Consider the following 67,233-nt stretch of genomic DNA (forward strand, 5'->3'; position numbering starts at 1 on the left):
ATGTTTAGATGGCACTAACTTCTACACAGACAATGGATCACTCCACTCGTCCTACAGGTCTTCTATGCTTTAGAGAAAAAAAAGGATTGTAATAGCATCAGTCTTGTCTCTATGTTTTCAGTCTTGAATTTTGTATACGACAAATCATCATCCTTTCGCAGCATCAAACACCTTCTCCGCGATCTGTCCTAACAGTCTTACCTTTAGCAGCTCTCTGTTTTGAGGGTTTTTTTCTGCATCATTGACCGTATTTTAATATAGTGTCAGATAATAAAAATCATATATACTAGATCATATAGTATTTTACTTTTGAAACATGCTGAATTCCTCGCTTTCCAAATAGGCCATAGCATGCCACTAATTTAAAGAACTAGCTTTTTGGCCCCTCTTTAAACATACTAATCTAGTTCCTACACAACTTAAAGATCGAATCTAGACTATCAAGCATAACGAAAACAACTTTGATTACATTCACCAAGCCTTGTGTGAAAGAGAATAAAAGATAAATTAGTGGTGACACCTCATCAATCTGTTTCCTCTCCTTGTTCCTAAATCTGTTTTCCTTCTTTCAAGGTGTCTGTTGATTATTTATCACTACCGTAGAAATCCTTAACACTGTTGGCTTTAAAATTCATTTCACTGCTGATTTTGGAGCCGGTAATACGCAACGGATAGTGATAATTCCCAACTATTACTATCGGTTTGGGGACTAGTAGTGAAGAGATTATCATTGCCAGCTGAAGGCTTCATCCTACAGTGATTGTTGGACCCTGATTTAACGTGTTTGTAGCCGAAAAAAGCAAAAAATATATATTTTTCGATCAGAGACACCCGACCTACTACTGCTCACCCGTTCTTGACCAGAAGTTCGAGTATCGATCATTGCGCACTCGCTTTTTTCTCACACAAGTTTCAGGACTTGAACTCATGACCTCGATCAAAAGCTTCGCGCGCTTGACCTCTCTAATCATCTCACCTCTCATTCGTTCTTGAGTATAATAGCAAAATCAATCTTTTGATATCTTTTGATCGAATGTTTGAACAACTATTTGCACATCTAAATGAAAAGGTTATCAACTACAAAGTTATACATCTTGTCAAGTTCTATAATGTTAATATAAAATTTGTCACCATCCGACTCCGTATGAAACAGCTTGTATCCAATATGTGCAGTGTTCAGTAAAGTAATCATAACTTTTACATACAAAGTCCAATTTTGACGTTCGATCTCTACTTTCAAAGCTAACAATGAGGCACATCCGAAAATAATATAGGTCTTTTGATTTGTACCTTTCTTGACAAAAAAGGCTCAAAAGACCCTTAATAGGAACTCTGAAGTTTTTAGTCAAAAATTGATCTTCTCCGATTTGCCTGATTTTTTTTTTTTTTTGGAGAAGTTAGGGCTACTCATAAGTTTCATCAAGCAGAGTTATCAAACTCACAATGAAAACCTTTAAATTTGCAGCTTTCATCAAAAGTTTGTGGTCAGATATGTGGCTCCCTCTATACTAGTTTTAGATATTTATTTATGCATCTATATAGCTTGAAATAAAAAATAATAATCAACTACAAAGTTATAGATATTATCGAGAGTTATAATTTTCATATAAGGTCATCCGACTTTGTATGAAAATATTATGAATATTTTAAGATGAGCTGTTATCGACCACAGTTGAAACTTTATTAAGATTATTTGGGCGTTTAAATAACCTCAAATTAAAATATTTTCAACTACAAAGTTGTAGATCTCGTCGAGTGCTACAATTTTTATAGAAAAACATACAAAGTTTTTACCATCTAACTTTATATGAAAAAGTTATAAATTTTTTAAGATAAGCTATCATCTATTATCACTATCGGCTCGTCACATGAACCGACAATAATACATAAACTATCACTGCCAGTTCATAACACGAACCGACAGTAATATTTGACGACTTATCATTATCGGATCGTGGCTAGAACTAGAAGTGATAGTTCAGGTATCGCTGCCGACTGATTCCCTCACCCAACAGTGAAGCATCACTGTCGATTCAAGCCATCAACCGGCAATGATGCCCTTCATTCTGTTGATTCATAAGCTACATTCGTTGATTCTTCCCACGCGACTTTTGAACCGGCAGTGATGTCTTATCATTGTCGACCTATTAGCAACAGTAGTGATGAGCTAATATATAAGCTTGATTTGGTAGTAGTTTATGTGCATTCTACATGTGTGCTAAGTATATGCTTAATTGCCATATATCACATATTCACATCCACACATGTGAAACAGTTGCATAGCTTCTCTTCGAATCTTCACGTATATATACGATGTGTGCTTCTCTGCTCCATATGTTACGTGACGTCCAAAATGATTATGAAAAGTTGATAGTAAGGGTTGCTATTGTCGACTTTATCATTGTGGAGATTGCAAGGTGGGTAGTAGAATGAGCTAGTAATAGAGGTACTATCCGGTTACAAAGAATAAAAAATCTATTAAATCTCTCTCCTTTCTCTGTGGAAAAAGAGCAGTGGTTGGGAAGACTAATTTTTTAAATCAAAACGTGGGCCTTAACTTAATACCACTACATTGTGTGAATTACAGTAACAAATAACCACTTTATACGGGCTCCACCTTACTACTCAACCAGCTAGTATATATTGCTCATGCCGTGAGTATATGATACGATGCATATGTTCATGTGCATGCAAATCTCAACTCATAAAGCTAAATCTTGCTGGATTTAAGCCGAAAAGCTTGACCATATCTGACAATTCATGATCATGGCTCAATTTTTAGGTAACGGTGAAAAACCAAGTTGAAATGTGCTTTGTTTTATTTATAATGAGTTATTGATAATGTTGTTATATTGGTTTGTTGATTTGGGATTGCACAAGCATATATATATATATATATATATATATATATATATATATATATATATATATGTGTGTGTGTGTGTGTGTGTGTTGCAATTATAATCATAGCTAACCAAAGTTGTAGGGAGAAATGGAGTTGGTGTGTTTGTCTTTGAGTCTAAAAAAATTGTACATACCGGATGATCTGGTGCTTGAGATTTTGTATACGTCGAAAGGTCCAGCATTCAGATGAGGTTCACATCGGAGTTTTTTTAACTCAGAAGAAGAAATTAAAATACACGCCAGATGGTCCGGCGATGGGCAGCAATACACATCAGAGCATTTCTTACAGAGAGATTGCAAGTCGGCTCTGGTGGACTTAAACTCGCCGAAGGGTACGGTGATGGAGAGCAATGCACGATGGACTTTTTTTTGCAAAAAGATTGCAGAACAGTGGTCTGATGAAAGTGAACTCGCTGGATGGTCCAGCGATGGGATGATGTGTACGCCGGAGCATTTCTTGCAGAGAGTTTGTAAGATGGTCGATCTACTGGATTGAACATGCCAGATGATACGACACTAAGGAGGTGACAACGTCAGAACATCCGATGTTCACAATTTTTCTAAGCTGTGCTTTAACTGAGGATTTTGATTTATGGACTAATCTATAATAGAGTTAGAGATATGTGTGTGCTTGTCTCATGTTGTGCAGGTGATGAATGTAATTTGGCGGCCGACGACGGGATGATCAGGGCGAAGCGGTGTGCTTGGTGTTGAACGATCGAGGGGGCTAGATAGAGTCAAGGATGATCCTAGCTGTGCACATGAAAGTTAAGCAAAGTATGGAAGGAATGATGAAGATGACATATTGACGAAGTCAAGTGAATGAGATGTCGATGCAAGTGACAAGGTGGCCCGAGATATTGGTTTGCCTCAAAACCGTGGAATGATGGGGTGCATGTGGCATCATCGTGAAGCATGTGTTGATGCGAAGCTAAGTTATGAAGAAGTCCTGGCCGTTCGATGGATGAAGCAAAAAATATACCAAAATACCTTGGTGGTAAGCAAAAGGTTATTGGAAGAGAGGGGTATTTTAGAACAAGAAAGCTTAAGAGTTAAGATACATCTCTAGATCTATAAATAGAGGAGTAGGACTGTGTGGGAGGCTTAAGCCAACCATTTAAGCTTTGAGTGCTAGATTTTAAAGGAGAGGAAAGAAGAGCCAACCCTTATAATAGGTGAGAGTTTTTATGAGAAAAATATTTTGTAATCTGTCAAAAAGATGGCTATACTCAAGAAATGAAGAGATTTTTACCTCTCTTGCTTGTATTCATCTTCTTCTAGTTTTCTTCTATTGGTTCCCTTACTTTGTTGCGATTTTTTCTCTTTTCGATTGTGTTTTTGTTTCGGTGTTGTGCTGAAATTTTCCCACCTTCGAAAGATGTTTTTCTGGTTACTAGAGGTATAAAATTCACATACAAATGTATATAAGTGGGTCTTGAATCCCCTTGCCTCTGAATCATCAACTCGGAGAACATCTTCTTCCGATGATCTTTTCTTTGGAGCAAATGTTTATTCCATCAAATTATTATCTTTATGTGGTGATGACTTGTGGGATGAGTGTCAATAACACCTAAGGTTCATATACACCAACAAGAGTTATGTGTTTCATGGTAGATGTTCATAGTAACTTGATTATCTTCAATTTTGCTTCCGCTTTGTTTTAAGTTGTATTAAGTTACCAGAATAGAATAAGATAATCCAAGAAATTTATGAGGCATCTATTTACCCCTCTAATCGCTATTCTCGGCCCTACAAATGAAAAAAAAAAAACCCTAACCTTATATATCATGTGATGCATACAACTCTCATTTATTATTATATCATTTTAACTTATAGCTGAATATTAAAAGAAAATAAAACATAAAAAACTGTATGAATGTAAATCATCGATATCGATGGCTCAATGTTCTCCGGATGCACGAATAACGGTTCCTTACTATCAACTGTAGAGTGGTTCGTAGAGGGGGGCAAAAAAGTAGAAAGAAATTGCAGACATCTCCTGTGAATATGACATTTTGCATGAAAGAGAAGTGCACATGACTTGATCATTAGGAAAAGGACTGCTCGTGTTGAAATTAAACAATGCGCTTCAACATTCTGCATGCTGACGTCAACCAAAAACAACCAATTTTTATGTTACCTATGGTGGTATCCTTGTAGAAGAGGATGCAATATATTTAATCTCCATGCATCGAACTGCTACGAAAAAGACTTGTCGGATGGTGAAGGCTAGAAGATTGGAGAAGTGTCTAAAGAATTCCATGTCCTTCTCTTTGCACAACACAGAGCTACGTCTCGTTCACAACAAAAGTTTTCTTAATCAGTCAATTAGTCCGTGGAATGTCAGAAAAAAATGTCATTCTCTATTAGCCAAACGGCTTTCATGCGAATTTGTTGTGAATTCAGAATTCCTTCGTTGCAAACAGAACTAAGCCGCCTCTGCTCAGGTATTGCCCTGCACTCTCACATCTGTCTGCAAAAATCGACCAAATTCCTTAGGAGGCACAAGCTCACTGAACTCTCACATTTGTCTGCAAAATTGACCAAATTCTGCCAAATAAATAACAGGGTTGTCCATAGTGAATTTGTAATGCGGACTAGTGTTTTCTTATGGACCACCTTGAACTTTCTCTCTGAACCGCAAAGTTATAGCGGAGTAGTGGATCGGAGCGCATGAATAAAGTACTCGCCCTGCAAGCTAGGCTAGCTGCGCCCCCGGATCACATGCACAATAATGTGCATTATATACTGGCTTGCGGTTATAAATACATGTTATTTTGAGAAAAAAAAAATCAAAATTTTAAAATTTTAACTAATAAGAACTTTTAAAATTTTAGTTTGAAACCCTTAAAATTGTATATGTATATATTTTGAAAAATACTGTTATAGTATTATAAATTTAATAGATTTTATAAACACATTTTAATAGAAAATATTAGTTAAAGCTATACATTGAAGATGTATCTTATCAAAACGATCGGAGGAGTATAAAACAACTGTCAGATTGAAATGAATTGCACGCGTACAAGCAGCTGCCGTCCAAAATGAAATAAATCCTGACATTTTTGCAGACAAGAACGATGTTCTGTATGTTGGTCAGCGCTGATGAGACGACACCAAACCAAGGGAGACACAGATACAGTCATTTCCTCCCATACCCTTATCTCATAGAGTTTTTCTCTCTCTCTTTTACTTCTGTTACTGCATGTGTGTGATTAACTGGGTGGTCTGAATTAACCGGGGCATCAGTACGGAGCTGTACTGGCCCCATTTCACTCTGCTGTCTGCTGCGTTACTGACCTACCTACCCTGCACACACTGATGCATGCATGCATCAACCTACGTACCTGGACACGGACAACGCTCCGATCTGATCAACAAAATAAATCGCGGATCTCGGCCTGTCATTACATCCTTCCGGCCTGATCCGAACCGAAGCATCCAAAGTACTCGTACTCGTACTCCTACGAGGAATTAACGCGACACGAGTAAAACCATAAAGGTAAGCTAGCGTAACAATGGGAGCATCTTCGTCGTCATTTCTACGGTCGCAGCAATTAACGGCCCGTTGCTTAGTGAAATGCAACTTTATGTGCATTTTTGTACGTATAACTTATCTCGTTGGTCTATTCTTCTTATCCGATATTTATATATCTGTTGATTTTCTTATCTATTTTATTTTATTTTATTTTTAATATGAATCTTAATATAAATAAATGATCTGATAAGGCATGGATCCATATGGGCTAGTGGAAGTTGAGGGAAATGATGAGCAGTGAAGAGATCCGTGGAGAAAGAAGATGAGGAAAGCTGAGGGAGAAAGTTAATTTTATTAGAGTGTAAACAGGTACAGAGAAATTGAACTCGAGAATTAGACTAATTAGATTATTTTTCATTGCAATGTGATGTCTAAAATATATACAAATTAAAAGATACCGTTGGAGAGACACATCTCTCCAACATACATGAAGGAATAATTGCCATAGGCAAGACATGAACGAGTAACTACATAGGCAGTTATGGAATTGACTATTTCTCAACAAATTTGCGCTGTGCGCGAGCGGGCGCAGCGGCACACTGCAGGGTCGCCACACCGCTGGGACGTCCGGTCCTTTCGTCGATCGCTCGATCGACCCCATCTACTGCACTGCATGCCCGGTCTGGCACACCACCTGTCGTACGTACGTGGCGGTGGCGGCAGGCCGGCCGTGTCGGCGCGCGAGATGCGCGGCGAGGTTGCCGTCCACCGAAAAGCTGGCCGGCCCCCGCAGCTGAGCCCAGCTATATAGCCTGGGAAAGATCCGCCTCACCGACGAACTGATCGATGATCACCCACGCATGTACTTGTGGCTTCTGTTCGTGTGCGTGTGTGCACTTGTCACTTCGTCAGGTACGGTCATGGCATGAGACGTCGTCGAGTGAGGCCCAGCTGCCGAACTCAGCTACTGGCTGGTCGCGGCTTGGAACTTAATCCGAACTACTCGATCGAGACTTGCGTACATGCCACGTTCACATAGATTGTTAGCATGCAGTTCGTTGGCGCACGACTTGCTGCTCCGTTTGTGTACGTAGATCAACGCTGCTGCTCGTCGATATGATCGACGTAACAGCGGGCTGGCCGGTCGAAGTCCCCAGGAGAGATCACCGAGTTTAATGCCGCCCTGGCCCGGCCGGCCGGACGAGACCCAACAACGTGCACTTCCCGATCGGGAGATTGAGTGAGAGGCCGGCGATCGACGCCCCTGTACGTCCGTCCGTGCAGCTCGACGCGACCGCCCAACCATCGTCGATCGCGACGACGACGACGATGCGCACGTGCTTCGTCCGCTCCTGCTCCTGCTCCTGCTCCGATCCCCTCCCGTCAGCTGGAGAGCTGAGCTCACTGCCTCACTCGGTCGTCACAGCATGCAGTACACCACAGTGCGATCCCACAACCACCACCTCCGGGTGTTGGTCCATTCCGAGAAGGACTTTGTTATGAACCGATTAGAAGCAAATTTAGGTAAATTTTGTCTCCTTCGATGTGCGAGTGGGTGCAGTACTAGCTAGTTTTACTCCAGATGTTCTAGTTGCTTGGGTCAGCTCTAGCTAAGAGTTGAGATTTAGCTGACCTTAGTTGGAGCTGCAAATCAAACGTCGTCTCCTTCTTGGGAATTGAAATTCCTGGGACGACGGTGCCTGCCGTGCCAATCGCATGCATGCACGATCGATGGATCGATTAGGTGCGCTGATCAATCGACCATCCAATTGATGATCAATGATTAACGACGGTGGTTGCAGCTTGGACGAACGAGCCGCTGCGGTTCGGTTCTTAACTGATGATCTGACAATTTTAATTGCTTGGGGCCTCTGGGCTCTACACATTTCATGTCGATCTGCAACTTGATGTACGGCTGGAATCTTGCCGTCAATCGGATTTTACTGCTCCAACTTTTCGCTAACCTGTTCCCGGATCTCGTCATTTTTACATGACCGGCAACCTAACGACAAAAAAGGTTAAGGGAAATAGTTCTTGAAAGCTGCTACTGGCTTACCGCTACCCTTACAAAGAAAACGAAAAGGAAAAGGAAAAGAAAAAGGGAAAGGAAAAGAAAAGGAAGAGGCTTTACTACCAGACATCGCATCTGAAAATTCAGTGATGTTGCCACCTGTAGTAGCAGTGCAAATCAATCAGCCCAATCATCGGCTGTCGTCGCTATAACATCAACAAACAAACACGTAAAAACAGTACGCCACCGGACTGAAAATCCTTTTCTGAAAAAAAAAACAAAAGGAGATAGAAGAACTGACCATATCTGACGGGAGATCCACGTACTAGACAAATGTGCCGTGGCTCGACTGTTGCTCTCAAGATCTTTGTTCCGGTTTCTGCGCACGTGCCATTTCGAGGAGAAAATATCCAATTGTCCGACACAGGTACGAACAGAATTGTGGAGATCGATCCATCTCAAGATATACGTACTGCCTCTGCCTGAGAGATCATGTGAAATACGTACGGACTACCAGGGTAAGTAACTAGGTTCAGTTGCGTTCTGCTGAAACAACGGCTCTCTTAGGTAGGCGTCGACGACACTGTAGCGAGATGACACGCGATCAAGTAGCAGCTGCAAGGATCAGTTATCTCTCACTCGCGGACAATGGATTCAAACCCGAACACAGATTTCACACCTAAAAATTAAAGGTTAATTGGATTTATGTCACCGTAACTTGATCGAATCAGGAGAATGCTGCTTGAATTTTGAAACTTCGACAAACGCCACCACAACTTTGTTATACATTAAAAAAATGTTATTCTAGACGATATTGCCCTTACTATGCACTATGGACCCATTTGTCATCAGCTGTCTTTCTCTTTCTCTTGCCCGTCGCCCGAGCTCTGCCACCAACCGCCTGACCTCCTCCCGCGTCACTCGACCCAAGGCGTCTGCCATCCGACCTCCACCCGAGCTCCACCACCAGCCACCCGACCTCGTATGATCATCTTCCTTGAGTCTGACCATCGAACAAGCTCAGACCCCCCGCCAAATCCTTCCAACACGATGCGATGCCAGTTGATTCCTTTCACCTCTAGCTCTATCTCCTTTTTGCGTCGTTCCTTGACCGTTCCTTTGCCTGGATCTGCAACAAGACAAGCCCCACTCGATGTTTTCCTCGCCGCTACTCCCTACCGATCGCCATGGAGATGCTCATCATCGTCCGACCGCCCTAGATCACCTCAACCCCAGTCGAGACTGTGAAGAGCCCTGTCGCAACCTTAGAAAGCTAGAGCATGGGTCCCCTTAGCTCTGGCATGTCGCCAGCCTGAACCTCCAGGGGAGCGGTGCACCATCGTGTCGCCTTCCTCGTCGTTGTTCGAGCTTCGGTTGGACCTATCGGCTGAGGACCCATCGGTCAAGTTGCCCTTCGCACGCTGGACATACTAGTACCCTCCTCGAGCCTAACCGCACCGTCGTTCGTCGCCAACACATTCTAGCTCAAAGGTCTTACCAAAATTTGGAAGTTGCAGCAATGGCGCGTGCGTAAGCTTGTCCTTCAAAGTGTCAAAGGACTCCTCTTGTGCCTTACCCCAATGGAACACCACACCTTTCTTTGTCAACTCGTGTAAGGGGGCAGCAATGGCGCTGAAATCCTTCACGAAACAACGATAAAAACCTGCAAGTCCAAGAAAACTTCTTACCTGTTTGATGGTTTGGGGCACCGGCCAACTCTTTATGGCTTCAATTTTCATCTCATCCACCTCAATTCCCTGTGGAGTAATAACATAGCCAAGAAAAGAGACTCGATCCGTGCAAAAGATGCACTTCTCAAGGTTACCAAATAAACGTGCATCACGTAAAGCATTAAAAACAGCACATAAGTGATCCATATGTTCATCCAAAGACTTGCTATAAATCAATATATCATCAAAGTAAACCACCACAAATCGTCCAATAAAAGCTCTTAAAACCTCATTCATCAAACGCATGAAAGTGCTAGGTGCATTAGTTAAACCAAAAGGCATTACTAACCACTCATATAATCCGAATTTAGTTTTGAAAGCTGTTTTCCATTCATCTCCAAGTTTCATTCTAATTTGGTGGTAACCACTACGCAAGTCGATCTTTGTAAAAATTACAGAGCCACACAACTCATCAAGCATATCATCAAGTCTAGGAATAGGATGGCGATATCGAATAGTAATGTTATTGATGGCTCTACAATCAATACACATACGCCAAGTACCATCTTTCTTAGGAACCAAAATCACAGGAACAGCACAAGGACTAAGGCTCTCACGTACATACCCGCGGTCCAAAAGCTCTTGGACTTGCCGCTGAATTTCCTTAGTCTCCTCGGGATTGGCTCGATACGCAGCACGATTTGGCAATGTTGCTCCCGGGATCAAATCGATTTGATGCTCTATCCCTCTCATAGGTGGCAGTCCCGGGGGTATCTCAGCTGGGAAAACATCCTCATATTCCTGCAAAAGGTTAGTGACAGCAGGAGGTATCGAACTAATAACATCATCAAGCGAATACAAAACTCGTTTGCAAACCAAGGTGTAGCAAATATCATTATTAGAAATTTCAGCAAAGTCACTTTTTAGTGCAAGCATAACACCACCCTTCAATTTTATGCCCTGTACCTTAGAACTAGGTGCAGACTTATCCTTTTTAGGTGGGTAAAGAGAATTAGCAACTTGCTGATTTTCAGATTTAGTATCACGCAAATTAGCAGCTCGTTCTTTATCAGCTTGTACAATTTCAGCAGGGGTCATAGGAACCAAAGTAATTTTCTTTCCTTTATGCATAAAAGTATATGTATTACTTCTACCATGGTGTATAGCATCATTATCAAATTCCCAAGGTCGACCCAATAAAAGTGAGCAAGCTTCCATAGGTACCACATCACAGTCAACATAATCAGCATAGGAACCAATGGAAAAAGAAACTCTGCAAGTTTGTGTTACCTTAGCTTTTCCAGCATCATTAAACCACTGAAGATTATATGGATGGGGGTGTTGGCGTGTGGTCAAGCCAAGCTTCTTGACCAAATCTGAACTCACCAAATTATTACAACTACCTCCATCGATGATGACACGTGCTCGCCGATTTTGGATGACGAAGAAAATCTGGAACAAGTTATGGCGTTGCAGCTTCTCTGGTTGTTGTACATTTGTGCTGAGCACCCGCTGCACAATGATGCTCCTATAGGTCGCTGTGTCATCACTGCCCAAGATTTCGTTGCTCTCCTCAACAACTGGTTCTTCTTCTTCTTCAATGTCAGAGGCGCTGATGTACCCATCTTCCGTTGCAATGTATGCCCGCTGACTTGGGCAATCCTTCTGCACATGACCGAATCCATGGCAGCGACGGCATTGAATGCCAGAGGTGCGTCCCGTTGATGCAACAGAGGAAGCACTCTTGGAAGGTCCCTGCAAAACAGAATTTTTACCTGAGCCCGAAGGTCGTGTAGTGACAGGATTTGGTGCCGTAGCTGCTTGTTGCTTGCTCGCTGGTGAGGGAGCCCTGTAAGTGGATGGTTTGGACAGCCCAAATGATGGTCCTGTGCGCGGCGTGTATGTGGTGCTGGCCTTGTACTTGCCCTGCTGCTCACGCCCCTGCAACTCCTTCTCTGCAAGCATAGCAAACTGAAACAACTGGTTGACATTGTTAAATTCTTTATAATCAATAATATCCTGGATTTCACGTCTCAAACCCGAATAAAATCGACAAATAGAATCTTCGTTTCCCTCTACTATGCCACAACGCATCAAGCCCTTTTGAAGCTCACCATAATAATCCTGCACAGATTTATCTCCCTGTTCTAAGCGCATCAATTTCTTACGCAAGTCTCTATGATAAGATGGGGGAACAAATCTATCACGCATAGCAACCTTAAGCTCTCCCCATGTACGAGGTGTGGCACCATCTGCAGCTAAACCAGTCCACCAAATAATAGCAAAATCTTTAAACTCACTAGTGGCTTGTCTAACTCTATGTTGTTCAGGTACTTGATGGGCACTAAATTTTTGCTCTACTGTCATCTCCCAATCAAGATATCCCTCAGCATCATAATGTCCCGAAAAAGAATGTATAGTAAATTTAACCTTAGCATAAGGATCTTCAGGAGCTCGATTATACATACCTCGATGGTGGTGGTGATGTGGAACGCCACCCATACCTGTGGTGTTAGTGCGAAGACGACGCCGTAATCTGTTTTGCAATGTCGCCGCTGGATCAACATTAACATCGCCATCATATAACTCATCACCGGTGTTGCTTTCATTCACATCTTCGTTGTGCACAGGACGGTTTTTCAAAGCATTTACCCTGTCGGTGAGCTCGGATAACCGTTTGTCCACCCGCTCAACCGCGTTTGCGAGTTTCATCTCAATTATCGCTTCAGTGACAGCCTTGATGACTGTCTCCCTCATCTCCTTCTGAGCATTGTCTACAACAGCTTGTAGCTGCTCTTGGCTGACACACTCCTTGAAGTCCTTTGACGTTTTATCTCCTTCAACTGACATTGTGGAAACAAACACAACAACAAACAGTGAAGGTTATCCCTAATAATCATACTACAAAGATGGAGTGGTGCCTCTCAATCAAGATCAGCAAAGGTAGACACCTTACCAAGCTCTTACCAGGGTTCTTACCAGCAAAGCAAAGGATACCTGGAAGGCGTGCGAGCGATTGCAGGGATGCAAACCAGTGCTGTTCAGAAGAATCTGTGGGGGTTGGAAGGCACACAAAGAGAACAAATATGTATATGTGGAACACAAATCAGAAACAGATAGTAATGCTGAATTATAGTCCCAAGTACTTGTTCTCGTTGCTGGCCTAAAGTGTTGCAAGTACCAAGTATGTGTGTTAAACAAGGTGGAGAAACAAGTATGATGGATAGCAAGAGCAACAGAAACAAAGAACTAAACAGCACATGCTAACACAGCTCACTTTGCCCTTCTCTATGTGCTCCTCTAGATATTGTTCCTCTTTTGCCCCTCTCTTTTTTCTATTTTTTTTGGCTGTCGTTGTTTTTTTGGGAAAATTCGACTTTTTCTTTTTATTTTTTTGATATTTTTTTTTCACTTAGGAGCACACAAGAGGGAACCACAGAAAATTTGAGCTTAAACAAGTGAAAGACGTGACCTGTAGAATTTTCTGAAGTTCAGCCGTAAAATGAGAAAAATATTTGGAAATTGAAAACTCAAACTTCGGAGGCGAATTTGGGAATTCTGATTTCGCCGAACCCGGCAAAGCCGGGGACGAACGGATCCGAAACGCTGTTTCAATGCGAAAAACTCTATGACTTTTCTGAAAACGGAGTTCGTATGCGAAAGTTATGCCCGATTTGAGAAACGACTCCGAATTAGAGGACAAAACGGGAAGAAAGTGGGGAAAATATGCGACGGAGGCTAGGGTTTGATGGAAACGGTGGGGGAAAACACACGAACTGGACTCTAACACGACCTAACCAGCAACAAGACCTTGACCAGGACACAAACTCAACACGACGAACTCTGAAACTGAAATATGCAAAAGCTAAAGGCGCGGAAGGGTTGTAGGACAGGAAAAAAAAACGATATGGCAGTGGACTATGGAACGAAGGCGAAAACACTCGAAACTAAGGGTAGATATGAACCTGACGGTATACCTGAAGCTCTGAATACCACTTAATATGAACAAGGGTTCCCGATCTTCCGAAAGGTTCTGGTAACTCTCGATTTGGTGGAAACGAGACACAAGTCGATCCGGCTTCCGAACAACACGATCCGAAACCCCGCAATCGCAGCACCACGTCTCCTCTGGTTATCAACCGGCGTTGCACGGTTGACCTCGCCAAGAAGGCTAAAATCCTTGCCTGCGAATCGAAGAACACAAGCAAGAACAAGGAAGAATGCAACCAAATTGTAGATGAATGATTAATCTCACGAGTAGGGGTCTCACAAACCGACGAAACGGCGAAACTGTTCTTGACAGAATAATCTAAGCAAAATCCAACCCTAATTAGGGCGGCGGCTACTGTATATAAAGGATTAGGGTCGGCCAAGGACCCCTGGACGTGTCCCTAATGGACTCCAACACGGTACATGGCCCAACGGACCAAAAACGGTGACGCAGCACCGGGACAGATTCTGGACGCTGACTTGTTTTGACGTTTCCCGTTGACTCAGAAGGAATTTGGACCTCAAACCAACGCCATTGGTTTCCTTATGAAATTATCTTTCCAACCATATGTGAATCGTCGAAAACGGAGTCCGGATGCGTCCTGGACGTCCGTTTTACTGCTCGCTGGTCCTGGAGGTCGAGGCTGATTCGGACTCGAGTTGGACTGGACCTCCTGCTGTTGTTGGACGTCCTAGCTGCTCCTCCACGCCTCCAAGCCTTCCTCTATGTGTCTCCTTGTCCTCTTCATGATTCCTAACCAACACATAATCATTAGGTAGTAATCTATTCTCAAAATTATATAAAGAGTTGCTTAGGAACGAGCTCACCTCTAAATTTAATTGTCGTGCGCGAGCTTTTGTGATTGGACATTGAAAGTTTAATGGAGGATCATTGTATGTATCCGAGGGAATGATGTCCTCATCAGAAGGATCGAGTATCATGGCCATCATTCCTTACCACGCGGGCGGAGGTCAGGCAGCCAATGGCAGAGCTCGGCCAATGCGGGCAAAGGTTGAGTGGTGGACGCCTTGGGTCAGGTGATGCGGGCGGAGGTAAGGCGGCCGGCAGCGAAGCTCGAGCGGTGGAGGTCGGCCAGCGCGGGCGGTGGGCGAGAGGAAGAGAAAGACAGCCAATAACAAGTGAGCCTACAGTGCATAGTGGTGAGAGCAATATCATCCAAAAATGACATTTTTTTTAATGTACAACAAAGTTATATGAGTTTTTTCAAAGTTTCAAAATTCGAGTGGCCTTCCTCTGAATCGAGCAAGTTGCGCCGGTATAAATCCAATTAACCCGAAAATTAGTGGCGTGCCTGAACGGCGAGGCTGCAATGAATGCCGTGAACCAAGCTGGATTCTTTGCCCTTGCGCGGCCGACCTGTCGGCCCCGAGCCGAAATACGCGCACGAACGGGAGAAGAGCGCACCTCGCCGGGAAGGACGAGAACCTAGCTGGTGAGAGTGGTGACCCCAAGGCGCTGTTCCGAGCTACTCCCGGCGAGCATTTAAATCCAACGCCGCTGGTCACGCCCGTACGGCTCCCGCCGCGGGTAGGGCAAGGCAGCAGGGGCTGCAGGGCATGGCGACCACAGCACCTGGCCCGTGCAACGACTCGCAAGGCGACGGAGCAACCGACGAGACGGGCTAGCTAGAACCTAGAAGTAGTGCAGGTTGACTGGCCCCGGTCACAGGGGAAGGAAGGGAGGAGGAAGGAGCATTGCCATCGGGCCCGCCCGCCCCCGTACGTCCCTGCAGCGATTCAACGCGCGCAGCGACGGACGGGCCGTCCCCCCCGCCATGCACCCGCGGCCAGCTACGAGGCAAAGCTAGCTGGCGCCCGGCCCGGCGGCCCCACGCCGGGGCCGGGGAGGACACGCGCGCGTACGGTTCGGTGTGGCGTCGGCGCACGGGCGCATTCGCTCGCGCGGATCTGGCCCCCCCCCGGGCAACCGCACGCGCGAGTCCCCGTGGCGCTGTTGGTTGGTGCGGGTGCCGGCTGGTGCTGTGCTGATCCGTCGGGCGATCGATCTGGCGAGCGGAGCTGCCTCGGGCCGTGTCTCCGGTAACGCGAGTGCGCCGCGCGAGGACACGTACCGAGCGCGTCCGGTAACGAATCTGGGAGGAGCGAGCTAGGGACAGCAGCACCGGATCGGACGACGCGCCTATTGGGATCGATCGATCCGTGTCGTACGAGCTGGGGCGATCTCGTGCAGTAATGGTCGGGGTCCTCAGAATCTCAGCGTACCTGTACGGCGGCAGTACATTTGCATGCTGCACTGCCAGGCAAATCAATGTTGATGGACGTGTTTTTTTATAGAGATCGACGTGTGCTTTGGCTCCGTATGCCGTGAATTAGGCACGTTTGTTGGCATATAAGCATGGGTTTGGTTGGAAGGTACACTGAGATGGAATAAATATATTTTTTAACATATAAAGATGTGTTTGGTTGTGAGGTAAAGTGAGATGAAATAAATAAGTTTTTTATATATAAGGATGTGTTTGATTGGGAGGTAAAGTGAGATGGTATAGATACATTCTTTAACATATAAGTTTGCTATACCTAAGATTAGTCAAGTGTGTTAGTAAATTTCTAATTATAAGTGTGATATAATTAGTAAAAAATTAAATGTATAATATGTGAGTCAGATAGCTAAGAAAGTATAATTTATTATAGTTATGACTATCAATCAAATAATTACTTAAAAATCTATAAGGTGTGATTAACTTTAAACGTGATAAGCTTAGATACGAACCAAACATGCTCTAATATTTACTGGCAAGTGGCAAGATCGAGTACGTACCAGCGCCCAGCGGTAGCTCGAGCAGCGCAGTAACCATGGGAATGCATGCAGGAGCTGGATGGATCGCCTCGCTCCGTCGTGCGTGCCACAAGGAAATGGAGTCGCTCTTCTCCAAAAAGAATGGCGTCACTGCTACTCCATGCAGCAGTCGACGTCAACAACCCGATCGAGCTCGAAAGCATGGTCGGTCGCGGTCCTGCGTTGCGTGCGCGCGAGCTGGCGGATCGGGAAATCTCGGACCGGAAGAAGGACGGTTTAATTTGGTCAGGGGCTTTGCGAGTGTGTGACCGGACGGCCCTCGTTCGGTGCCGGTGATCGACGGACGGCCGATCAAGCTGACACGTACGTCGCCCGACGCCGACGCCGACAACGACGCCGCCTCGCGTTTGTTGAGGAAAGGAAAAGGGCGTTCGCTGCTGCAGGCGGCCGTGTCACGTCTCGGCGGGGCTCCACGCGAGTGAAATAACTGGCCCGTCACGTCGGCCACGGCTGCTACAGCACAGCACAGCGGGAACGCGTCGCGGCGCTGTGTGTTGTCCTGGGCTGGCTCCAGGCGCGCGCGGCACGACGACGTACGCCGGCGGTGCCCAGCCGGGAGGACTCGCCTGAGGCGTCCCTCTCTCTCTCTCTCTCCCGGCCCCTGCGCGCGTGCGCGCGCGCGCTTCTTTCTCTGCTCGATCCAGCGCTTCACGTGAACAGAACAGGCCATCACCGCCCACATGTTCCACACATCGACGACCGTCTAGTTCGGCACTGCTGCTCTCTCTTTTCGTCCCGAAAGATGGCGGTGCTGGCTGTTCATGATTGATCCATGGTTCGTGTCGCAGTCGCAGCTCGGTCTCCAAGGCTTCCTGTGATGTTGTTCGGGTTCGGCCCATGGGTGGGATTGTTGTGGGAAAATGGTGGAGGTGGACCAGGCTCAGGTGCGGCCTGGCCCGGAGGTGACTAGTGGGTCGAAGGCCCGGAAGGCTGGGAGCAGGCGGCCGAGGGCCCGAGGCAGCGACGGGAGCTGCGAGCCCAGGCAGTGCAGCCTTGCGACGGGGGCGAGGCCGGCCGCCTGAGTTGCCTTTGCCGTGCCGACGGCTGAAATCGGCAGTTGGCCATGGATCACGCGGCGGAAGCAGAACCTGCCGGCTGCCGTCGTCGCTCGCATCCGCGCGTACGTGGTAGGATCCAAGAGGATTCCCAACTGTATAAAACACACTGCAGGCGAGGTCGCCAATTATATGCCAATCGATTGTTTATTCTGCGAGCTGGTAGGGCTGTACTGGTCAGGCGGGTTCCACTTCCACATACGATATGATTGAGGCTGGCCAGCGCCAGACCACTGCTCCGGCAACACCTATCGATCACATTCCATTCCATTCCATTTCCGTACGATCGAGTGTCATGCGTGGCGTAGTAGTAAAAGCCAAGAAGGGAGTCCTGATAATTGGTGAAGCATGCTGAGCTGCCCTCTGAAGCTCCTACTACTGGGGAGGTGCAAGGCAAGTAGGAAGTCGGGAGCCGAGCAGAGCAGGGTTCAGAAATGGCGCCGGTTTCAATAGTACGAGCTTCAAAGGGCAGCTCAGCATGCTTTACCAAATATCAGGACTCCCTGCTTGACTTTTACTACTAAAACCTATATTTTTTAATAGTAGGAGCTATAGTTTGGTATAGATTATTGAGATGACAACAGATATGTACATATTTCGAGTAGTATTTCTCTTAATGAAACACGTGCCAATGCATGCTCACGAAAAATATTTCGAATACTGTTATGCATTTTAGATTCTACGGAGGGCACGATAGAGTTTTTTCAACCAAGAGTGCGCCTCCAATCATTTGTCCATATGTAGCAATGGGAAGCGGTTCCTCTAACATGTGATAAGTAGTAACCTGAGGGGCTAAGGTCATCTCCAACGGAGTCTTCAAATTTGAGGATTCTAGTGCTACAGTAATTTGCGGTCTACTGTAGTACTAGAAATTCATCTCCAACAGATCCTCTATCTAGTGATACAGTACTGCTACAGTGTTAATGATAGGGGATGCTGTAATAGTGATAGGGGATGCTGTAATAATATTTTGAGGATGAAAATTTGAAATAGCTGTTGGAGATAGTCTAAGATGCAAGAAAGGTATTAGCAAAAGCGATGGGATCCAGTGCAGTCGTAACTGTGACTGCAAGTTACGACTGCACCGATTCTCGGCCGTCCGTTTTCTTGATAAACAGTGTAGATGGATCGCCACAGTACAAACTGCTACAGTATTTTTCGGCACAATATTTCTGCTACAGTATTCCGCGCGAGCCTCGTCTGCCTATTTCGCATCCGACGGCCGCTAGTGCTACTGCTTAAGTTGCAGTCACACTGGCGACTGCACAGGAACCCGATCCTTAGCAAAAGGTCCGGCGATCGCACGGTGAGATTTCAACCCAAGCAACCTAACCCCGTGCTCTGCCTCCACTCCCCTGAAATTTTCCCTTGTCTAGTTTGTTTCGGTGATGTTCTGCTAATTTCTTGCTTTCCGTGCTGTGACTACGCCTGCTCTGTGTTTCAATCCAAATTGGAGCGTAATTTAGCTGCTCGCACTCAAAAGATGCGAGCTTTGTAGGCGGATTATGGGGATGTTGGGCGAATCTTTGTGCGAGCTCTTTGCGTTTCTCTTCCATTTTTCTTTTTGGCAAACTTGATTAGTACCGAAAGACCGAATCTTTCCTGCTTTTACTTCGTCAGGCAGTTTCCCTCGGATGTGATTAAATGGTCTTATGTTGTCACATGCGTGCATAATTAGCTGAATCCATTATCTGACGAATGGAAGACCAGATTCAGTATTAGAAATGGAAATGGTATGAGCAAACTAGCATTGGAAATGGTATGATCAATCTATAGTTCTGAAGCAGTCAGAAAATAGGTATTAAGATTTAAGAAAGCCAGTAGAGATCAGGATCATGTTTCGGACTTTGGGTTGGGCATCTTAAGAAATCCTGTTCTTTGTCAACGTGTAAATTTAGACTCTATGGAAGTGTGAATGGGCACTTTGGGATGGCTGTGGGGCGGTGCGGCTACGAGGTAGCAGCATTTTGCATCTGGTGGTAGCAGTATTGTGTCGGTTCTGGTTTTTGGCGTTTGCGTTGTTCCTCTTCTTGCCTGGCCTCCTCCACTTTTGCAAGTTAGGTTTGTGGAAAGTTTCGTAACGCTGGGATGGCCGTGGGACGACGTGGTTGCGTAGCGGCGACGTTATTTGCTACTTTGGTCTTAGCCCTTGCATGGGCTGGCCGTGCGCGAGGGGCGAGAGGTGGGAGCCGCTAGCGAAGGCCTTGGCTGGTTTTTTAGCTGACATCGATGACGGTGATGCCCTTAGACGCTGTTGTTTTTCTTGGAGGCGTTGTCAAGCTGTCTTCCTACTCTCCTCCCTTGGAGCTTTCAGGTGAAAATCTTGTTTGGGCAACCGGACGGGCGACAGCGGTGACTCAAAGTCGCGTCCTCCTTAGAGACGTCGCTTCGGAGGTCCAGTTTCTCGCGCCTCTGTGGTCGTCGGCTTTGTGGTGACTTTGTCGGGTTCGGTTTGAACCGTCGACTTCTTTTATAGGTCTACCCATATGTCCTCGTTTTTCAGCGGCTCTCCTTTCTGAATTGGCACTTCACGATAGCGATTTCTTCTAATACGTGCTCCTTTGAAGCGACACGCTGTCGACTTGTGGGGCAGAGAGGTGTAGTGTAGGAGTAGGGCTCTGCTGACCGAGTCGTGTTATGACGGCGTGGGAGCAAGGCTCCGTCGCCCGAGTGGTGGTGACGTGGGAGCAGGGCTACGCCGACTAAGTTGTGGGAGAGACAATTGTTGGGTTAATTAGCACGCGAGTTGAGTTGAGTTGAAGTTGTCTGTTGTCCTATTTACGTCTTTAATATTGATGTCGTTCTATTTTAAAATCGTATTATCATCTTGAAGATTGAAGTCGTCTGTCAATACCATTAAATCATACAGTTACAGATGTTTAGATCCGATTTTTCTTATAACTAGATCGGCAATACTCTTGCTTAAAAAAAACCTCGATTTAAAGCGCACGGTGCAGAGTTTCAGTGTGCGCATAAGCTACTCTCTGCAAAATAAATAAATAAAATAAAAAAATCTTGATTCATTTCTCACCCAGTTGCGTGTGTACAGATGCAGCAGGCAAAGACGAGCAAGAGCAACTAGGAACTCCATCGTCCTCTTCTTCGCCGGCGCCCGCCCCCGCCGCCGCACCGCCGAACCCTCTATCAACTTCCTTCCCTCCTCCTCGTCGTCGTCGCCCTCCTCCTGCCCCGCTCTACTGGTATTGGATTGCCGCGGAGTGGAGAATTCATCCGGACGCGGGATTGAGTGAGTCCTTTTGCTAGTAAGGAGCCCTCACTTGCTTGGATGGATTGATCTAAGAGCCAACAAGATTTGTTCTTGGAGGCGTTTAAGTAACTGTTGTGAGCAATCAAATCCAATTTTTTCCCCTTTCCTTCCATCAGTTAGTAGCGAATTCCTCTCCAGCGCGGCCCACGCTGAGTTAATCCGCCTCTGAGGAAGAGGGTATGGCGGGGTTTGGATGGAGAGTTGGTTCTAAGGTGCAGAGATGGGGTCGGAGCTGTCTCCGGGGCCTCTCTTCTGCTGCAACTGCAATTCCGTCTCAGCTGGAGGTGCCTATCTATCTAAATTGCAATGTTTTGAAGTGGCATGTATCCAATTTTGCTGCCTGTTTCTTTCTTGCGGTATCCAAATGCTTAGTTAGTTGCTTGGTTTTGTATGGCTGCATATTACAATCAACTTGAACTTTTGCCAGAGCTCAATTAGATTTTCATCTTTCTTCAATTCATGCCGACCTGATTTGAGGTCGACGCATTGTTCTGCTTCGTCGGTTTTCATGAGTTTTTGGTGCTTTTCAGAATGTTGGATTCATAGGACTCGGAAATATGGGCTCCCATATGGCAAGAAACCTGGCCATGGCTGGATATAAAGTGACTGTTCATGATATGTAAGTCATTGCCTTCTACCTTATTTTGGTCTAGTTCATCAGATTTTTTCTTGTCCAAAATTGCTTTGCCTACCAAGGACATAGACAGGCACCGCACCTCTAATATTAGTAGTAGATCATCCAATGAACATTGAATATATCAACAGCAATGAGAATGCCATGAAGAAATTCTCGGAAGATGGAATCCCCACAAAACAATCTCCACACGAATTGTCAGAGTCGAGTGATGTCATAATTACCATGCTTCCTTCCTCTTCCCATGTAAGTCGCTTGCGTCCTTAACTCCCTTTCTTGTCAGTTCCATTCTTGATTTCACTGCTTGGATCACGATATCAGAAAAAGACAGTAAGATTATCCTTTCTGGTTGCATGTTTTGTATACAGCCATTTCTACTAATGTAGCTTGTTTCTTTCCTGGAACTGTTCATTTAGGATTCTCTAATAAGATAGTAATACATGAGCATTGTAAGTGAATACACATCAAACTCCTTTATTAAATTGAACGCTTACGAGTTCACAGGCGCTTTTCAGGTTTTAGAGGTGTACAATGGACCGAATGGCTTGCTTGGTAGTGGGGGCCGGCTTGGACCATGGCTGTACATAGATTCATCTACAGTTGATCCACAAACATCAAGGAAGATATCTATGGACATCTCAAGATGCCATTTAAAAGAAAATAAAGGTTAGGTTCCACCATAATACCGTAGGAGCCATACTCTAATATTAGCAGCTGTCAGTCAAAAACTTGGATAGTTTATATAACCAAAATAGAGAACCAGCAGCTATAAATCTCTGTTGCCAGCAACAGTTAATACAAGGAATTTATCTAAGCTTGTAACTTTTGAGTCGTGCACCCGTGCATTTTCGTACTTTCAGGCTATGCTGAAAAGCCTATGATTCTGGATGCTCCTGTGTCTGGAGGTGTTCCTGCTGCAGAAGCTGGGAAGCTAACCTTCATGGTACAATTTCTTGATTCTCACTTTTAGCTGTTACCATAATCTAAATACTGAGAATCTGGCTGGTTAGATCATCAGAATATTACACTTGATAGATGGAATTTATCCTTATCAAGTGACGATGCACAGGTTGGTGGTCCAGAGGAGGCATATATAGCAGCCAAGCCCCTATTTTTCTCAATGGGGAAAAATGCAATTTACTGTGGCGGGGCTGGAAATGGCTCGGCAAGTCTTTATTAACCCCAACTCTTCACTGATAATTCTCAGTGTGCAGATGATTCTAACTCAGTTTTGATATTTAATATTTAAGGCTGCAAAGATCTGTAACAACATGGCAATGGCTATCAGCATGCTTGGGGTCTCTGAGGCCTTTGCTCTTGGTCAGAATCTTGGGATCAAAGCAGGCACTCTTACAGATATATTCAATTGCTCAAGTGCCCGCTGCTGGAGTAGGTATTGTCTCCACTCCGTTCTTCACTGCTTGAAGATGCAAATCTCGCTGTCATTGGAGGTCAAACCACAATATTTTTGACCTCCAGCGATTGTGAGATTTGCATCTTTAATTGGAAGTGTGGATGTTGACCGTGTTTTACTTGGGTCAGTGAGTGTTATGTTCTTCAGCTTACATGTTGCGTCATCTGAATTCTGTATAGCTTTGTTTTCTGTTGACTTAACAGCGACACGTATAACCCAGTACCTGGAGTTATGGCGGGTGTGCCATCATCGAGGAACTATGATGGCGGTTTCACATCCAAACTAATGGTACGACGTGACAAAATTTCCTGCTTGAACGAATTCTACTGTAGGATATCAAGTTCGTTCTTAATTCACCTAAGAATGAGCTGATGTGCCTGAAAAGTGAATTGCTTGCTACCAAAATTTCTATTCATTTCTTGTACTGTCAAATTTGTGTTCTAAAGGTTTAAGCTACTTGGAGGTTATCAGATTAAACTGGGTTCATGGTTTACATCCCTCTGCAGGCTAAAGATTTGGATTTGGCGATGGTCTCTGCATCTGGAGTTGGCTTTAAATGCCTCATGGGCTCTGAAGCACTTGAAATGTAAGATACTATTCTTCCTTCGTTACCAAAACTTACCTATAACCAGATGTTACTCCCTTTCTTTTGCTGCACGACTAACCCCAGAATTCTCTTCAGTTTCCGAAAGTTATGCGAGGATGGCTGCCAATTCAAAGACTTCTCGTGCGCATTCCGCCATTACTATGCTGGCAAGGACGAAAAATGACAGTGTAGCTGTGTCAGCTAACATGCCGCCTGTTAAAAGATAAATAAAGTAATAAAGCTAATGGATTCATTTGAGTGTAAACAGCACCGAGACAAGGCTGGAGTCACCTTTGTGAAGTTAGTTTTGCTTCTCGGCAATAAACTGTGAACTCGAGTTCATTAGCCAAGAGCTACCCATTTTTTCAGCAGTTTATTTTCCTGTTGTATGCTCAGGCCTGTCTCACAAGCAGTTTATTACCCAAGTGCAGTTTATTTTCAGCAGTTTATTACCCAAGTGCATTGTAAGTTGTAACTGCATCAGATGGAACATTCTCTCCACTTTCAAGCTCCTAAGTCCTAACCACGTTTAGTGGTTCACTTAGGGGCTATTTGGTTCTTGACTCCAAGAAGACAAGCCAAAATTTGGCTAATTAAAACTGGTTATGTTAAAATCGAGACAAAAAAAGTTAAATTCCCCTATCGCCTGGGTAGACTGTGGTAAATAACTTTTACATATGACACCCTTGTGCAATCCAACTTATTTCATAAAGCTCCCTAAAATGGACCGTAATTAATAGCCACGATCCAAAATTTTGCAGAAAACCATGTAACATGGATCGCAGTCCAATATTTTGCTGAAAACCCCCTGATTTGGATCACGTTTATTCGTCACGATCCAATATTTTTCATAAAAACCCTTAATGTTTCGAAAATAACTCCCGCTCCTCCTCCACTTCCTCCCTTTCCCATCGCCGCCGGAGCTCCCCAGATGCGCGGACCAGACGAAGACGAAGAAGCAGAGCTGTTTTCGGCCCCGTTCAAGAACCAGCTGCGGCTGGGAGCACGGCAGCATCGCCGGGCGCGGGCGCGCGTAGAACCCTCCCTCTCCCCGAGATCTAAACCCCCCGCAGTCGCGTCGTCGCTGGAGGAGGGAGGAGATGCACGGCCGGCCCCGGCGCCCGGCCAAGCCGGAGGATGCGGAGGCGGCGGCGGCGAAGGCCGCCAAGCTCCGCGACCTCCAGGCCCAGGTCCTGCACAACAACCACTCCCGCACGTAAGCCGCCTGCGCACCCTCCTCTCGTTGCTCGTCTAGCACCGCTTCTGGGGACCTCTCAGGGCTCGTAGGATAGAACTCTGATGAGCTGTGATGATTTGGCAACTGTTCTTGTGGAGTCCGAGTGGAAATCTATCATAGAGAAAGAAGGTAGGAATTCCTCATGTTTTCAGCTGTAAGTTTCACCATTTGTTTCCGCATCAACATAGGAGCAAATGTAGCAAAAGATCCCAAATTCAGGTTTATCGCAGTCATTCTTAATAACATAGTAAACTTATTTGGATGGCTGGGGCCTGTAGGTTCACCAAGGAGGCGCTCGGGCTGAGCTTCAAGCTGCTCGAGATAAATCCAGAGGCCTACACCGCGTGGAACTACCGGAAGCTTGCATTTCAGCGCAACCTAAGCGAGCTTTCTGACCCGGAAGCCATCAAGTCTGCTGTTGATGATGAACTCAGAGTGGTGAGTTCTTAATCTGTCAATGCTCTTGGTAAACTCGGTTTCGGAGAATGAAAATAGCAATTAGAGTTAAAGCTTGCGTAATAATAAAAAAGCTCCTGTGTTTTCATGCTGTAGTCGTATCAATTGCCCATGTAGTCGATTACTTGAATCAGTTTAATGATCCTCAAATGTGGAATTTTGAAGGTTGAAGTTGCGTTAAGGCAGAATCCAAAGTCCTATGGGGCTTGGTACCACCGGAAGTGGTTGCTAAACCAGAAGCTAGCTCCGGTGGATTTCAAGCCAAATACCACTTGGAATCCGACACGGATACGCGAGTGTCCGACTCGGCAAAAATTTTTGGACACGGGTGTCCGGGTAACACAGATTGCAGTATAGTTCTGTCCAACCTGCTAATGCAACAAAGCAAGGGTTTTGAATCATATGTCTTTCTCATTCAACGTATTGCAGTTTGCAGTATACTTCTGTCCAATCTGCTAATGCAACAGAGCAAGGGTTTTGAATCAAAGCAGAAGATTTTTTCAGAGGAGTTTGAACTTGTAACTCAAGCTCTTTTTACCGATCCAAGTGACCAAAGCGGATGGTTCTATCACCTCTGGCTTTTAGCTCAGACATCTACTCCAGAGAACCCACAGTTGATTGCTTCTTGGCCTTGTAATGGTGCAAAGCTCAATTCATCTTTGGTCAGGGAAAAAGTTGAGCAGAATACCCTGTCCTCCATTTGGTGTTACTTGCTGAAGGAAAGGATTGTACCCATTGTTCTCTGTTTTGATGAGCCTGTCAAAGGATTAAATCCATCAAATGTGAAGTTAGAATCTGATTTGGTGTTTGGTAAGGATATTCACTGGAAGCCCCTCTCAGTGACAGATTCTGGGTATTCTGACTGTTGGGCCACACATCTTGAAATTACAAATGAATGTAGTAGTTCACAGCAATTTTCTGTCGAAGTAAGCATACCTTGCTCAGATGACATTGTGTCTAGAAGTGGCTCTCACTGCAATTGTCCTGTGCATTTTACGTTTTCCATTGAATTGGTCAACCTTGGTGATACAGCTGAGGATATTAAGTTGTTTCATGACCCGATCTCGTGGGATTGCTCAGAACCAGTTCAGTCTCATGGAAATCATAATTCTATCCCTTTTGATCAGCTAAAGATCACTAGTGCCTTGGTCCAAGAGGATTCAAAATGGCATTTTGAAAGACTATCTGAGGAAATAGACCTTTTCAGAGAATTACCTGATGAGAATAGGTTGGGCTCTAAATTACTTTTGCATCAGCTGTTTCATGAATATAACCTCCGTTCTCATAATATACTTTCTTTTCCAGCAAGTTTGTAAAGTTGACATTAACCCGGCTATTGCTTGCTTGTGCTGCAATAAAGTCCAACGGAAGATCTCTCGTTGAAAGGAAGGGATACTGTGAAGAGGCACTAGGGCTCTTCAGTGACTTGATTCACCTGGATCCATCTCATAAACATTACTACGAGGATGAACGGAGCTTAGTCCTAATGGATCAGGTAGCATGAAGAATGTTTGAAGAAACTTTACTAGAAAGTTAGATATATTTAGGTATTACTCGACTTATCAGGTTGTTATGGCAAAAATGGGGTCCTTAGTATTTGTGGAACTTCCCACCTAAAGTACTCTTATATAACCATTTCAGCATTATATCTTACCATCATGCCATTTTCCATGCTTGAAATGGCTATTTGCAAGAAATCTCTTGTATCCTACATCTAGATAATGCCTTTCTTTTTTTATAAAATATTTTCAACTTATATCATGAGGAGGTTCTAAGGTGAAATATCAGTAGGTGCTACCTTTTACATGCTCCTTGAAACCATTTATAGCACGCAGGTAAACTAATTCAGGTTTTGGCATCTTGACACACCGATCTTATCTGAATGAATGAGTCACATGTTTTTTTTTTCAACACTTCCTGAAACTACAGCCCCTCAAGATAGATGGGTAATAGTGTTAATGGAAAGGGTGAAGTACGATTAGTTAATATTTTTTGAAGTTCACATAAGATGTTTCCTTTGTGTTATCATGATTTATTGGATTTTGTTTTGAGCATAGACTGTGCTGTTGTCTAACTTGACTTTTGCATGCAGTTGACATGCGACATGGACAGTTTCACGAAGCACTGTTCAGTGCAGGTTCAACCAAATTCAGCTCTGCTGAACCATGTGCAACTAAGTAGATTGTCTTTTACACGCATTGCATTTGCTGAACGCCTTTTGTGGGTTCAAGTGCTGGACCTAAGCCATAACAGTCTTAGATCAGTCAAAGGTTAGCATTTAAATTATTCTAACTCTAATGTCTACCTCAAAAGCGTTCAAATATTTCTACGTTTAACAAGACCTGCAAAATAGCTTCTTAAATGCAGTTGCAGAACTGCTAGTTATATTATACTAATTACAACCTTTTGAGATAAATTTATCAAATCATTGGCTAATGTCTGATGAATAAACTTTGCAGAACAATGGCTAGAAGAAACTGACTTGGTTTTTTCAGGTTTGGAAGCTTTGCAGCAGCTTGTGTGCTTGAACGTCGGCAACAACCAGATCAGTAGTTTCACAGCACTTGAACCTCTTACGAAGATAATTTCTTTGAAAGTACTGGACATATCTTTCAACGAGATTGGAGCACACTCAGTTGACACAACACGGTATATCTGCTCATCTCCATTCTCACACAAAGTTGATGCATGTGAAGCTTTTGAAGAGTGCCAGAAGAAACATATCAATGTGGAGGAATACTGGGAGGCCATACTGTTCTTCAAATCTGTGAATTTGGCACAGCTTGGTATTAAAGGAAATGCGATTGCCAGCAAGGAGGACTTCAGAACTCTTGTTATGACACTCATTCCTTCTCTGAAATGGCTCGATGGCGAATGTGTCCATTAACCTATGGCTTTCATCAGAGAGTTGTGCAAGCTGGGATAGTGTCAAAGCTGACGCTGTACACTAAATTTTGTCAGCAGCCATTGATTTGCTTCATATGTACTACTATATTTTTTAAGCGAATCTGAGATCTGGACATAATATTACAGAGTTCTGACTCTCTTTTTTTTTTGCAATGAATTGTTATAGATCATACAAGAAAAAAATATGTTACTTAAACGCTATTTGAATGATTCAGTTGTAATTGTACTACTTTCAAAATCTTTGTTGAAGAATTGTCTATTTGAAAACCTTTGGAGTTTCTAAGTATCGAGTGATCAGCTGCAGCTGGGAAGTACTTCATACATGAACTTCATACTATGACGGGTAGTCAATTTTGCATCATCTTTTTTAGTTGTTTCCAGGGTTACAGAAATTATCAAAAACAGGAGTTTGCATTTGCCAGTTGTGTACCGTTCCAGACAGGAGTTCGGTAGAGTGCAAATCAACAGAAAATACATATGATGTCTGGGCCTGCAACACTAGAAGCAAATGCCTCTGTCAGGGAATTTAGCTTGATGGCTTCTTGCAAAAAAACACTGGGAAGAAAATCTGTAGTAAATCAATTCCAATCAAGCTCCAAGTTCAATTACAACATCATTGATTGAAGAAATTGGCCTGATACAATGTATCAGTTCAATTCTATTTAAATGAAGACGAACACCAGTTTTCCTAAATAATATCAGCTAATATAACATTATCATGCAAGGCCTCTCCCATGACAAAATTGATTGCAAATCGAGTCACAGCAAGAACTAAGAAGGTTTACATGCGTTCATCAAAGCTATGTAGCTTGGGAAGGCAGAGCAACTTCAGAAGCAGCAATCACTTATCCAAGCACAGGAGAGACATCTTCTCTTCAATAGAGCAATCAGCCTGGCAAGATGAACGGCAAGCGGCTGGAATCAGGATGAGCCCCAGGCACCGCTGCTCCGCCGGAGGCGAAAAGCCGCCGGCGCTTCGGTACTCCACTGCGTCCTGAAGGATTATGTTCCCTTGCTTGTCGATGCAGTGGAACAGCCCGAGGAAGTAGCGGCCGTCGTTCACACCGATCAGCATTCTCCGGAAGAGCAGCTTCCGGAGTTTTGCAACAGCCGGTGAGCTGCTGCCCGTGGAATCCGTAGGTGTAGCAGTGCTGTTGCAGTAAGCATCTTCGGGGTTCGGAATGATTTGAGATGGCCCGGATGGTCCTTCCATTGTGCCAAGAATTCTTCCCCTCTGCTAGAGAAGCATTCCACAATCAATAGCAGGTAACAGAAGGGAAAAAGAACATCTGTTGTAATCTACAGTCTACACCATCAGGGAGAACTCCTGTACATGGTTTGCAAAATTACTGAACCAGAGGCTGCGCTGGATTCACTACAACCATCCTGATGGACGTGGAATGGTGCGAAAGGATGTGAATTTACCTAAATCGCTCCACATGTTGTCACAAGATCAGTTTTTTCCCCCATAAAATCCATACCTTTTCTTTGCTAAATCACAGTATCACACCACGAATTGATCTCGCTGAAGAAGCAGCCAGAATAATGAATAGATAAATTGGATTAGTGATCCACCATGCAGGAGAGAATCGCTACTAACTGGTGGATATATAAAGAAAATTGGATTTGATTGCTCGCTTAAGCTAAACATCTCCCAGACAAAATCCATTGCCTCCTGGAAAAGATCCAACCAAGCAGGTTAGGGTTCCTTACCGACTAAAGAACTGAATCCCAAGTCCTGCTGGATCTCCACTCCACGCAGATCTGATAACAGAAGAGGTGAAGAGGGGGACGACGACGAAGACGACGAGGGGAGGGTTCCTTCCCCAAGGCTGGAGGGGGAGCTCGGCGGCGAATAGGACGACGACAATGGAATGCTTGGATGGGTTTGATAGGGCCAGGAGGGGCCTGATTTTGGCCCAGGTGCGGCCCAAATAGTTATGTCAAAGCCCACAAAAAATTATAGTTTTTCTAAAAAATATATAATATCTTCTCTATGTATAAAATACAATTGGTTTCTGCGTCAGCATTTTCCCTACTTTCCTTCAATCTAATAAACCCTTATAAAATTGAATAATTTACACACTTTTAATATCTATCCTCGTATTTTAACCTCGTCGTCTCATTACTGGTTACAGATACGAGACTCATTTTACTAATGAAAATAAATATAAAATTAGGAGGAAAATTAGTAGATAATCTTCTTCTATTTTTTTATCACATCTAAAATCAAACTATGATATCGCTCCGGATGCATTCGTTTGGTGGCGCTCCTGTGATGCATCAACATCTCCGTACCTTAGTTTGTGCTTGATGTTAGCACGTTTAATATATGTATTTTCATTACAACATATGGGCACTTAGCTATTTCTTATATTTATAAGAAAAATATTATTTGCTGAAATATTTTCTTAATATATATATAGGAATATTGACAAAACTTTTTTCTGGACAGGTCGAAGCTTATGCAATCCCACCTTTAACCAAATAGTTATGCCAAAGACAAAAAATATATAGTTTTTCCAAAACAAAAACTATAATATCTTCTCTATGTATAAATACGAGTTGGTTTTTGCGTTATCTCTTTTCCCTATTTTTCCCATCTAATAAAACCTTATAAAATTTGAATAATTTATCCACTTTTGATATCCATCCTCGTATTCCAACCTTCCCGTCTCGTTACTGTTTACAGATATGAAACCTATTTTACTAATGAAAATAAATAAAAAATTAAGAGAAAAATTAGTGGATAGTCTCCTTCTCTTTTTTCGGATCTCATATAAAATTAAACTATAGCATCGCTACCGATGTATTCTTTTGATAGCGCTCCTATGACGCATCAATATCTTTATATTTTAAATTTATGCTTGATATTATCATATTGTTTTTTTTTATTGTAACGTATGGATACTTAGCTATTTCTTATATTTATAAGAAAAATATTATTTGCTAAAATATTTTCTTAATATATATAGGAATATTGACAAAACTTTTTTCTTGACAAGTCAAAGCTTATGAAATCCCACCTTTAACCAAAGAGTAATCACAACTCGTCGTGTTGAAACGGAGGTATATAACTTATATACTAAAACTCCAGGCCTATGGGTCAAGGCCCTGTAGTTTCATGTAGCACGTCGATGACAGGTGGGTTTCGATCTGGCGCTAGCTCCTGTCTTGCGTTAAGCCCAGAGAGTTCCAGCGGCTCCTTCGTCGAACTCCAATCGTCGGCCTAGATATTCGCACCACCTTCTTCTTTCGCCCGAATTCAATGTCACCGCCGCTCAAATCCATGCAACCGCTCTCGTATCCGACCCACCACTGCCTTGGTCCGCCTCCTCGACGCCTATCCCCGCTCCTCCTCGCTGAAAGTGCATCTAAGTATCTATATGTTGTTTTGATAATTAATGATAATATTTATGGATTAACAATGATGTTGAGTTTATTAGTAGTTTGTTACATAGATGATACATAAAGGAGAGATGTGCATCGAGATGAATGAGCTCTTTAGCAATGCCCGGGTAAGTTAATCACAATACCTATGGAGTAAACAATTGGAAGTTTGGATTGATCATAGTGAAGGTTTTTTCAAATAAAATATCATTTTAATTGGATTTTTATGAAAAAAGTTACTATTTTAATTGGTATTTATAAAGAAGATCATCTACTTCTATTTCAATTGGAATCAAAAGGAATGATTATATCAAAGTAATGCCAAATAAAGATGAACAAGTTACTAAGATGAACAAGTCATCAAGATCAAGTAACTTTCTTTAAATCTATACAATCTACACAAGTTTTAATATTGCATCATAGCATAAAAATAATTTGCAAAAATGTGTTTTTATTGCAAGTGCTTAAAAACCTCACTATTGTAAATATGAGCAATTTGAAGTAGCAAATTTTACAAGAACTTTATAATTATGTTTATGATTCATTCAATCCCAAATATACAAAAGAATCTATATCAAATACTTAAATTGCTCATGTATGCAATATTGATGAAAATCGCAAAATCTTTTGCTTAAGATTTTTAGTCTGGTTTGTTTGGCCTTATTGAACATGTATGCTTATGAGATATTGACACTTTGTGCTAAACGAGATATTCGTTATAATGTCAACTATTTTGCTATGTTCAATTTTGTGTCTAATATCGGACTCATGCTTGACTCGTCTTCAAATTGAATTTATTTCAATTGGCATCTATCTCAATTGGTATTTCCTTTAATTAATATCTTTTTGAAATATCTTTTAGCATCTCTTTAAACCCCTTTGATCTATTGTATAGTTTATTCTACTTACATGGTTCGTAAATGGATAAGTGTATTTTGTTTAACTCAAATTATGATAAATGCATATATCATGTGGAGTTCATACTATACATGGTCTTGTACTAGCTTTCAATGATTCCTTTTGTGGGATAGAGCTAATGTGCTTCGGAGAGAATTTCTTTTGATAATCGAAAGATTTTTGGAAAATTTCTCTTTTAGCAAGTTCTTCATGATTCTTGTCAATTTGACATCAATTGGGGAGAATTCGTTTCGATGATTCTATTTTGGTATTGATGCCAATTGAGGGAGAATTTAGACTAGATATTATATTTTGCAAGAGAATTTTACTTATGGGGGGATTTTATAATAGATGGTTTGTTTTTTTTTTTTTAAAAGATGTCAATTGGGTAGTTTTTCTTTACATGAGCATATTTATCTTCATGCATACTTTATCATGCTTGCTTCATATGTATAAAAGAAACTCCGTGCAAAATTTTAGATGGATAATATATGCAATAATATTTAAGATTCATTCACACATGCATACATTATAGGGAAGTTACTATATACATAGTGGTTTCTACTAACATCAAAATATTTGTGGTGTTTGATGCTAGTAAAGCTAGTTTTGGTAACCTCAAATGTCTTTATGATGTTTGATATTTTTCAAACTTTTTCTTCGTATATATTCATCTTCGGATTGAATGTATACTTAGAACTTTAAATTTTGTCAAATATAACCATCTAGTGAGATTGTCATTAGTTATTAAAATAGAGGAGATTGAAAGTACATCTAGCCTCTATGTGTTGTTTTGTTAATTAATGATAATACCTATAGACTAACAATGGTGTTGAGTTTGTTAGTATGTTGTTTCATAGGTGATGCATTGAGAAGAGATGTGTATCGAGATGAATGAGCTCTTAGTAATATTCGGGTAAGTTAATAACAATACATATGGACTAACAATTATATTGAGAATTGTTATTAGGTTATTCAATAGGAGATGCATAAATGATGAAGCATGAGTTTGTTGAGAATTACCGTAGTTCAAAGAATTACATCAAAGTCATTGAGATCTTATGATGCTCATAAGAGGAAAGAAAAAACTCATAGAAGATTGGTGGTAAGCATGAATGCTAAATTATTTGTGGAGATCAAGTAACTAAAGGTATACTATTGTCAATAGAGTTTTATGAACTAACATATGTGCTTTGTGCTTGAGATTGAATTGGAATTAGAATCCATAAGAAGACATAAGTTGAATTAAAATTATATATGCTAAAAGTGAAGAACAAGAGTGGACTCCATATATAATGAAGTGAATTCCTTGAAGATGTCGAATACAAAGGGGTTTTTTCTATGGCAAGACGGTGAAGGGCAAGCAAGACTCGTCTGCGATGGACCATCTGTGGTGAAGGGCAAGCAAATGGCTTGGTACCGAGCTAGTGAAGGCATTGCACCAATACCGTAGGAGGCTGAAAGGATCGAATGGCCCAAGAGAGAGGTGCATTGGGCAATTTAAAACTTCTACCATAATCTATAACAAATAGCAATCTTGGCTTAGAAGAAAAGAAATACGACTATACGATCAAGCTAGCAGAAGGCAACAAAACAAGCAAGCAAAGGCACTAAGAAAATACGAAATTAAAAGCTTGCAAGAAAGTAGATGCTCAAATTAAATTGCGGAATAGTAAAGAGATAGACAAGAGAACACCAAATTTTTCCCGAGATATCGAGGAGTTGGCACTCCCTCTAGTTCTCGTTGGAGCATCCACCAAAGATATTGCTCCCATTGAGTCACCAAGACTCAAGTACTACCTCATGGTTGTCACTTTTCTATCTCCGAATTGACAAGTATCAAACCAAGTACATAGCTCGTCCTGGAGCTCCCACAAGAACTCCAAGAACTCACCGATACACATCTAATCACCAAAGACCAGCTAGGTGTTGTCAACCACCAAGAGTAACAAGCCAATAGCTTCATTTGACCAAGATCAAGTTTAGACTACAACTAGATGCACATTTCCTACTCTCTAAGCACTAATGATGTCCTTAATCTTCAATTAGGGACTTGAAAATCAACTCAAATGTTCTCTCTAGCTTCTTGATGACACACACAATATATGAACTTCTCTAGGTCGTGAGAGAGCCAAATAAAACTAAGTGGAGATGTATTTATAGGATAGAGATCCAAATTTTAGCCGTTGCCTGACCAACCACTTTTTCTGTTAACACCAGATGATCTGGTGAGTATCTTCTTACTCACACCGAATAATCCGATGAGTACAAATTTTAATCCCATTGTGCTAGCTGTCATTAGCCATTACTGCTAAGAAATAGTCTGATGTCATCATCCGGTAAGCACAGACTTAGCACCAGACCATCCTATAAGTGCAACATAGCAAAACTACCCTTTTACAACCTTCTCTGGAAAATATGCTTCGGTGATGATTTTATTGCCATCACCGGACTACCCGGTGAGTTGAACTTCTTCTGCTCTCAAAAACTTCTCTGCAGAAAATACTCCGATGTACATATTTGTCCATCACCGAACTATTCGGTGAGTAGAACTCCTTCACACCTTCCGAAGCAACCCTCTCTAGAAATATTGTTCCGGTGAGAGTCCGATGCACACATCATGATCAACGGATCATCCGGTGAACTTCATCACTTGGAATCGTCTCTGGAATAAATAGTTCGGTGATTTCATCATTGCATCACCGGATAATTCAGTAAGTTGAACTTAATTTTTCCTGGACAATTCCACTTCTTCTAAAATTAGTTCGGTGCTGTAGGCAAACTAACATCGGATCATCCAGTGTAACACTTCTAATATTTTTGGACACGTGTCACTTAGAAAGGCATCTGATGATTCCATAGCTTTAATCACTGGACCATCTTATGTATGAAATATATTTTTTGACTTGATAACCAAACATGATAAATCTCAAATGTTTTACTAATAAAAGTAAAAAAAAGAAATTATGAGAAAAATCTTCTCCTCTTTTTTTCGAATCTCATCTGAAATCAAACTCAGCATTTCTCCCGATGTATTCTTCAGTGATATTTTCGTAGTGCATTTACATCTTGATACATTGAGTTTGTGATTAATATTATCGGATCTAATATTTATATTTTTATTGTAAAATATGAGCACTTAACTAGAAGAGGACTAAGTATTATCTTTGTGCTATGGAGAATGTAGTGGTGGTGAAAAAACGGTTGAGTTATGGGAGACAAATTGAGAATTCATTTTTCTTAAATCTAATGGGTGGTGAAAGCGCCATTGAATCACGATATCAGACGGCTAAAGAGGCGCCACGTAGCGTACAAGATGATGTTCTAGAAGCAATTCTACTCTTCCCTCTGCCCCGCTGGAAAAAAACCCGAGGTCTACTCTCCTGCCAATTCCCAAACCCTAACATCTCCCCATGGACGACGGCGACGGCGGCCTGAGCTTCGACTTCGAGGGCGGCCTCGACTCGGCCCTGGCGGCTGGGGGGCCCGCGCCGTCCTCGACTGACCCTGGCGGGGGCGGGGCCGGGCCGGGCCTGTACGGCCGCGGCCGCGGCCGCGGCCGCGGTAGCTACCGTCAGACGGTATGCCGGCACTGGCTGCGGGGGCTGTGCATGAAGGGTGAGGCGTGCGGGTTCCTTCACCAGTTCGACAAGGCCCGCATGCCCGTGTGTCGCTTCTTCCGCGACTTCGGCGAGTGCCGCGAGTCGGACTGCGCCTACAAGCACTCGTACGACGACGTCAAGGAGTGCAACATGTGAGATCAGATCCCCCTGATTCGTCCCGGTTCGCAGTGTGAAGTTTAGCATTTTTTTTTTTCCGAGCAACTGAATTTTAGCATTTGGCCGGGGAGGAATTGGTTTCTATGGCTGCTGGATTTTAACACAAATGGTGGATGGTTGGTGAAATCTGGCGGAATTCCGCAAGTGCGATTTGTTAACTTGAGGGAACTTGCTAATTTGGGTGCTCATTTGTGTTGGGTGATTGGAGATTGAGGGCTTGAGATTGTTGCGATCATAATCCCTGGGGTCAGTCCTAGCCTTCAGTAGGTATCATGTAGTTCGATTCAATTTAGTGAAATTAAGAGACTTTCATAATTTCTACTGATAGAAGCTACTACTGACATGATAGTGGGAATCCAATGTACATGACAATTTGTTGCAACGACACTGACCATATAACTTGCAGAGCTTGGTAAAATTTAATATATGTGGCGCTAAAAAATAGTTTATGTGTGGTCATGTGTTGTCATGGTAAAAAGTTAAATGGTTGTTTGCTGTCTTTCTTCACTTCTGACATCTGTGTTATCTCATTCTTCTTTGCAGGTATAAGATGGGATTTTGCCCCAATGGTCCTAGTTGCCGGTACAAGCATGTCAAGCTACCTGGGCCACCACCTCCTGTCGAGGAAGTTCTCCAGAAGATTTTGCAGATGCGCTCTTTCAACAAATACGGTCAGCATAGAAACAATAACTATAATCAGCAGGTGGAGAGACCTCAACATCCACAGGGTTCAGGGTTGCCTAACCAGAATTCAACAGAAAATGCTACTGCTACAACGCAACCAGCTGCTGGACAACAAGCACAAACGATGCGCCAACAGCCACCACAGCAGCAGCAGAATCCAAATACAAATGAGCAGGTCCAAGGTGTTTCAAATGGCCATCAAGCCACTAGAATCGCGACACCCCTTCCACAAGGGCCATCTAGGTGTGTGTGGAGTTTCTAGTCAATCTTGTAAAGCTTTTAGAACATAGTGAAATAGTGAAAATGATATACATAGTCTTATTTACAGTCCCTTGTCTCATAAAACTGCTATACCATGTTATCTGTTTTGACACTTGGTAATGAAATGTACTCATTTTTCAAGCTTATTTCTCCTATATTGAGTGGCAGAAAGAGTTTGTGGTAGTTTTTATTTGCTTATTACATAAGTTAGCTAGCACTGTTCTTGCTTTCTGGGTTACAAAGCTAGGTTATGTGTTAACTAGTTATCTCAGGTTGGTTCCACCATATTTAGCTCATCAGCAGAAGAAGCTTTTGTAACTATAATCATTGCTAAGTTATTACTCTGTTTGTATAAAAAGATTTCATGGTGGAAAGTTCTAGTAGCACACGAGATGGTGAGAGTTGCATGAATGGTTAATTTTAGAGACATATAGTCTGATCCAGTAGCCACACCATATTGTATGGTAGTGAGCATGCATCTGCAGTCCCTGGAGGCAATACACAGGATCATTGGCATATGCAGTGTACACTATACACACTTAACCCGAATTTGTACTTGTTTTGTATTTTCAATACAAACTTAGTTTTTTAGTTACTGTGGAATTTGACCCTGTATTGTAGGTTTTCATACATCTTTATTGCACTCTTAAATTTTTCTATCTCTAGTTCATATAGTACTTGAGAAGTCAACATTTTGTGCGATGATATAACAAATATTGCTAATGACTTGTTTCATTTGCACTTTTTTTTGGTTCTTGAGGTATCCCTTGAAAAAGGACTAGAATATTCGTTTGTTTTACAAACCTAACCAGAGTAATCTTACTTGCTTGTTCTTCTTGTTGTTGTTGTTTTGGAATTTAGTAAGTTAGTTTCATGAATAACAGCACCATGGGTTATTGGGTTTTGCTACCTATCCTTATGGCTGAGTGATTTCGGTATTTTATTATTTAATTTACGTTATTATTGAGGGATAATCGTTTACCCATATTTTGTTAATACCATCATGAACATCATAATGCATCTTCTGTTAGAAGTTTTGTTTGATGCTTTCGTGGTATCGGCTGTGCTGTCATACTACAATGGTTCTCTAATTGGGTCTTGGATTGGTAAATGTAAAACATCAGGTACTTCATTGTTAAAAGTTGCAATCGGGAGAACCTGGAAATATCAGTTCAGCAGGGAATTTGGGCTACTCAGAGGAGTAACGAGGCTAAACTTAATGAAGCTTTTGAATCCATTGAGAATGTTATTCTAATATTCTCAATTAATAGAACTCGCCATTTCCAGGTAAACTGGAGGTTTCATCGTTGCTATGAATACTGTGCGTAGCATTTGTTCACCTATGAATTCACCTTTGAGGATGCTATTTTAAATTCTTTCAAATTGCATCTACTTATTTAGATCAAATCATGCTGTGCTTTTCAAGGGGTGTGCAAAGATGACTTCTAGGATTGGTGGCTACATTGGAGGTGGAAATTGGAAATCTGCTCATGGAATGGCACATTACGGTCGGAACTTCTCTATACAGTGGCTTAAGGTGCACTTTTTCTTGCTGATCTTGTACTTCTATTTGTTTGTCACCACTTCAATAGCATGGCACTTTCCAGATGATGGAACAGATAAGAACAGCATATGGTTATGAATTCGCATCATAGCGCATGGAAATATTTCTATGTCTTAATTTTGATTCAGTTAGTAACAGCACGACACTGTCTTTCTCTGTTCACCCGTTCATCCGCACAACCCCCACCCTCTAAAAAATAAAAATAAAAACGCACCCTTCCTGCCTACCCCCCAAGCGGGTCTGGAGTTAATTCTCCACTGGGTGCTCCATCTAAAATTGCCACGCTGAGGTTTACAAACATGAAACATTGAGAGAAAGTGAGAAACTTATATATTGATGTGGATATTTTTTGTGGTTAAGATATGCTTTAGGTCCAGGCAATCTATTCAGAAGCTGAAACTATTGTTAATGCAGTGAAGTGTAAGTCCATTGGGTGCTGTTATATTGTATATCAAATTTTAGATCTGCGAGTAATTCATTTTAAAGATAAATAGCTAGCTCATTGGTTAGTTTTAGTTTTGGCAACCGCGCATGCCAAAGTTCTCATGTTCTTATAACATAATTGAACATAAGATAATTGATAGATTCGTTTTATGTTTTTTTTTATGTAGATTTTGCTAGTATGGTTAAACCAAATTGTGAATCACAGGTGTGGTTAACAGGCTAAGTATTGACTTCTCATTGAACTCTTCCTGCCATATGTTTTTACATGAAAGTCTTAAAGAATATGTCTTGTATCATCATTATGTCTATACTTACTACAGTTTTTGCACTACAGCTTTGTGAATTGTCATTTCAGAAAACTCATCATCTGCGCAATCCATACAATGATAATCTCCCTGTTAAGGTTGGGTATGGTGCATCACCTTGTCTCAGATGTTTGCTGGCTTTGGCTCCTCGAAATATATATATTTCTTTTCTGAGGGAAAGGCTCCTTGAAATATTATACCTTATGTTTTCATGTTCAAATGGAAATGGTAGAAATTGTCTGTCTAGCTTATACAGATGTCACTAGATTGTATGGCTTGTCTTCTTTCTTATTGCTGATATCTTTCCACCTTGATTGTTATTTCCCACAAGGTTGATTAAGCTCATTGTCAAACCTACCTTGAAGGACGGAGCTGACTTTGCTTAACTTAAGTGGTCCCTTATTTCACTAAATCAGAAATATGCTTCTTCATTACTATTATCTATATTTATACTTCACCACAAACACTATATTGTATTATGCTTGGTTGGTTGACTTTAAGTTAAAGTTCAAACTTCAAGCATTTGTACTGTTTATATAGTGATCAAACACTAGCAAGAAAATTTCTCTAGATGAAAGGAGATTCTATATTGCTGTAGGTCGGAAAGATTAGTAACAGAAATTCTAATGGTATGCTGTATGCTCACATTGATGATTGGCTAGATTCTCAAAGTACCAAAATTTACTTATTTATCTACATTCTCAAAAATTTTCAGGATTTAACTGTTAGTTCACTTTTGGATAGTGCAGATTAGCAGAGATTGCCAGGAATTAGAACCTTTCATTGGTGAGCAGTTGGCTTCCCTGCTTTATCTGGAACCAGACAGTGAACTTACGGTAGGCCACACATTTCTTGCTTATTTATCATGTGGACATTCCCATTAGCTGGCCTTTTTTTACTGGTCGGCATATCCACCGAAATCATTGCACGTAGCCAAGTACAACTATAAATGGGGTACACATGGCTTTGCTTTGAGCTAGTATTCCGACATACTTAACATGAATTTAAACTGTAGGAATACTTGGTCTAGTAACATTTTAGCACCGTTTGCTATGGTTTTTAACTCAATACTTCATTCATTTCATTCAGCACCTGGGGTGGCTGACAGACTTATGTTCTTAGACTAGTTTCATACTGGTTAAATCATGATTGGGGGTGACCATAATTAAAAATATGCACACATAAGATTTATATCAGCAGGATTGTTTTAGAAAAAGGTGGAAGACATCACCAACATTTAGAATCTTTCTTTACAGTAGATATATGTTAAGGAAAGATAATTGCAATGTTTTTTTTATTGACTGAAATTTAATAACGACACACTATATACTCTATGGAATAAGAATTAACAATGCATACAGTATGCACTCTCTTCTAAAGTAATAACGCACGACTCCACAGTTTTATAGTGGTCAGTGGTAGTGCTATTTTGCTTCAAGAGAAATACTGTGGTACAGACGAATCATTGTCTATGACCGGTTCCTTCTCTAAAGGGTCTAATCCACATGTATTTACGTAACTTTGTTTTAGTAATCATATGTTTGCCTTTTCTTCTTTTTACTTCTCTGAAGTGATGTCCATGTCCACTGGCTGATATTCTGAATATGGGTTTAGGCTATGCTAATTGCAGCCGAGGCCAAGAGAGAAGAGGAAAAGGCAAAGGGAGTCAGTGTTGATGAGGCAGCTGATAATCAAGATATCATGCTGTTTGATGACAATGAAGAAGAGGAGGAAGAGGAAAGTGAGGAAGAAGAAGAAAGTGGCCAAGAATCTCAAGGAAGGGGAAGAGGAAGGGGGATGATGTGGCCACCTCAAATGCCAATGATGCGCCGCGTTGGGCCAATGATGGGAGGGCGCAGCTTCCCTCCCAACATGATGGGTGATGGCTTCGGTTTTGGCAGTGGTTTTGGCATGCCTGATCCTTTTGGTGTGCCTCGTTGTTTTCCACCATTTGGTGGCCCAAGGTTTCCCGGTGACTTCACCAGAGGAGGTCCTATGCCTGGTATGGTCTTCCCTGGCAGGCCACCGCAACCTGGAGGCCTCTTCCCTATGGGCCTTGACATGATGGGTCCTGGTCGTGGACTGCTCATGGGAGGCATGGGAATGGGCAGGCCTGGACGACCTAATCGCCCCATGGGTATGGCTCCCTTCATGCCCCCTCCACCTCCAAACAACCGTGTTGCGAAAAGGGAGCAAAGAAAGCCAGGTGGTGACAGGAGCGACAAGTATGAAACAGCGTCGGACCAGGGAAGCAGGGGTCGTGATAATACTGGAAATTCTGGAGGAGATGGATCCAGGTCTCAATCTGGGGACAGATATGGTAGAAGCGCCCTCCGGGATGATGACAGCGAGAGCGAAGAGGAAGCAGCTCCTAGGCGTTCAAGGAAACCATAGAGCAATACTGAGAAGCTGAGCTCCATGCTGTTACCTGATGAGAAGGATACCTGTGTAAACTGAGTTCAGAAAGTCAAAATAGATTTCCTATCTAATCTTCTTTGCTGAGACTAGAACCAAATAGTGAAATATGGATCCTGTATAACTGCATGCTGTGGGCAGTCATATTGGTAGTTGAATTTTTCTCAGGCGGCAAAGACAAGCTCATCTTGGCAGGTTGAGATTGATCTGGTGGTGTATCACAGTATCAGTCAGGATTTGTATAGTAACAATGATAATACTATATAAAACACAAGTTGGTTTCCGTGATACCTCTTTTTCTACTCTCTTTCTATCTAATAAAAATCCTTAAAATTTAAATAATTTACCTATTTTTACTATTTAAGTTTATGTTAGTAGCTACGGATATATGACATATTTTACTAATGAAAATAAATGAAAAAATTATGAAGGAAAATAGCGGTAGAGGATGGTTTGCAACCAAGCACTATGAGCGATTGGGATAGCAGCAGAGCTATTTGCTGAGCCGTGAGCCCGTGATTTTCGTAGGTTTCACTCTCTTGCGGCTACAGTCTGGATGTCTGATATGTCAAAATGTCTCGTAGCCTGGTGACTGCAACACGGGAAACTTAGAGCATATCCTTCACCGGAATTCGACAACGAACGCCATGCCAAGCGGTGGTGGCTTGGCCTAGCAGGGAGCGCGCGTCGCTTTCCACGCCCACGCGCCGATGGGCGCACGGCATGGCTCCCGTCCAGACGAGAGCCAAACGCAGCAGACGTCGCGCCTGTTTCCTCGAACCGAAGCAGCGCCGGGATAGATTCCTCGGCGAAACACGGTTTCAGCTGGGCAGGCACCTGAAGCAGCCGACAGGCTCTGAGACCTTCGACGCCTGCCATTGCTGTGTCGCTGACGCTGACGCATGTGATCGGTCGAGTTATCCGAAGAAGATCGAAAGCAGAAACGAAAACGTGAGGCACTCAACTCCACCCCACTTGCGTGTTTTACTCCCCAAGCTTCTCCTCTCTCCATACATCTTTTCCCCAGTGCCGTGAAAAAGGCCGGTCAGGATGGCGCGAGGACGCAAGATCTGCGGAGGGGCCAGCTGAAGATCTGACCGAGACGGAGAAATCATCAAGATGCTGATGGATCGATGTGGGGAGAGGAGAGGAAGATGCTCAGACCCTTGAGAAGAGTGGGTGGTATGTGTTATTGCACTCCACATGTGGCTGCCACTTTAGAGCTTGTCATCATCCAGAGCCAACCAACCAGGCACCTCTTGGGAGGACCATTGAGCCTGCCCAGGCACAATCACAGCAGGAGAGAGGATTGGTATGTCTTCTCGTAGCATTTTGCACATGAGAGATGGATGGATGGGTTCCGGATAATAGATGGGCGTTACCGCGTTAAGGCCTGAAGAAATGGATGGACGGAGAGGGGGCATACACAGGCATCAGCATCACATTCACACGCACAGGCTGCACTCACCCGCTGACTGACCCTAAAGAAAGCTAGGTCAGGCTCAGGCAATCCATCTTCCTTTTCTTTTTGCCCTTGAGAATTTGCAATGCAGTGCCATCAGTTCAGTGTGTGGGGATCAGGTCAGATGGGGGACCCAAACCTCACATGCGAATGCTGGCCCAGACCAATTGCAAAGTCACTGTCACATACAAATGACGCCTCATTCTTCTTCCAAGTAAAAAAGGTTTGGATGGATGACTTCTGTATCTGGGTCGATCCATGATCTTTACAAGATTACATTACACCAGTGGCCATGCCAGTAACAGGAATAGTAACTTTAAGCAGTAAGGTTCACAAATGGAATTCAGTGAGCACTATTAATTTGAGTAACAGTTTGAAACTAAAGGTCTAGGATGCCCTACTTAGAATGAAAGCACGTTTTGTTTTACTTACCATGCTGCAGAGGGCCACCCCTGCTGCCTGGTTGGTTGTTGCCACCAATGCTCATGTGGAACCAAAATGCCATGATAATGCTAGAATATGAAGAAGATAGGCATGTGTATGCAATGCAACGAGAGAGTTGATCATCAGAGAGCCTACATTCGCAGGATTAGTATTCCATGGAACAAAGTTTTGGCATGTACACCAAAGGTACTGGTAGTTTCTATCTAGAAGCTGATATCATATGACATAATTATTAGATAGTGGTACATAACTTAAGTGCTAGGCTTGATCTATGTTGCTTTCAGTTCCAGATCTCAAAAACTAGGAAAGTGCTGCAGAAACATGAGTCACAGACCAGCCTTGAGCTGAGGGCATACGACTTGTTCCCTCTCTTCATAACTCAACTGAACCGACCGATGCGATCCCCGTGCTTAGGCTTCTCGATTCCTGCCTGCTAACGTAGTCGTCACAGATGCTACCTAGCCTCCTCGCGGGAGCCGAGCTCAAAAGTTCAAGGCCCTGCTTGCCCATCTGCTGCACCTCCTGAGGTGAGAGTATTTTTATGCAGGACACACTATTCACGAATTCCCTGCAAGTTTCAAGGTGCAGCAATGTAAGAGAGAATGCAAAACAGTGACACAGCTGCTCAAAATGCTGCCAAGGCCCAAGGGTCACAAGAACATACTGCCAAGGGTCGTCGCCAACAAGAAGGACATCCTCCTCTCGGTCGACGAATACAAGCTGCCAGCCTGATCTCAAAGGGTCTTCCAACTGGCCCTCAAGGCCAAATAAACGCCCTAGTTCCCTACGGAGCTCATGATAGCTACTAAACCTAGTGATATCAAGTGACCTTCCGAAGGTTCCAGATTTGTAAACCTGTAGTTCAAACGGAAGCAAATTTGTGGATTAATAGCAATGTAGGCAATAAGTTACGTAGGGATTTTCAGAGACTCGTATAATGCTCCGAAAGTTCAATCATATGATTATAAATTATTTTTCTATTAATGCAATGGTCAAGAGTATGGGCAATGCACAGTTATCGATAGTCAACTAGTGAGCAAATAGTCAAATATCTGAAAATCACATAAGAAGCTCAGAAATAAAGCTTGACTCAGAGAAGCAACATGAATTCTTTTCCTACAGAAGTCACTCACCTTCACGAAGGTTGCAGGTGGTTGATTTACATGATTAGAATTCTCTGCACATGGTGCATACCCTGAATCATCTAAGCAGCCCGGAGAATTTAGCGCGTGATCCAACGGGAAATCATTCTGGGAAGGGCTCAGGAAATTGGAGGTGGAATAGGGTATAGCAGTTGAATCATTCCCGTTCTGGAGGCTTGGGATGCCCCCTTGCATTAGAAGAGATTGTGAGTCTATACTAACACCAAACAAGAGATGATTTTGAGGATCAGAGTTCCCATCTTGATCCACCAAGCACCCTCTTCCAGGAAGTGGCGCCAATGCAGAGCTTTGAGGTATAGTAGTAGGTGGTGTAGAATCCAATTGTTCTATCTGCGATGTAACCTGGGGCCGAGAAGGAAGTAAAGACTCCACTGCAATTCGCTTCGCCGACCATGGGTCCGGGACCATCGCAGTGGGTCTTGGCATACTCAGGTGGGAAGCTGCTTCCGATGAGAATGGCCTCAGTGTATTTTGCATGGTGGAGGCGCTGGATGGAGATAATGAGCACATATTCGTGTCTGCAAAGCTCTGTGCCTGTGAGAATGGTAGTACTGTTTGCAGTGCAATAGGTGAAGACTGAGAGCCTGACGACAGTTGAGAAAAAGCGGACAACGCATTAGATAAAGACTGGTAGTTGGTCATGTTGTTATGTTGTTGCATCTGTTGATGTTGAGGGACTTGCAGACACTGTGATTGCTGCTGCTGTGAGTCTTGCTGTTGTTGCTGGGGTTGCAGCTGGGGCTTCTGCTCATTGAATGATTGGCCATGTTGGATCTGCTGCTTGAGGAACTCAGACCGACCCTGGCCTTGAATTGTGCTCTCAGAAATGTTTTGAAGGTATGGCTGCTGCTGAAACTGAGGCTGCACTTGCTGCAAAATCTGACTTGACATAAGTGGCGCAGCTCGACTAACTATGTTCTGCGGCTGCTGGAACTGCAGTATTGTGGGTGACACCTGCTTCGTTGGGTCCTGGAAAGCAGCCGTGGCCATCGTCTGATACATGTCAGGTTGCAGACCAAGGAAGGAAGCATCCAGCCTTGGCTGCATCCAAGGACTCATACCAAGTCCACCAAAATTCAAAGACTGAAAACCAGGGTTTGCAGTATCACGAAGCCACATGAGAGAGGAAGTCAAGTCATCATCCTTCCCACCTACAGATAGACATCATTCGCAAGGTTATTAGCGTTAAAATGCATATTTACCTACAAAGGCTAACTAAACATCAACTCATACCATGCAGAGAAGGCAAGCCTGTTGGCCATGGACGCTTAAGCCTGAGCGGAAAAGGAGATGGATACATTGGAAAAGTTGTCAGGGGCTCAATCTCCCATAGTGACACCCTTGGCTGCCGCTCTCCAGTGGTTGACTCATCCCAGCCAACCTGCATTATTCGAAGACAAATTTTGTGATCATGCCAGACCATGAGGTAGGTACCATGAGGGCAAGCAATCTTTTAGGGAGTAATATCCTGTGTAACTCAAAACTTTCATGAATACGGTTGAACAATAGCTGAAGTGCCTGTAGTGAGTTAAACTCGAGGCAACAAGAGAATTGCCAGTCTGAAATATACCTTAACAGATCGCCAGTGCGAATTTGGCCACCGAACAGCATCAAGATCACTAATTCCGGTAATTGTCCCCATGTATCTGAAAATAAAAATACTGATCTCGTTAGACTGCTAATACCATATATGGATGTGCATATGGTACTTTAGTATTGAGTGAAAGGCAAGAAGTACAGAGACATATGACCAAAGCCAGAGATCTCGTTAGAGAATGCACTAACCCACAAAACTAGAAAAAGGCAATGAAAAGGAAACTGATAGAGCAATAAAAATTAAGACGAGAAAAGAAAACTATAAGAAGCTCATGCAGCAAGCAGCTAAGTTTGCGCAGAGCTAAAATGTACAATGTAAAGTCATTTTGACTTACCTCCTAACGCTAGACTCTTCTGTCTCAAAAAGCATCCTGAAACGCATCCCCACAGATATACGGGTATGATACACAGCCTTTACATACTTCGCAAGCGGTATGACAAACTCTGAAGGGCTTGCCCTGCAAAAGCAAATGTTAAAATAATTGAAAGGAGAAATGCCAAACAATAAATGTATATAACATTCTACCTTGGGTTATAGAAAACTGTAAACCGGCTATTTGTTGAAGCAGCATGAGCAGCTGCAGCAAGAAGACCAATGTGCATGCTATCGCTAGATAAGACTGAAGATGGCATGACAGTTTGTGGTCGATTTGCCCGGCGAATTCCCAGAAGAAGTTGATTATTGTCATTCCTGACAAGGCAAGGAAAGATATAAATACAACTAAGAATAAACTATCTGATAGTAAGGAGACAACAAAGTGAGGAAGATGTTGGGTGATTATTTTAAATACTGGAAGAATGAACATACCAGATAAATAGGACAGAGTCTCCAGCGAAGAGTCTCTTTGCACTTACAAAGACACTCCAGCCAGTAGTTAGAAGATGCCGCTTTGGTTGACCTGCGTTAAGAATGATATTTTCAGTAATTAATATTTTTATCGTAAGTCTAGTTGCCACTAAGGTAAAAATCTGAAATTGCAACTGGGGTCTAAAATAATAGGTTCTAAATAGTCGTTACCACAGAATCTAGAGCTGGCATAGTTATAAAAATAAAACTGCTCACCGCGAAAGATGTGGCGGAATTTCCACTCATTGCCATGAAGATCTTTTGCAATCAGCTCCTGTGCTGGAGGTTGCTGGGTGAAATCCTACAAAGTTGTTCGCAAATTAGAAACAACTAGTGATCTAGTTCACTTTATGCAACCAAATCAATTCAAAGAATGAACTGGAAACTGGAGAGAAACTGCACAAACCAGTGGAGGAAACACTTTCTCAGCTGCTCGACGGGGAACAGAGAATCCTCCATGCGTACTTGTGTCACTTGCAGTTAATGTTTTGCAAAAATAGTTTGTTGGCTGTTTATTGGCAGTACCTAATTCAGCAGGTAAATAAGGGTCCTTCAGCTCTTGCTGCACAAAAAAGTAAGCACAAATTTACTCTCATGGATACCAAGATAAATTTACATGTGACATAAAAAAAAAATATATATTACCGGGTTAAGTGGTTGCAGCGTCATCTGCGCATATACCTCATCTGTTTCTGCATCAGCCTGCAGGAAGAAAATAACACAGATGATGAAACACAAAAATAAAACTTAAGATTACTTAGCTTAAGGATAATGTGCTCTAAAGCTCCAAACTTACATGCATGGTCACATTATGCAGTTGGCATATAAGCTGTGGAGGCAGATTAGGATAATTAGGAATCTGAGACTCCATTTCTTTGTTTGTTGATGCTGCTACCTGCGGCAGAAATTCACCAAAGAATTACATAAAAAGGGAGAATTTTCGAGTTCTGAAAGAACAAAGTCAGATTTGAGATTGAAAATGAAACTACCACATGATAATATGATATAGGATTCAGGGTCATGCGAAATTTGTGCTAACCTGCTCACTATGACCCTGAGGGAAGTACACCACCCGGCTACCCACCGCAGGCAAGGAAACAAGCGGACCGGCACAGGCATGCCACAACTCCGAATTCAGACACTTCTGCTCCTCAATAGCTGCAATGACGAAGTATTTGAGCAGAAGATCCAATAGTGCAAATTTTAATGAACGATATCCCAAGGGAGAACGAACTGGTAACATCTTCATATGCTTATCTGAAGATTGTCTCAAAAGGTGGACATGGTACGAAATGAACTTCTAAGTGCCTTAAAATTGAGAATCAAGAAGGGGCTATTAATTTCCAAGTCTCCTCAAACTGAAAAAAAGGGGTGTATTTTTTGCATCTTATTACTTGAAAACAACCAACTATTCGGGTGGAAATACATATCAATCTATTCTTGGGAAAAGAAAAATCTCAACGAATCAACCTTACCGCAAGAATTGGGTAAAAGAAAGAACTAAAATCGAAAACACTTTCAAGTTCATGGCAACACCGCCCTCAAAGAAATCATCAAAATAAACCCAGAAAACACTCCTAACGCAAATTTGCTGCATTGAGTTGCAGCAGGATCACATGGCCAATAGCAGGTTTCAAGCAAAGAATACGAACAAACAGCAACCAAATACTAGTCCTACGAACTTCAAGTTACACTACAGAGAAATAAATGAACGGAGAGAACATTAATGAGCAAGCCACGGAGCAAAGAGAACCCGGAATCACACGGAAGTACCTTCCGGCGAGGCCGCCTGAGTCTGGAGAACGCTGCCGGACGACGACGATAGCCTCATTTTTCTCCCTTTCCAAAGGCCCAATCAGACTGCCGATCTGAAGGCGATATAAGAGCGTGCACGGAGTGGAGAAGGAAGGGGGAAACGAAGCAAAGATTCCTCCTTTTCAGGCCAGATCACAGCGCCTTCCCAAAAACCATCACTTTCCCAGTTTCTCCTCGCCTTTTTCCGCGCGAGATTACGCCTTCCGAAGATTACCGCGCAAGCTTGAGTTTTTCTTCTATCAAAGAACTCAAAACTTGTCACTTCGAAGACCAGCACGAAGCAGCGAAAAGCTGCGATCTTTGAGTGGGGGGAAGCAGCGGGAATGCACAAAACAAGTACCTTCCGGGGGCAAGAACCGGCACTCGAGCAGAGAGGCACCGCTCGATCCAAGGAGCCGCGCCGTCAGATCTCGCGACCGCGAGGTCGAGACGGTTAGCTCCGAGCCCCCCGCGCCCCGGCCGCCGCTCTCCGGCGGATCCGACCGCCGCCGCCGGAGAGGGGGCACAGGAGCATGCTCGCTGCTGCTTCCTTTCCTCTTGCTTCTCGCGTGCGGTTGCAACCTCGGAGCTTAAACAGTTGCAGGGAGAAGTGATTCAGCTTCTCGCTTCGCTTTGCTTGCTCGCTCGCTCGCTCGCTCCTCTCGCTGCTTCCCTCGCCCTCCGGCTGCTACTCCCAAAGTCCCAAGTTTGTTCTTGGGGTTTTAACCCCACGAGTGGTGCTCTTCTTTTTCAGCTTTTCCTCTCTCTCCTCCTCCCTTCTCTCTCATCTCATGCCTGATTTTTGTCAATGCTCTGTGTACAAACCCTTCTGCAGTTCTGCTTCTGGTTTTGTGTGAGACGTGCAATCCCACAAGTACAGTACAGTGCATGGCATGCCGCCTTACTCATCATCATCGTCAGTCCAGACTCCTCACTACGGCTACCCAGCTTATTAACCTCACTAATTACTCGTAACGTTGTACGATCTCACAATTAGTAGTAGTACTAAGATAGGACTGCTACGCTACGCTCTGGAGAACCTGCAGGAGTGCAGTGAAACAAGAGTGACGCAGGCCACTGTATTTTTCTTGGGGTTGCAGTGCAGTGAGTTTTGACCGCCCGTGTCGTGCACTGATTGCTCATTCATTCAAGCTGCGCAGTTACTCCCTGCAACGCTTTTTGGCTTCAATACTCGAAATTTGATCGGAGTGATTAATTACCTGTTGCGGCTGACGATCCCTGTCTGAACATAGTATTTGCTGTTGCTAGCAGTGCAGTAAGGGTAGTACTAATAAACTGGCAGCAGAAGCAATGCAATCCGTATCCAAAAAAAGCAGAGGAAAACGAGGTTTTTGGCGAGCGGTTGAACCAAAACTGGCCACATGTGTACTGCCCCCGAAATAAAACGTAGGAGATCCGATATGGCCTGTGGTGAGAGCGAGATCGGCGACGATGGTGGCAGCTGCACTGCACCCGTTTTCACTGGACTGTTCCTTTCGACGAACTGTTGAGGACGCACCCATCAGATGCCCATCCCCATCGCATACGTACGTACGTTCATGGATCTCTGTACCAAATACGGTACGAGGACAAGGAAATCCGACTGCGTCGTCGTCTCTCGTTTTCGGGCGGCAGAAGCTAGCTGCTGCCTCCATCGGGTTCAGTTCCGTCCGTTCACACGATTGAATTCTCGCGCGAGCTCGCTGTCGCCGCCCCAGCCGGTGACGGAGAAGAATCTACAGCGGTATGACAAAGATGGTTCGAATTGGGGAATCTGGTTTAGCTCTTTTTTTAATATGTATGTATATAGAAGTGTCGATCGATCGGCGAAAAAATTGGGAAGAACAAATATTCGTGCTCGTCGTGGGCGTGTCCCGGATACGATGCCACATGCGCCCCTGATCTGTCCTGTTTCTTAGGGTTCAAGCTAGTTCTAGCATCAGGATGTGTCGGTTCTACGAGTTGGCATGGTTACATATTTCAGAGCCGCAGCGCCCAATCTATCGTTGACTTGACCCGTTTTCGTTTCTCTTTCTTTTCTTTTTTTTAAGGACAAAAGACTTATTGCACAGGCAAACTATTACTACTACAGTAGTATCTTGCACAAATTCTATATAGTTAAATTACGATGTTTATTATTTACCCATATAAGGGTAATTTCAACGATATTATTTATAGACATGTGACATGAGTATATTTGTAGATGTACTAGTTTTTCCCCATGTTTTACACGCGGTGGGACACGGGACGCTGCGAGGCGCACGCGGGGAGGGCACAGGCCTTTACAGGACATGGGCCCATGCAAGAGATGCAAGCGTGTGGGATGGACGAATGGCAGATCACATTCGACGATAGAAAATTAGCAAATATTTTAAATAGGAGAGATGAGTGTGATGTGTCGCTTGTAATTGGAAGGGGAAAAAGGATAGGCTGAATAATGTGCAATCACAAAAATATTTCCACTCGGTGACGACGACTCACTCGCCCGGCACGCCCTTCCAACCCGTGGTCGCAGTCCGCCTCTTCAGCTGTCGGCACTAAGGATGTTAATGGGAACCCGATCCCTGATTCTCCGTTGGGAATTTCTCTATTAGGAGACGGGGATTGGGAGATTTCGTCACTTGTGAATATATAAATGGTACAAATCATATCACTGTCGGATCTAGCAGGGACGGATATGGGGAAGCATTCTCTGTCCCCGTTTCCCCACGGGGACCCATTTCGGTCCAGCGGTGATGGCCCAGGCGTGCACAACCAGCCCAAGCGGAAGCCAGATGTGCGGCCCAGGCGGGCGCTAGCGCGCAGCCCAGCCAGACACGGTCTGGCGCTGTGGCATGATGCGGGTCGGCCCAGTAGCTAGCCTCGACTCAGATGGGCGGGGACGGGTTTCCCGTCGGGTCTCCATTCCCCGTACGGAGACGAGGATAAGGGAAAATAGTCCCTGCAAGTAGGAGTAGGGACAGGAGGAATTTTTTTTCGTGCGGGGACAGGAATAGGGAGCCATTTCCGGACGTTGAATTCCGTATTAACATCCCTAATCGGCACAGTGCACGGCAGCACGCCCGAGAACCGCCGGGGGCGGCATGCGCCCGTGCGCGCGCGGGGGGGGGGGGGGTTGTGCAAGGAAGCAACTCGATCGGTCACGCCTTCCGCGCCACACGCGCACGGGCAGCGGCGACGCCATGCAGCTCGCCGCACGCGTTCTGTTACCAGACCGTCGCCGGACCTGCCGTTTCGAGAGGGGAATCTCTCCAGGACGCCGGGACGGAACCGGGTCCGTGCCGATCGGATCCTGGCAGCATCAGCTCGCTTCGAATGGAGCCACCGCAAACAAACTCGTCGGCAAGCTATCACGCTGGTCGGCACCTGATACTTTCCCGCTTGGTGCATGCACGAGATCGAAACGCTTCGCCCAGTCTGCACGCGAGCCAATCATTGAGCTGAAGCCGCTCTGGCGTCGACGATTTCCGGTGCCCATCTACAAAAGCTAAAAGCCTAGAGCTGCTCCGCTTCATGGGTGATCACACCCTGCCTGACCCTGACGGACGAGATGATGCTCTGCGACTAGCCGGAGCCTCACCCGTCTCTCGGTCTAGTACGGCGCCCCGACGATCGAGTGATTGTGTCTCGAATGATCGTGACATGTTTGACTAGATTCAGCGCCTGATCTTGGTTTTTACGAGCTGGGATAGCGAAGCTGACATCCATCTAAGGTACTGTTTGTTTAGCACGTGCTAGATAGGGAAGCTGACACTAGTGTAAGGTACTGTTTATTTTAGCGGAAGATTGTGAAAAATCGATTGTGAATCGTACATTGTAAAAAATTGGTAGTTGTTTGATAACCTAAATTCTAGGGTGGGTAGATCGCTGCTTTTGAATGTCTTGTATGTAATGTCCTCGTGTTTTGGTGGATCACAGGGCAGTGACCGGTGGGGCCCACATGGGGTGAGACGAGAGAGACTAAGGATAAGGCCGGGTTCTCTATTCATGTGGCTCACAGAGAAGAGAGACTAGAGGGAGAGAGGGAGGAGGCCGGAGAGAGAGGAGGTCGAAGGGAGAGGAGGTCGGAGGCTAGCCGGATCAGCTCGGTGACGGTGCAAGAGTGGTGGCGCATCGAGCTGATGAGACCAGGTGGCTGGGCCAACTGAGCGATGCAGCGCCGGAGAGAGGAGGCTGGAGGGGAGGAAGAGGGGGCGCATGAGGGAAGGGGAGGGAGGGAGAGAGAGGGGCGGTAGGACCCGGTGGATCTTGCTGTCAGGGAGGAGGTCCGATCGGGGCGAGGTGACACGCGGTCGAGTGGCAGCGCATGCGGGACGGCGCGGTGGCTAGGCAGGAGCGCAAAAGCACGACGACGACGATCGGGACAGAGGGTGACACTACGAAACGCTTCGGTGGCTGTGCGGGCTGAGCAACGGTGACCAAGACGTCGGGCCAGGAGGAGGTGGCGCCGGTGCCTATGCACAGGAGCGGCGACAGTGCGATGGGGAGAGGTGGCGCGCGTGCGATGGGGAGTGGCAGACATGTAATTTTGATGGATAATCCGTGAAAAAGCTGAAGAAGACTTGATTGTTGGATTGTAATAATCTAACAATCATATAGTTAGAACCTAGAGCTAGAAGTGGTCCGCTTATTTTAGCTTGGGATTATAGAAGCTCACATCCACAATTCCAAATTAAAACAAACATGACCTAAGTAGAAGCTTTTTTTTTTCTAGTGAGCTTTCACAAAGTCGAAGTAAAATGTCATTTACGGTCATGCGGTAATACGAGTTTGTGTACTGGCAGCAGTGGCAAAAAAGGCAAACCATTAGACATGGTCGACGCTGTGTACAGGCAGGTAGCAGAAGCGAGGACGAATGAGGAGGAGAGCGAAGTGAGATAGCCTGAAATCTAGGTTCTTAAACGGATTTTGAACTGTGGTGTAGACCTAAGGGTCCATTTAGTTCAGTCTAAGAATACTTAAGTTTGTCAAATATTTTGTCTAAGATGTCATAGTTATGGCGGAAAAAAAATCATCACCACATCTTAATCTGCTTAACAAAATCTTTTCATACTTTTTTAAATCTCTAACATATAGTGCCACGATAACAGAAAATAAATCTTACCATAAATATAGCTATAAACAAACAACTATCTAAAATAATCAAACCTGCCTAATTTTATACGTGATAAAATATGATAACATGTGGCTATGAAGTAAACAGGCCTTTAAATCTCTGCACGAAGGTCTGCCGTGCAATCCAAACATTTTACCGACATTTTTGTATCTACTACCGCCGAAATCTCTACAAGGAGCTGTCGGTGATGACCTCGCCGACTCTCAGCTCCAACCAGCATGGCATGGGGCGCTTCTTCGTGGCACCTAACAAACCGGGGCCATTAAATCCCATTCCAGGGACGAGGGGGCTCACCTGCCAGCGACGATGCGTCTCGATCCGCTTCCTCGCCCGATGCGTCTCACGATGCCTCGTTCGAGGAGCTTTGCAACAGTGTGAAAGGGTTGCCCATGGCGCGCGTGCATGCACCGATCGGCTCGCCCCCACACGGAACTACGGCGCAGAGCTGGACCATCCCCCGTTCTCCGTCGTCGTGCTGGGGCTGGTCCATCTCTCTCTCTCTGGTGTGCGCCACGCCGGGGGAAAGGACGGGCGCTTTACTACTTTGTTAGCGAAGGGTCATTGCCTCTTTTTTCCTTCCTCGCGTCGGTAACGGAGAGAGACAGAGAGAAGCTAAATACGTATTAGTTATGATTAAAATTAGGGTAATATTAACATTTAGTTAAAAATAGCTGTTTGGTTCGTGACTAAACTAAAATTTGGCTATCCGGTCGAAAACGTGGGCGATCAAATCGCCCGACTAAAACTCGTCCACGCTGCTAAGTAGATGGGCACGGCAAAAAAATTCAGACGTAGCCAAAATTTGACTTTGAACTGAACGCTAGCAAAATCACTAGGCAGGATCAAAATTTAGTTAAAATTTTGGTCATCCCCACTGCTAGTAGACGGGCACGGCCCAAAAAAAAAAAAAAAAAAAAACAGGGGTAACCAAAATTTAACTTTAAACAAAAACTAGCAAAATCATAGATAGGATCAAAATTTAATCTGTCTTCCTGTGTCACAAACCAAACAGCAGGAGAAATTTTATGAGACTAGGTCTTTCGGTGAGACCCGTGCAGCACGTTGACACGTGTTCTCGTGTGTGCAGGTATGCGTGCGTACGTGCCGTGCGATCGCGCGTGTACGACGCAGATGAGGATCTCACCGAGATCTTATACGTACGGGTCTCACAAAATTTCTCTCCCTTAGAATTACAACAGAAGTAGCGAAACTACTACAAGTAGTGGAAATGGAGTGTAGCCATGGGCAACATCTCGAAACTGGAATGTGCCTAGGTACTGCAAATCAGTAGTAACATCTCTCTGGTGCAAACTGGTGAACGCACCATACTGGGCAAGTTCTTGCCACTCGTTTTGTCAGAATCTCATTGGCATTTGGCAATCAGGCTTTCTTGAATTCCACACTCGATGCAAGAAATTCCAAGCTTAATTATGGAGCCCGGTTTTCAGTGACTGGTCTGAAATGTCCATGGAACTTTTGTCTATGAACAGAACAGGCTCCTAATCCTAGTAAAAACAATGATGCCCCATCAGCCTAATTTCATAACCCCATCCACAATGTTGGCCTGAATTAATCCAATGTGGAGCTGCTCGATCTAAAGCTGCTTTTGGCATTATTCTAAGCCAAAGCATGCGATGGGACCAGAGAGAGGGTGGGGTTAGCTTGGAGCTGCAAGTTTGATCAGCACAAAAACAAAGGCATTATATATTTGGACTTTTGGAGTAGCGAAAGCGGTGCAAACAAGCCTAGAAAAACTAAAAAAATGTATATAAAGTACTTGACGTTTTAGATACGATACAGTCTCTAAGGTGTATCTTTGATCACTATTTTTTATTATAATATATTTAGAAACTCAATAAATTTATGAGTTATGAAAGTATTTTTTTCAGCCAATCACTGCTGGAAAAAATTATTTTTTGAGACACTCAAAATACTTTTACATAAGCGGATCATATGACAAACCACCTGAGCAATTTTTAGAGATGAACAACATAAGAAACCGCATGTGTAAATGTCATTTTCACAGATGATTCATATAAGAAACTGCCTCTTAAAATAATACAATTATCAAAGATGGTTCACATAAGAAACCATATGTAGAGATTGATCATTTTTAGAGATAGTTCCTTATATGAATCAACTTTGAAAATAGGATAATTAACACAGACGGTTCATATAAGAAACTGTGTGAAAATAGAGGACCATTTTCAGAGATGGTTTATATAAAGAACCGTATCTGAAAATTGATGACAACTTATATTCATAATTTTTTCATACAAACTCGAATAGAGTCAAACTTTATATGAAAATTATAGTCCTTGATGAGATCTGTAACTTTGTAGTTGATTTTTTTTATTTAAAGTTATTTAGATGTCTAAATAATCAGTTAAAGTTTTACACACATATATACTATTGTTACCGCAAGTTCTATTAATATAAGTAAACTCAAGAACAAAGAAAAGAAAAGGAATACTATCAATTTAAACATCTCTAACAATATTAACAAGAAGAAAATCAAAGACTCCTACTATCATCAATAATACTTGGCTTACCGAAGCACTAGTGATAAAAATAGTAAATGCACTTCTTTTGATCAATATCTTATGTCCAAAATTTCAAATGATTATTTGGACATATAAATGACTTCAAATGAAAAAAAAAAATTCAACTGTAAAGTTGTAGACTCATCGAGGGCTAAAATTTTCATATAAAGTTTGTCCCATTCGAGTTCGTATGAAAAAATTATGATTTTTTTTAAAAATAAACTGTCATCTATTTTTATAGGTATTTTCTTATGTGAACCGCTTCTAAAAATGGACCTCTATTTTCACAGTCGATTCCTTATATGAACCACATGTTATAATAAACGACAACTTATCTTAAAAATTCATAATTTTTTCATACACGGTCGGACGAGGATAAACTTTATATAAAAATTATAGCCCTCGACAAGATCTATAACTTTGTAGTTGAAAACATTTTCATTTAAAATCATTTAGATGTACAAATAATCGTTTGAAGTTTTAGATAGAAGATATCAAAAGGAATGCATATACTATTATGATGAGTAGTAGTTTTGTAGTGGGATAGTGAGGAGGGTTCGTACAAGCTGAGAGGTTTCGAGTTCAAGTGCAAAGAACCGCACGTGCACGAAAAAACGCGTGACTTGTGATTTACGACGTCGTGACCACGAGGTGCCTGGTCGGTCCAAATTTTGTTTCTGCTTTTTTCAGGTTAAAAAATGTTGATTCAGGGACCAATTATCACAGGGGTTCGCTTAAGTAACAGACTATAAAAATCGGTTTCCACATGCGACCTCTTTTGCGCCTATAGAAATCGTCTATTTATACAGACTTTTGATCAAAGACGAGTGTACTAAACGTCTATAAAAATGGATTACCAACCGTCTCTACAAATAGTTTTTGTAATAGTAAATTCTACATATATAATTTTTATATTTCCAAATCAAATATTTTTTTTAAGTTATCAATAGTCAAAGTTTGAAAAATTTGATCGGATCTTATCTAAAATGTCAAAGTATTTTAACAAAATTCCTCCCTTGGTCCCAAGCTATCTCTTTGAAGTTTGAATTTCCTCTTTCCTTTTTCTTTTTTAGAAGTATTGTTCTTCTGTCCAAGCCTCCTTTTCTTTTGTGCTTAGCTTTTCCAGAGCCAATGATGAAAAAGAAAAGAAGGGATCCACACACATCCATACCAAAGATTGAAAATTTTCAAATCATCAGGGCGTAGGCCCACCCTCCTCTCGGAAGAAAGAAATAATGATGCTGTTTTCCTAATGCTAGGGTTCTGATCACTAGAGCCATGGTGGTGGTAGTGATGGCTGTCAAGTCAATCAGAGAAAAGCCATTCCTTGTGGATTCTTCCTTATCTTATTCAGTACCTAGGAAATACATGAAGTTTTGAATTTGACAGGATCTTCCATGGTTACATTTATCACTATTTTTATTTGGGAGAAAATGAAAATCATTCTGGCCTTTTGTATCTTCAGACCACTATTTTAATATAACTATGGAATCTAATAAATTTACAATATTATAAAATTATTTTTAATACAAATCTTCGTATATGATCTTCATATTTTCAAAGTAAATATTTTAAGAGTTGTTAATAGTCAAATTATTAAAGTTTAACTAGACCTTATCTAGGACGTCAAATATTTATGAATAGAGGGAGTCGATTGGGGACACTTCTTACTAATGTATTTGAATCCTTCGTGCGATGGTAGGACTATATATTAATTGGCAAGGACAATACTTTGTATATCACTAAAGGTGACTCTATGGCCCGGCTAATATATATGTATATCTTCAACTTTCCTAAATATCTTTTTCTCTAACAATTACATGCCTTTTATGATAATATTGTTTCCTATATTGATATTGTTTGTTCGGTTGTTCCATCTTTGACATCCACATCAGATTAACACCTAAGCTTTTTAATATGCCGAGCGTCCAACACCCTAAACTGTTTTTCCTTCATGTTGCCTTATACTCCAGGATTCTCGGTCATCCTTTTGCCACAGCAGCCCTCTCAACGCCCAACCTCCCCTTGTCTTCCATCACCACCACATTCTCCTATCTTCCATCTCCATCCCTCTCCTGGGGAAACCCTAGTTTCATGGAATGAAAGGTGGCCAAACCCTGTGTAGTTTATGCTAGGACGACAATGCCATGCATGGCTTTACGCGACGCTAGATCCTAGAGCTTTCTTATCTGAGGGTCTGTCCAATTGTACCTTTCTCAGCTTTAACTTGCATCACTCCATGGACTGTGTGTGATGGCTATTGGCTCATTCTCTCTCTCTCTCTCCTCCTTTCTACTTTCTCTCTCCTGAGTCACTTCTCCCTTGTCGTGTCAAAGGAACAGTATGATTGTGCTTGATGTGGCCGGTGACCCTAGGGGTTGTACAATTGTCACCCGTTGGATCCGAGGAAAATAAATTGACATCAACCAATCGCCCAAAAGTGTCACTGTTCACATAAACTTCAATCAAAAGGCAATACAAAGCAGAAATTTTCTTAGAAAACCAAGCAAATGAGTAAGGGTTGAAAATTCTCTAGCATGAAACAAATGAAGTGTAAAGGGACTTAACAGTACAAGCATCTTAGAAAAAAAAGAAAATGAAAAGGGAAAGGATAGCTCTATTGCATGCATCACTATGATTGGGCACTGCTGCAGCATGAGCCTTCTTTTGATCCTCCTAGGAATCTCCCGAAATGATGTACGAGCAATGTACTGGTTGCTGTAGCTTTTTATATTTGCAACTGTGCTACTCTCATAAAAGCACAGCGCGCACAGCACAGCAGAGACCGGTTGTTGCAGTAAACAGACTGCAGGAACTGTGAAAAGGGCCTGAGTGATCTATGCTTCTTCAGTCTTCAGTAGTACTCCTGTCTCCGCTGACAGAATAAATTGAGGATTGGCCGCTCAAAATGATGATACTACTTGTATCAATGAAGGATAAAATTATCAAAATCAGACTATGATCTACCGTTGTAAATAGATAAAGTCATTTTTTAAGGATGAAAAAAAAATCAATTGATGGGAGCAAATGGAACCGTAGGGAGAGAGAAGGGAGCACACTTCGATTTACACACTAGAAAATCGAGCGGTTCACGGAGGAGCCGCCGCCTTCTCAGACCAAAAACACATGTATTTAGCCGTGGAAGAGCAGGAGAGGGGGCCTGGGGCGGCGAAAACTCTTCTGAAATTCCTGCAAAATCATGTACCTACTGTATTTCACCATTTTTCTTTGGAATTCCTGCAAAATTCTTCTGAAATTCCTTGATTCAAAAGATGCCCTAAATGGAGTACCATGACAAGCTAGTGTTTATCTACTGTGATAGTAGTAGATTTCGTGGCTGCCTAGTCTGATTTCTGAATACTCTTCAGAACTAAACTGAAGAATCATCAGATTGCTTGTAACGTTATAAAACAACTGAATTAAATCAGGTACACACCAGCCTCACATATATAATTCAGGAAAAGATTCAGCAGATTATCCTGTGATCAAACTCAATAAGATCCAAAGATGCGTCTAGCTTTCAACCGATCTTGTCAAAGATTGAACAGTTTGGCAGCTCAAGACAATTAACGTTGTACAAGGGAGGTGCTGATGCATACTACACACATGCAGATGCAGTGGAAACAGAAAACAGTGCTCCTGAAGGGAACCCCTCACCCACACCAGTCCTCCTAATTCATGGGTGGGCCCATGAGCAAAGGAGCCGGGCCCACCATCCCTGTCCTTGGGTGCAATCAAATCTTAGATGTGGGAGCAGGGAGGGGGATGCATGTGGTGGAAAAAGACACGACATGACAATTTTCATGGATGGAGAAATAAGCTGAAAAAAAATAGGAACAGTGTTCAAAAGTAGTCAAGAAAGGCATCCAATGATCCCAAGATGGCCCTATTCTTTCCTTTTTTTTTTTCCCACTGTGATTGATGAACAAAAATAAAGGGAAAAAAGATTGTGAGTGAGATTAGGTATCATCATGCATTTGGATAAAGTATGGAGCAGTAGCCTGAAATAGCTATTCTGCTAGCAGATTTGTTAATTATACCTAGGTGGTGTCAATGACATTTGCATCCATCATTACCAAATTCAGCATGAGATGCAGCAACTTTATGTCAATGCTTGTTCTGAACACAAAAGCATGCGTGCTTACAATTGCATCCATCTAGTTCCTTTTTCTTTAAATTTCTTTCCTCAAACAAAGATGGTGAAGTGCCAACGCTGCTTTTCTCTCCCAGTGCAGGCACTTGGAGCAAACTGCAATGCTTCTGCTCAGTAAGATACCCTTGCAGTTACACTTGGTGTAGAAAAAAATTACAGAATACAGAGCCACATGCAGGTACATTTGCAGTATGGGAAGCTTCCCTTCTCTGAAGTTCAGATCTGGTCAACAAACAAATATCCCAGCACCTCAAACTCTCTCTCTCTCTCTCTCTCTCTCTCTCTCTCTCTCTCTCTCTCTCTGAAAGAGCTGGCTGGCTCCATCACTGCAAGCTACACAACATATATGCACGGGCCAACTGCCACTAAAACCTTCAGCCAATAATCAATCCGGCAAGCCATTTACATGCATGCATGTTTCTGTCCTTGAACAGAAATTCCACTCCCATTTCAGATTGGGTTCCCTAATTATTTACAGATCAGGGCATATCCTTGTGTGGCCAATCAACTATAGTACTTCCACAGAATGCCGCTTAATGATATATACCTAATCCTCTGAAAGCAACCAAAGTGGGTCAGATTGGTTGATTAACATATATTGTGGTGCACATTCTCAAAACTAGCTTGTGGAGCACTGCTCCTTTCTTGCAATGGAACCCTAAAACTCAGGCATGAACAGCACTTACACAAGTCCAATTAATCATAGTGTAATCTGAAATGACATCACAGACTACTCTTTATTATTAAAAAGGCTGACCTCAATTTGGACCACTCTGTCTCAAGACACGGGGAGGGCAATTAAGCTGATAACAACAACCACTTGAAGGACCAAAAGCATCAAGCAAATGCATTTGATTTACATGATAGGGACAATGACCTAATATTATACACCAGGTTGGCCCGGCCTTGGTGATAAACACCAGGGCACAGGTGCACATACAAAGCTGGAGGAGTACTTAAAAATATGTTTTTTTGCCCCCTGTTTTGGAGTGGTCTATAGCAGCACAAGAGGGAGGAGAGGGACAGTGATGATGATTAGGAGGGAATCAGTGTTCCCCATCACACAATGGGGCTTTTAATTATGGAGCCGGAACTCATGCCGTTAAAGAGAAAAGCCATGCATGCAAACGCAAGGCAAGGCAGGGCAGGGCACGGCCGGCCATGCCCATTGCCTCCTGCCTGCCTACCTTGACCTGCTTCTTGACGCCATTGCAGGATGCAACACATGCAGCTTGTCCAAAGCGAAGCTTACTATATTACACACCATGCGTGCTCTGATCAGGACAATTACTTGCCAAAGTGCATTCATACACCCCAAGCGTGCATGCCATGGTTTCTTTGATGTAATATTAGTACAGTAACAATAGGTTTCTGACTAAGAGAAACGCATAGGAATATGCATATGCAGCGGGATTCTTATCCTTTGTATCTCGATCATGGATGGCTTCATGAGGTAGCCAGCACTTGCAGACCAAGTTGGACTTTCGTATAATAGTAATATTGGTAGTAATTAAGCATTTGAAGATCAGAGAGGCAACACTGAATCATCCAATCTGACAGATTTGTCAAGGGGAAATGGCCAATTGGAGGAAGAAAGCGTGTGCAGCGAAAAGGCCAGGATCGAAGGGCGTATCTGCTGGACAGGCATGCGCATTAGACGAGGGGTCAAAGGGGGTTGAAAAGATGGCAGCAACGCTCCGATTAGCAGCCATTTAGATTTTCCTTTCTCCCAGTTCTCTGAATCTTTTCTTCCCAAAAATCATCTGCATCTTTGATTCTTTGAGCGACACACGAGACGGCTATGCTTGTAGCTGAGTAGCGACCAGCAGCCTCCATCCTTCCACGTCGCGCACGATGTTTTTCTCCTGCGATTCCACGGCGCCTCCTCGGTTCTCACCATGTGTCTGCATCGTGGCCTGGTGCACGGCTAGCAGCATGCAGCAGCGGGGGGCGGTACGTCCCCTGGCGCGAACCAAGTCCACGCTGGCCCAGACGCATGTCCGCTTTAGCTTCGTTCGTTTGTCTCTGGTCTCTGACTCCCTGTAGGTAAGTGCTCTTGCATCGCATCTCGCTCATGGCGGCAGCTTGCATGGTCCCTGCAGTTGTTGCACTCACGTACGCTGACGTGATCTGATGCACGTACTGCTTCAACGATGCCCCTGCGCACTTGCACATATTTCAGTCTCTGAATCCCTGAAACGAGAGATGGATGAAAGATGATGTACTAACATAAATCACGAATGGTCATATCAAGTGAGCACTCGAGCCCCGGCATGCATGACTGGCTCAGCGAGGCAGACAAGCAGCCACGCAGGTGCTTAAAAAACCCACTCGAAATCAAAAGCGAGTGGAGTGCTGAAGAAAATCTGGACACATGCCCGGATCCGGGGCAGGGCCCTCCCTGTCTATTACTCGACACCTCAGCAGTGTCAGCATGCAACCATGCATGCAGGCAGCAGCAGCAGCAGCAACACCTAGCATGTCAAAAGGCTTTTCTCATTCATTCTGCCCAAGAACCAGGCATTAAGATATCTTTCTTTTCCATCTCCTCTTCCTTTCCCGTTCTTTTCCCTACTGAATACTGATTGATTATTTATGTGTTGTGTGATTGCATGTATGCCATGAATATCGAATTGCATGGATCTTATTAATAGTGTTTCAAACTGTTGTTGCATTTGTTAGAATTATAAGGGCCTATATAATTTTAATAATTCTCAATAAATCTTAAAAGTCTATAGTGCAGAGAGACGACTCATGACGAGGTCCACCCTCTGTTAGTAACATATTACTAATGGAGGTATAGGTGGAGGATTTCTCTCACCTCATTGTGGAATTATATAGACTGCTAATTGAGAGTAGCCTTTAAATTGGGAACGCTCTCATTACGTGAGTCTATATAAGAGCTAGGTTTTTTTTTGTCTCTTTCTCTCTCTGTTGCGCTGCCAATGTAATCTACTCCATTCCGGTATCGGCGTGCACTGACAAACGAGAGAGCAGGTATCTGAAACCATCGCTCTTGAGATCCTACACCGGGAGAGAGCGAATAAAGTTTTTGAGAAGCGTTCTACGCGACTGCTCAAGTTCTTCACCACAGTTCGTCTTCCTGATCGCTTGGGCGCCGCCTGCTGTCATCGTCAACAAATCCGGCGCGTCGTCAGCAGGATCGATCGTGCCGTCAACACGGTGTAACCCTCATCCTCAGCAGTCTTCACAGCACAGTACCAATACGTAAAAACCATATTACTCATACTTTATTTCCTGCGATTTATAATTTTGAGTATAGTAGATCTAGTCATCTATAGTGCTATCTTATATATGTCTAGATTATGTTATGATGATATGAACATGTCAGTTTATTAGTTTCTGCTTATGAATTATTTATAGATTGAACCTAAAAATGCCTTATTTTCTAACAATCTAAAAACCTTATTTTATGCACTTAGGTTTATCAATGGTTGGATTTGTCGATGCACTGAGGTCAGACAAGTTTTCCGGTGTGCACTTTAAGATATGGCAAGCCAAGGTCACTCTATAACTGACGGCTATGAATATCTACTTGGTGGTTAATGGCAAGCCGGAAGGAACCATTACTGTTGAGCAGTAAAAGACGTTCACGAATATCAATACACTCTTTATAGGATGCATTTTTAGTATTCTTGGTGACTATCTTTGTGATGTGTACATGCATATACAAAGCGCGTTGTAGGATACACTCAATGCTAAATTCGATGCATCAGATGCAGGAAGTGACCTATATATCATGAAGCAGTATTATGACTACAAGATGATTGAAAATTGCTCTGTAGTCGAGCAGGCTCATAAGATTCAGTGCATCGTAAAGGAACTTGAACTCCTCAAGATCAATGTACCCGATAAGTTTGTGGCTGGAGGCATCGTTGCCAAGTTACCTCCTTCGTAGAGAAACTTTGCCACTGTTCTAAAGCATAAGAGATTACTGTTGAGATTTTGATCGCGTCTCTTGATGTTGAGGAGAAAGCTCAGGCTAAGGAAGCGAGTCTAAAAGGAGGCGAGGGACAGACTAACGCCAATATGGTGCAAAAACTCTTTGACAACAAGAATAAAGGGAAAAATAATAAGCCAAGCAAAACTACCACCTTCAAAAAGAAGAAGATGAACACAATAAAACTACCTTACTTTGCGTGCAGTGAGATTGGACACTTTGCCAAGGATTGTCCAGACCGCAGGGGAAAAAAACCTTCAGAAAAGCAGAACTCAAAGATTGCTAATGTGGTGATCATTGGTGAAGCTAGAAATGGAGCTGCAAGGTATGGAAATTTACCTTTAGTGTTTTTAGTATTTCAATCTACTAATTGGTGGATTGATACAGGGGTCAATGCTCATGTGTGTGCTAATATATCAATGTTATCTTCTTATCAGGTCACCTAGGATTCCTCCATCCTAATGGAGAATGGGTCATATGCTTCTGTTCGTGGTGTTGTTACGGTAGATCTGAAGTTTACTTCGAAAAAGATCGTGCAGTTGAGGAACGTGCAACATGTTACTACAATAAACAGGAATCTAGTTAGCGGCTTAATTCTCTGTAGAGATGGGTTTAAGGTGGTGTTCGAGTCCAATAAAGAAGTAGTGTCAAAGCATGAATAATTTATTAGTAAAGGCTATGAGTGCGAAGGCTTGTTCTATTTTTTTCTTTCTGATTTCAGCATAAATCTATGAACCATATTTGTGGCAATGTTAATAATGATGCTAGTGTTTGACATTTAGGGTTATGTCATTTAAGTTTTGGTTCTATGACTCGACTTTCCAGTATGAGTTTAATTTCAAATTTTTTCATAGTCAAAGATTCTAAGTGTCATAGTTGCGTGCAATCAAAACAACCTCGTAAGCCTCACAAGATAACTGAGAAGAGAAATTTGACACCACTAGAACTCATACATCTAGACCTGTGTGAAATGAATAGTGTGTTCACGAAGGGTGAAAAAAGATATTTTTATGACTTTAATTGTTGATGTGACTAAATTTTACTATGTATACTTGTTGAAAAAGAAAGATGAGGCTCTAGATCACTTTAAATATCTATAAAGCTGAAGTTGAGAATCAACTAGAGAGAAAGATCAAAAGAATTAGGTCGGATCGTGGTGGAGAGTATTTCTTTAGTGACTTCGACTTATTCTGTGAAAAAATATGAGATTATTCATGAGAGGACGCATTCCTATGCACATCAATCAAACGGGGTTGCCGAAAGAAAGAACCGCACTCTGATTGACTTGATCAATACCAGGTTAGACACTACATGCTTATCTAAGGCATGGTGGGAGGAGGCTCTGTTGACTTTGTATCATGTCTTGAATATAGTTTCTCTTAAGGATAAGGAGAAATCCCTATATGAAGAATGAGAAGGGAGAAAGCTATCACTTTTTTATTTGCGCACTTGAGGATGCTCTGTGAAAGTCAATGTACCAATAACTAAAAAGCGCAAGCTCTGACCTAAAACAGTGGATTGCGTCTTTCTGGGATATGCTCATCGGAGCATTACTTATAGGTTTTTAGTGGTTAAATCTGAGGTATTTGACATGCATGTTGATACAATGATGGGAGTCTCATGATGCAATATTTTTTGAGCACATATTTCCTATGAAAGATTTACATAGCATGTGTAGACTATCTTTTAAGATAATTTCTGAACTCACTCCACCTCTTGAGATTATTGAACAAACACATGAGCAAGATCTCGAGGAGGATGACAGTGATGCTCCTAGGAGGAATAAGAGACAAAGGACTGTAAAGTCTTTTGATGTTGATTTCACTGTGTACCTTGTGGATGACACTCCTAAGACTATTTCAGAAACGTTTGCATCTCCTGATGCAGACTATTGGAAGGAGGTAGTCCGCGGCGAAATTAATTCTATCCTCGCAAACGAGACTTGGGAAGTCACAGAATGACCCTA

General features: G+C 43.1%; 4 protein-coding genes and 1 pseudogene across 10 annotated transcripts; 3 read left to right on the plus strand and 2 right to left on the minus strand.

Annotated features, from left to right (window-relative positions):
* The first annotated feature begins 20,941 nt into the window (after window positions 1–20,941).
* On the plus strand, window positions 20,942–24,244 carry LOC133927224 (probable 3-hydroxyisobutyrate dehydrogenase, mitochondrial). Of its 3 annotated transcripts, none has more exons than XM_062373581.1 (11): window positions 20,942–21,210; window positions 21,332–21,499; window positions 21,746–21,834; window positions 21,981–22,095; window positions 22,365–22,515; window positions 22,710–22,792; window positions 22,919–23,014; window positions 23,100–23,242; window positions 23,467–23,551; window positions 23,770–23,849; window positions 23,946–24,244. In XM_062373581.1, the coding sequence occupies exons 2-11, from the start codon at window positions 21,395–21,397 to the stop codon at window positions 24,031–24,033; spliced, it is 1,035 nt and encodes a 344-aa protein (XP_062229565.1). In that variant the 5' UTR covers window positions 20,942–21,210; window positions 21,332–21,394; the 3' UTR covers window positions 24,034–24,244. The 3 variants fall into 3 exon arrangements, with proteins under 3 accessions (XP_062229565.1, XP_062229566.1, XP_062229567.1); XM_062373582.1 differs by having other exon boundaries at window positions 20,942–21,194; XM_062373583.1 differs by lacking the exons at window positions 20,942–21,210; window positions 21,332–21,499 and having other exon boundaries at window positions 21,923–22,095.
* A 492-nt stretch (window positions 24,245–24,736) lies between these two features.
* On the plus strand, window positions 24,737–28,967 carry LOC133927225 (geranylgeranyl transferase type-2 subunit alpha 1-like; annotated as a pseudogene).
* A 38-nt stretch (window positions 28,968–29,005) lies between these two features.
* On the minus strand, window positions 29,006–30,342 carry LOC133927226 (uncharacterized). 2 transcript variants are annotated; one of them, XM_062373585.1, is made up of 2 exons: window positions 30,163–30,342; window positions 29,006–29,686 (listed from the first exon to the last, which is right to left on the minus strand). In XM_062373585.1, exon 2 carries the CDS (start codon window positions 29,660–29,662, stop codon window positions 29,291–29,293), a length of 372 nt encoding a protein of 123 aa, XP_062229569.1. In that variant the 5' UTR covers window positions 29,663–29,686; window positions 30,163–30,342; the 3' UTR covers window positions 29,006–29,290. The 2 variants fall into 2 exon arrangements, with proteins under 2 accessions (XP_062229569.1, XP_062229568.1); XM_062373584.1 differs by having other exon boundaries at window positions 29,006–29,683; window positions 30,163–30,341.
* Window positions 30,343–36,105: 5,763 nt separating this feature from the next.
* LOC133927227 (zinc finger CCCH domain-containing protein 45-like) lies at window positions 36,106–42,470 on the plus strand. 4 transcript variants are annotated; one of them, XM_062373586.1, is made up of 8 exons: window positions 36,106–36,490; window positions 37,059–37,442; window positions 38,585–38,747; window positions 38,887–38,997; window positions 39,636–39,673; window positions 39,803–39,876; window positions 40,518–40,609; window positions 41,388–42,469. In XM_062373586.1, the coding sequence occupies exons 1-8, from the start codon at window positions 36,150–36,152 to the stop codon at window positions 42,165–42,167; spliced, it is 1,983 nt and encodes a 660-aa protein (XP_062229570.1). In that variant the 5' UTR covers window positions 36,106–36,149; the 3' UTR covers window positions 42,168–42,469. The 4 variants fall into 4 exon arrangements, with proteins under 4 accessions (XP_062229570.1, XP_062229573.1, XP_062229571.1 ...); XM_062373590.1 differs by lacking the exon at window positions 36,106–36,490 and adding an exon at window positions 36,507–36,778 and having other exon boundaries at window positions 41,388–42,470; XM_062373587.1 differs by lacking the exon at window positions 39,636–39,673 and having other exon boundaries at window positions 36,109–36,490; window positions 39,803–39,871; window positions 40,523–40,609; window positions 41,388–42,467.
* Window positions 42,471–44,216: 1,746 nt separating this feature from the next.
* Window positions 44,217–50,388, minus strand: LOC133927229 (auxin response factor 17-like). Its single transcript, XM_062373591.1, has 15 exons — window positions 49,856–50,388; window positions 49,474–49,751; window positions 48,740–48,858; window positions 48,497–48,595; window positions 48,346–48,402; window positions 48,107–48,262; window positions 47,917–48,001; window positions 47,662–47,752; window positions 47,380–47,544; window positions 47,189–47,311; window positions 46,828–46,903; window positions 46,491–46,638; window positions 45,228–46,408; window positions 44,759–44,949; window positions 44,217–44,662 (listed from the first exon to the last, which is right to left on the minus strand). Exons 2-15 carry the CDS (start codon window positions 49,529–49,531, stop codon window positions 44,467–44,469), a joined length of 2,745 nt encoding a protein of 914 aa, XP_062229575.1. The 5' UTR covers window positions 49,532–49,751; window positions 49,856–50,388; the 3' UTR covers window positions 44,217–44,466.
* Window positions 50,389–67,233: the final 16,845 nt, after the last annotated feature.

This window comes from Phragmites australis, chromosome 8 (genome assembly GCF_958298935.1).
Source record: "Phragmites australis chromosome 8, lpPhrAust1.1, whole genome shotgun sequence".
Classification (NCBI taxonomy): Eukaryota; Viridiplantae; Streptophyta; class Magnoliopsida; order Poales; family Poaceae; genus Phragmites; species Phragmites australis.

What these genes read in the sequence shown, in the direction of transcription:
- LOC133927224 (XM_062373581.1), top strand. Translation starts at nt 21,395, where the DNA reads ATGGCGGGGTTTGGATGGAGAGTTGGTTCTAAGGTGCAGAGATGGGGT. An exon ending in CAATTCCGTCTCAGCTGGAG is followed by an intron (nt 21,500 to 21,745) that starts GTGCCTATCTAT and finishes GGTGCTTTTCAG; the next exon opens with AATGTTGGATTCATAGGACT. An exon ending in GCGGGGCTGGAAATGGCTCG is followed by an intron (nt 23,015 to 23,099) that starts GCAAGTCTTTAT and finishes TTAATATTTAAG; the next exon opens with GCTGCAAAGATCTGTAACAA.
- LOC133927226 (XM_062373585.1), bottom strand. Translation starts at nt 29,662, where the DNA reads ATGGAAGGACCATCCGGGCCATCTCAAATCATTCCGAACCCCGAAGAT.
- LOC133927227 (XM_062373586.1), top strand. Translation starts at nt 36,150, where the DNA reads ATGGACGACGGCGACGGCGGCCTGAGCTTCGACTTCGAGGGCGGCCTC. An exon ending in AACCAAATTGTGAATCACAG is followed by an intron (nt 39,674 to 39,802) that starts GTGTGGTTAACA and finishes TTTGCACTACAG; the next exon opens with CTTTGTGAATTGTCATTTCA. An exon ending in AACCAGACAGTGAACTTACG is followed by an intron (nt 40,610 to 41,387) that starts GTAGGCCACACA and finishes ATATGGGTTTAG; the next exon opens with GCTATGCTAATTGCAGCCGA.
- LOC133927229 (XM_062373591.1), bottom strand. Translation starts at nt 49,531, where the DNA reads ATGAGGCTATCGTCGTCGTCCGGCAGCGTTCTCCAGACTCAGGCGGCC. An exon ending in CGCTGCAACCACTTAACCCG is followed by an intron (nt 48,263 to 48,345) that starts GTAATATATATT and finishes TTTTTTGTGCAG; the next exon opens with CAAGAGCTGAAGGACCCTTA. An exon ending in CACCTGCAACCTTCGTGAAG is followed by an intron (nt 44,950 to 45,227) that starts GTGAGTGACTTC and finishes TTTGAACTACAG; the next exon opens with GTTTACAAATCTGGAACCTT.